Source organism: Rattus norvegicus, chromosome 5, assembly GCF_021556685.1.
Source record: "Rattus norvegicus strain SHRSP/BbbUtx chromosome 5, alternate assembly SHRSP_T2T, whole genome shotgun sequence".
In the NCBI taxonomy this organism is placed as follows: domain Eukaryota; kingdom Metazoa; phylum Chordata; class Mammalia; order Rodentia; family Muridae; genus Rattus; species Rattus norvegicus.
In genome coordinates, this window is record NC_141538.1 from 38,713,095 (window position 1) to 38,785,183 (window position 72,089).

Consider the following 72,089-nt stretch of genomic DNA (forward strand, 5'->3'; position numbering starts at 1 on the left):
TGTAGTCAGACAACTTTCAATAGTTGCTTCTTTTGTGTGTGTGCTGAGATGCATACAAGAAACAGTACACATGTCAGAAGACAATTTTGCTTCTCTTCTTCTACATTGTTGAGAGGCAGGGACTCTATTTCTGTTTGTTTGTTTGTTCATTTGTTTGTTTGTTTTTTCTGCCATGCTGTATATCCAAAACTAGCTAGCCCATGAGCTTCCTGTGCAAGTCCCTACCTCGCATTTAAGCATAGTAGTGCTGGGATATCAGACAGATGCTACTGCATCTAGGTTTTTTTTTTTTTCCTTAAATGTGGGTTCCAGAGACTGCACTCCAGCCACAAGGCTTCTGCCACACAACTACTTTTACCCACTGAGGCACCTTGACAATCCTGATTTGATATTCATATTGTTCGTGAAGTTTGAGGTTATCCATAGTTAAGTGGAATTTGTCTGGTGCCTTAGTAGACAGGAGTTCTTTTTCCTGGGTGTCTCATAACTTGTGTAGGTGTTCAGAGCTGGTCATTCTAGGTCAGCTTTCTTCCAGTGCTCGTTCACATGCAGGTGTTACGGGAGCATGGAGCTCCTCTGGCTCCATGTTTTGTCTTGTTCTGGAACAATCCACATTATGACTTCTTGTCCTGTCATCACCTACATCCTACACTTCCTCTCACGCTTGTCTTTATACCTTCATATTGTTTTAATTCCATTGATTTCTTTTATATTTCCCCAGTGATATTTACTAAATTTCCATTTGGGTATTTTCTGTCTTGGACAGTGGTACTTCACAGTTCTGTGTCACATGAGGACATTTTCATACAAATACACAGTGCATGGTGAATATATCCCCCTCCCTACTTTTCTGTTCCCTCCCCATCTCTTAAGTTCTCTTTGTTCCTCTAGAAAGTTGCACTTATATTTCATGCCACAAATACAGATATGATTTCATGCATCTTTATGAAGATTAACAACCATAAATAAGAGAAATTATACAATATGTGCTTTTCTGACTGGCTCAATTCACTTAGTATGAGTATCTTCCATTGATTCATTTTCCGGAAAATGACATAATTTTGTTCTTTCTGGCTGGTATATATACACTGTGTATATATACCACATTTTCTGTACCCATTCTTTTGTTGCCACATCTCTAGGTTGGTTATGGCATGTATGTACTGTGAATAGTGCTGCAATAAACCATGTTCCAGAATCTCTGTTGTACATTGGATACATAGACTTGGAGTCTCTTGGGAAAAAAAAAAAAAAAAAAAAGCACGCAGGAGTCCTGCAGCTGGATTGTATGGTAAATCTATTTTTAGTATAGTTTTAAAATAACTTCTTATTTATTCTGCGTGAGAAAGAATCATGCCCATGCTGTAGTGTACATATAGTCAGAAGATTAGTTGAGTGAGTTGATTCTCTCCTTTCATCATGTGGGTACTGGGAACTGAACTCAGGCTGTCACGCTTGCTGATGGCTACCTTTACTAAATGGTTTTCTAAAACACTTCCATACTCATCTGTGCAGCAGATGGACTAGTTTACAGTCCAATCAACAGTGTCTAGGGAGCCTTTTTCCTACATCTCACTAGCACCTGTTATTTCTTCTTTCTTTTTTTTTTCTTTTTTCTTTTTTTCAGAGCTGGGGACCGAACCCAGGGCCTTGCGCTTGCTAGGCAAGCGCTCTACCACTGAGCTAAATCCCCAACCCTAGCACCTGTTATTTCTTAAAGACTCATTCACACTGGGGTGAGATGGCATGTCAATGGAGTTTTAATTCCTATCTTTCAGAGAGCTAGTGGGGTTGAATTTTTTTCCTGTACTTATTAGCTATTTGTGTTTCATTTTTTGAGAACTATATATTATTGAAGTTGCTGATTAGATTGTTTCATTTTTGTTATATATTATTATATTATTTGCGGATTTTGGTACATTTTAGATATTAGTTTTTTGACATATATATATATAGTTAAGATTTTATCTTATTCTGTAGGCTAGCTCTTCATTTGATTAACAATTTCTCTTGTCTCTCAGAAGCTTCTTAATTTCATGAAGTCTTGTAATGGTTTATCTTAATTGCCAACTTGATGGGATTTAAAATCACCAGTTGTTGGGTGCCATGTGAGAGGAACAGCAAACTGCTTTAGAACTCATGGAGGACAATCTACCTGTTAGCACAACCATGATGGGTGTGCCTTGGGAGAGGCAGAGCCCTGAGGACTATGGGCACTGAGGACTTCATGCTGTTACAGAGTACCACTCTGCTTACTGACCTTGAGGTCACCATGTCTCTCATAATCTATCAGTTGTATGGAAACTCTAAAGGCATTTCTAGCCGATCACTGGGGATTGTTACTAGCAGTTATAATAGTGGTTGATGTTTTCCAAGTATTGATACTGGAGCAAATTAATGATTCAACCACGACCCTTAGAAAGAATTTGGAGATATATATTGTTAGGAAAATTATGTTAAGATGTTCTTGTTAGTGGAATAATTTTGCTGGAGAACAATTTAAAGTTCAGAAAGGCACGTTCCTGATAGTCAAGCAAGAGACTCCTTGAAGTCAGGGAACAAGAACAATGGCAGCCAGGTCATTATTAGGTTATTATTAGATGATGTGCCTCTCTTGCTTAACATGGGTTGATGATCAAAGGGGATGAGTAATTTCTTGTACCAATTTTTGCCCCCAGCATCCCGATATGATTTAATAAAGAAATGTTGGTGAGTAGGTGTGCACTCTGAGTGTAGTGTAGAAACCGTTGGGGTCTTTACATAGAAAACTTTAGATCTGTGATTCTTTTAGGACTTTTTTTAATAAGAATAATTTTTGAGATAATAGAATGATTATTCTTTCTTTGTAACTGCAAAATACAGCCTTCCGGTAAGGGAACTGGCTGTGAAAAAAAAATACCTTGCTTGCTTACACTGTGTTAATCTGTAACAAATTACTTAGACAGGGATCTATGTGGGTCACTGGGAATAATTGGTTTTTCACCTGCAATATGCAAAATGTGTAATCATGTAAGGATATGGGGCGTACACTGTTTTCTTCCTTATATTTATTGTAATCACTCACTTAAAGAAAAATAGAATGTAACCACATTGTGACTTTTATACTGCTAGAAAGACTTTGCTGGGCTATAGGAGAAAGAATAAAGTTGGTGGAGCCTTGCTTCATCCACCAAGTGCCTGTGAGTGGGTTCCTGTTTTACAGTAGTTGTTGAGCCCACATCTCCTCCTTGGAATCCTGAACTCACTGCCAGGCCTATCCTCCAGCAACCAGGGAGCCAGAAATGGCGGCATATGCTTTTCATCCTGGCACTTAGGAGGCAGATAGATCTCTCTAAGTTCCAGGCAAGTCACCAAATGAGAGCATAAGAGGGCCACAAAGTGAGAGGATTCCCTTTAATTCCTGGGCAAGTGCTTCGGGAGTGATAGCTTAAAGTTAGGGGAGGGGGTGCTATTAAGCTATGACGACAGGGGAGGCCAGAGGAGATTTCAGAGAAATCCACTGAACCCAGGAAAATATATGCCTTTTATACTTACATACACATACACACACACGTACACGCATCCATATAGCATTTGATTGTGTAACTTCTGCTAGCCTCGAATTCATAGAGATCCACCTACCTGCCTCTCTAGTGCCAGAATAGAGGTGTACACCAAGATACCTGTTTGTTTGTTTTTTTTTTAAATAAATTTCGATGGATGGTAAGAAGTTTTATACCACTTGATTTAGTTTGGGATAAGTGACAAAGTGCATGGAAGAGTCATGTACAGGTCATCAACAACACAGATTACTGATTACTGTTAGTCCACAGCATAGAATAATTGCTTGGATTTCTGTCCCAAGGAGAGAGGTGCATGGTCCGATTTCTTTAGGCTATGGGATCAGGCTTCTTAGGTTTCTGTTCTAACAGGCACTAGCGTTTGTTGGTCTCTGGTGCTAGTTTCATGGCCACTGCCGTCGCCTATGGAGTGGGAGAGTAGGAGAGTTCATATGGTACAAAAGGAAGCAAGAGAACCAAAAGGGTTTAGTCTCGTTTCATGTACAACAACCCCCTTCTAAGGAAACTGCACCCCTGTCAGACCTGACCTATACCAGTGAGATAGCATCCATCTATTTATGAGGGTGGAGTCCCCATGACCTAGTTTAGTGAGACCGTGTAGAAGGCACGTATTTCCACTTTGAGAAGTGGTAGATTACAGAGTATGTGACTTTCCACCTCCAGATATTACCTAATAGCTTTCTCAAATAGTTAAAAATAATTGACAATCTATCAGAATCATTAAAATTTAACACAGATGAATCCATCCATTTTTCATTAATATTTGATTTTTTAAACATTTTATGGTGTTCATAAAACTTTAAATCTTATGAAAACATCTGACCATCAGAGGTACGAATACACATATACATTTATATTTTCCTACCAAAGTTTATTATTTCCTCTTTCCCATTTACATCTTTTCTCCATCTGGAGTTTATTTTTGTGAGTAATAAATAATTTCCATCCTTTCCTCAATCTGTGCTCCAGCGCTGAGATGCCTGTTTGCAATAGATCCTTATCAACTCAGGCTCATTCTTGCTTGGCATTTTCTCAATATCTTTCACCACACCCATCTCCAGTAGTCTTTCTAAACTACGCAATGTATTGCACTTCTTGACAAATGACAGAACCTTGTCACTGTTTTTTCCACAAGTCACATTCTGCATTATTTTTTCTAAATTGTCTATCTCTTATACAAATAACACCATTCAAAGAACGTTTCCATCTTCAACAGCTTTTCTATTTTAACCTGGCGTTTAGTTGATCCTTGGTAGGAAGAAACTTACCTTGTGCTGCTGACTATGAATTCAAGTAACTGAACATCCAAAATACATTAGTCAACCTGAGGTTGTAACTGCTTAGCTATTAATTTTGTCATCATTTTACAAGATACTACTGGTTTTCACGAATTGGTGCTAATAGCGAAGCTAATCAAGGATCTTGTATCCTTTGAGTGTGGCCTGGTCTTGCCTTTTTGTACTAGGTCTCAGGAATCAGTTCCTTCCGTTGACAGGGATCTAAAGGAAAGGGACACAAATATTTTAAGATGTCCTCTGTGCCTTTTACTCCCTCCAGATATCCGCGTGCCCCCATACCATATCAGTGGTATGTCTTTCGGAAGTCACCTCCTGTCCTAACATTGAATGGGGTCAGGATATCAGAGCTAGAAAAACCTATGCTTTTAGGCAGGATAGTTCTCTAGTAACTTCTAGAACCTTGTGGGCCTTGCTGCTTGGTTACCACACAGGCCCAAGTGGGACCAGAGCTCGCCATCAGGTCCCAAGCTGGTCGTCTCTACTCGGTGTAGGTGACCTCATCAGGCAATATAAGAGTTCACAGGGAGCATTCGGAGGGCGGAGGGTATAAACCTGCCGCGTCTCCACTGTCTCCACAGCGGCCCTCCGGCGCGTGCCACTCGCGAAGCCGCGGGTTGCCGGGTCGCGCGCAGGGCGATGGGGCGGTGCCAAGCACGTTCCCTGAGGCCGCCCCCGCCCCCGTCCTGGTCCCGGCCCTGCGACCGCCGCACGCGCACGCGCGGACTACATTTCCCAGAGGCCTGAGCGGTGTGGCCTTGCGCGCCCTAGAGCTCGGAGTACAGCCCAGGCGGCCGGACCGTGGGACCGCGCCCCCGCCGGGCAGCCGCGCGCGCGCCGCGCCGCGCCGCGCCGCAGAACCTTTTTAAGTGGCGGCCGGAGGCCGGATAGCGATCGTGAACGCGATGGCAAGCCTGGGCCGCCTGCTGTGCGCATGGGTTTTGCTGCTGTGCGGGCTTGCAAGCCCCGGGCTGTCCGGATCCTATGAGCGCGGCTCCAAGCGTCCCATCATCGGTAAGGAGACTTGGGTCAGGTGTTGAGGACCGTAGTCCGAGAGGCGCTCTGTTTTGCAAGCGTGCAGACCCACGATGCTCGTGGAGCGCTTCTCTTCAAAGGGACCTTGTGCTGATTTCCTTCTAAGATCTCTGCATTTGCGAGATCGGGATCTGATGAAGGCTCAGCTCCTTGCTACAACCTGGCAGGCACCCAAAGCAGCCAGAGGCAGTCTTGTAATTTTTAGGAACCACAGTTGTGGCAATCCCACGATGTGAGGTTTCCATTCGGAAAAGAATTTTAAGGACAGTGAGTGTGAAACCGAGTTGGGGTTTATCAAAAGTAGGAAGAGAAGAGCTCAAGTTATGAAGCAGAGGAGAAAGCATGCTGTGGGCTTCTCAGAGAAGACTCCACCTCGGCTGACCTAATGATCAATTTCATAGTTCAAGAAGTTATTAGAGGATCTCACTCTCTATTCCTGTTCTCTTATTCCATAATAATAATTACTATTATAGGGAGGCTGCAGAGGTGCCTTGGATAAGATAAAAGCCAGGAGCTACTAGCTTTGGGCGAGGGGTTTGTGTGTGTCTTTTACTGTAAATCATGTTTCCAACGAAACTCCTAGAAAACAGAAGAGAAGGAAGAAAGACCTGGAAAAAATGGTTAATTTACTCTTGAGTGTGTTAGCTGGTGAGAGGATTCAGTCAGACTTCAGCGATGGGTTCTTTTCCTGACTTGTGTTCCGAACATTTTCCCTGCCTTTCCAATCCCAGAAATTCTGCACACGGATTAAATTTACATTTCATTGCCGGAGGACTTACTTGCAGATACAACACACACACACACACACACACACACACACACACACACACACACACGAGGTAAGAAACTAAAGTGTGTCGTGGACTTTGCCATTTTTAGCACCAAGTGACAACACTGACTCTAAGGACTTGAATATCCATTTTATCTCAACCAAAGCGTGAAATTGTTTCTGTTTGGCATATTCATGTCAGACATTTGAAAGCTACCAAAGAGAAATCAGCCTATAGTTAAAATTTGACAAAAGAAATTTATGGATAGACCTATGTTAGAATTTGACATTTATCTTACTTTTTCTTCCTTGATGTTGAACAGTAAACAGAACCTAGAAACTTGTTTTACGTATTCAGGAGTGGTCTGGCTTTCAAATGGATGGCTTACGAATATTTGGAACCCTTCTTCCAAAAAGGTGTTTCCATTGACGGTTAGAGTCTTCAAGTTGAGTCATGTAACATATGTAGTGAATTGCATTTGTGGATCTAGGAAATAGAAAAAAAAATGAAAAGATAACAGAAAATTTTGTTTTTTTAGAATTTAGGCAACTCTAAGTTGCATATGATGAAAGAAAAAAGTATGCTTTTAGTTATGTTTTTCTTTTATACTTATTGTGTGTGTGTGTGTGTGTGTGTGTACATTTGCACATTTATGTGCATGCTTCTTACTTACACCTACAGAGGTCAAAAGGCAACTTCAGGAGTCAGTTATCTTTCTCTACAGGGGTCCTGGGGATATAACTCAGGTCCTCAGACTCAGCGACAAGTGCCTTTACCTACTGCTAAGCCATGGTGAAGCCACATCCCCAGTCGATTAAGATAATATAGTCGATTGAGCACATAATATGGATATGCTGTTACTGTAGGAAGCACAAAGCGTTCAAAGACAAGGAAGACACGGAAGTCGTGAAGTACCCGAAAGTGTAAAAACCACCGTTTGAGAGCACATGTTGAGACCAGGGCATACAGGCTGAGCTCTTTGCCTAGGAGCGAGAAAAAAAAAATGAACGGGCTGTGGTGTGGTTGTGGAATGAATTTAGTGTTCCAGGCACTTATGTTTACATGATTCTACATGCCTTCCTTGGGGCACCTCCTCTCCTATCTTGCACCACTCTTTCCTATGATAGCGTTCTTCTATTCTTGACCGAACTTCATTTTCCAATTGTGAAGCCCATCTTATCCGATAGAGGAAAGAGAAACATTCTTACTAGATACATTTTGACATTTGATATTCAGTAGAGATTCATGACAGCTATTGTAAGAAGCCCAGAATACAGATGTGATTAATATGGATGACAGGAGTTGTGTCCCACTGACACAGTTAAAGTGACTTCCTAACTCACAGGGGAACAGGTAGTCAGTGAGCAGACATGAGAGTTTCCTTGTTGGTTTACTTTGGGATGGACCTAAGGCTTTGCATATGCTGACGTGCTTCGATGAGTGTCTCATGTCAGTCGTGTGCTCGATCTGGGTTTCATTGGTAAGAGGAGATCAGAGATGAGTGGGCAGCACATGAAGTCACGGAGCCAATGTAGAACCACTGAGGTATGTAAGGAACATGCTGGCCCCTTCGTGTCTCTAACTCTTTGTTTCATTAACTGTTGCCTTCTTGTTTTCTCTTACGTGTCGCCAGTCTGGTAGACTTCTTGCAGAGTGACAGGCTGGCTCATGACCTTTGCATGGTACTGTTCCCTTTGCTCTGGATGACTCTGCTTTGGGATACGGGCGTGTGGTTCACTGCCTCAGCTCACTGATGCCTTTGATTAAGTGTCATGTCATACCTTCCCAGGGAAAACTTGTTCCACCTCTCTGAAGGCCTGTTCTACCTTCCCAGGGAGAGTCCCCACCCCGTTTAAGACACATTGTAAATGGAACACTTATTTCACTGACTTCTTAACACAAGCACCAGCCATCATAATTGTCCCTAAAAATAAATCTCCATTCTTTGTCTCTACCTCTTTCCTCTCCCACCCCCTAGCATTAAAGCTTAGAAGGTAGAGCCCTATTGCAGACAATATTGAATGGATGAGGGAATGATGTTTCTGTGGAAACATTGGAGTAGAAGGCTTCCTTTAGGAAGGAAAGAGACCTTTAATATTCTGGGATGGGTTTGGAGAACGCCGGTTGCTTCGATTATGAGGTTATTAGAAAGATAGGTATCAAAGTTGTTTATACTGTGGCTCTGCTGACAAGGATACAACTGTGGCTTTGTGGGGAAAGGGGTTTGCCTCCTATACATTTAGTGAATTGTGTATGAATAGTCTTAAGGTTGAATGAAAAATGTTGGAGCTATTATAAATTTACATTGGGAGCTTTTTAGATATTCATTGTATATAGTAGTTGGGTCTGATACTGATTGCATTGTAGTGCTAAATATTGGCCTCCAGAGACAGAGAGTCTGCGTGTAGACCTAAGTGGCACTAAGTGACCTTGTGCTCCCAGTTATTCCTTATAAAGATGCCTATAGCCCATAGCTGGGCAGAATTGGGATAGATGAGGCTTGGGGTTCCTAAGCTTGGGATTGGAGGTGAAACTCAGGGGAAAGAGGAGAGAAAGGCGGAGAGAGGAGAAGGCTCCATGTGGTGAGAATCATAAAATCATGGCCACTGGAGCCATGGAGTTAAGAGCAGCCCAAATGAAACATAGTAAGTAATAATTCAGGGTTATCAACAGCAAAGTGGATTCCATTAGCATAGAGGGAACATATTTTCCCAGCATTTGTGCTGATAAAGGCTTATTATAAATTAAAGGTCGAATGTGTCTTTTATCCTGGAACTGAATAATCAAAGGCAGGGTAGAAGCCCCTGATTAAGCGCAACAATGGTGTGGTAAGAAACTCAGATCATCTTTCCCCACTACTTTCCCAACAACCGTGGGCAGGCTTGCAGGAGCTGTAGGTATGTACATCGAGAAACTAGTGACATTTGTACTGTGCCATGATTCAGTTTTGAGTAAGAAAAAATTTGCTTGAAACTAAAGCTTTTTTTTTTTAAATGTAGGAATAATAATGCAAGAATGTTATGGGAACATGACGAAGTTGGGAAGATTCTACATTGCTGCGTCCTATGTGAAGTTTATAGAGTCTGCGGGTGCAAGAGTCGTGCCCATAAGGTATGCTTGAGTGGTTCTCACCGGCGACATACAGATCGGTCTTTTGTCTCTAAAATGAATGCCTTCTTCTTTCCTATGATTCTGTCGTTGAAAGGAATGTTTTTGCATCTGATTTCGGCCACAAACCTAGAGCCTGCTGTCTCCCACTAAATTGTTTATGAAACTCTCTGTGTGTCTGTGATGTCATCGATAGTATTCTATATGTCTGTTAGCATTAAGAAAAATATTATGGCTTCCTTTACCCCACAAAACACACTTCTCACAGACACCATAAAAATCCTAACAAGTCTCCAATTTAGCTAGGTTTCCACCTAGTATTAGCATGAGGGAACCCTCAAGGAGTAAGGGAGATTTTTTAGAAGATTGCTGTAAATACGCTCTCACATCTAGGAAAAGCTCGTCAGTAACGCCTGTGGTGTTACAGTGTAAATGATAGGTATTGCAGTTTTAAATGTGTTAAATTTGGGGTTAGATACATGGCTCAGTGGTTATGTGCACTTGGTGTTCTTCCACAGGATCAAAGTTTGACTCCCTGAACCTCTGCAGGGCAGCTCACGACCACTCGTAACTAGCTCTTTGGGACACAACACATGTCTTCTTCCTCAGAACTTGGTGCTTTTGGCTTGCGTACTAATAGGGAGAGGTGGGGTTAAAGCATACAGTCACAAATGGTACTACTTAGTAAACTGGCTCAGAGCTTTTTGGTGTGCATCTGATCCTGGTCCATGGGGAAGAGCTTAGATTGGCAGGGATGCAGAGAACACGTACTTCCATTTCACCTTACTATTCTGAGGCCAAGTCACTTGCCATGCTGATCACTCTATAGCTGTCTCTCCAACTGCTCTGTGTCTCTGAGCCCAAAAGAAGATTATATGAATTTCTGAACAATCTACGTGGATTTCAGAGCTTACTGGGACTTAGAGGAGAGTCAGAGAAGCTCACTGCCAGAACTAGGCAAGGGCTAAGAATTACAGCTCACTTAGCAACAACAGGAGCCACATTCTGAATCAACCTATGTCTGCTTATCTTTTTCCTGGGGCAGAAATGGAGTATATTCTACTAATGACTGTACAGTTTCATGGAGGTGTCTATGGAGGGAGAGAGAGCAAGAGCGAGAGGAGGGGCGGAGGGAGAGGGAGAGGAAGAGGGAAGAGGGAGAGGGAAGAAGGAGTGGGAAGAAGGGAGGGAGAGGGAGGGAGAGAGAGAGGGATAGAGAGAGAGAGAGAGAGGGAGAGAGAGAGAGGGAGAGAGAGAGAGCGCCTTGCTGTTGTTTTACAGAACTAAAAAGCTGCTCAGTGTTGGAGAACTGCTCCCGTATTTCACACCCACTTTCGCAGACATCGCAGTGTGATTTAAAGGTTGTGGACAGTTGTCATGGATTAGTTCCTTTGGATTTTCTCTGGGGAAAAAACATAAAACCTTCAGGAACATGGCAGTACCTAAGAGTCTTGTACAGGTGCTTGATGCTTTAGAGCACTCGATCCAGTCCTCATGGTCTGTGAGTAGTTTGTCCTTAGGCCTGCCTTGTTCTAGATTCTAGGAGCAGTAGTCAGACTTTCGCCACTGGTTGGAAGGGATGAGATGTTGGGATTTGGTGTCCATTCATGTGTTTCCATTTTTCCAAGCTGCCTGTGGGTTAGACGGGTTTGATAGTAAAGCTGTCAAAAAGATGAAAGTTTCTCTGTTGTGCCAGTGCCCACAGAGGCCCCAAGAGTGTGTACGATCTCCCGGAGCTGATGTGGGGACAACCACACCTGACGTCTCTGGATGGGCAGCAAGAACTGTGAACCTCTGAACTATCTCTCCAGTCCCACAGAGCTTTACATTTTTTGTCTTTATATAAAACAGGGGAATATTTATAGGTTTCTTGGCTAACAGATAATGCTAGTGTCCACCGTTTGGTATATTAGCATCCAATTTAAAATATTAAATTTCATTCGATTCCCGAAAAACACATTTACCTTTCTGATTAGCCACACATGGTATAATTTTGTGATTTTCATAGCTTAACAAGAATACCTCTAAGATAGAGATGCAATATTGTCTGATATTTAGGCAGAAGTTTTGTAGCACTTGCCCTGTGTATGCAAAGTTTTGGGTTCAATATTCAGTACCGCAAACAACTTAGTTTTCATTTAATGTTTAAAAACTAATGTGGCGGCTTCTATTAAATGTTAGCTCTTTAGGCTTCAGAACAGGTTTCTTGTAAAATTTGTTTTCTTGTTTTCAGGCTCGACCTTAATGATGCACAGTATGAAACACTTTTTAGATCTATTAATGGGTAAGTAGGTTTGATCTGGCATCAAGTCTTAATACAATGTGTTCGTGTGCACATATCAAAGTCTTGCAAAATTTGCATATAAGTATTCTGTGTTTCTATAGAGTGTTCTTAAAAGTTGTGTGATAATAATTTTCCAAGTGCATTTGTTGAAATGTTTTTTTTTTTTTTTTTTTTTTGGTTCTTTTTTTCGGAGCTGGGGACCGAACCCAGGGCCTCGCGCTTCCTAGGCAAGCGCTCTACCACTGAGCTAAATCCCCAACCCCTGTTGAAATGTTTTGAAGGGAGATGTAAAACTCCCATAAAGAGTGGGAGACAGGGCAAGATCTGGGGGTTCAAGCCTGTAGTTCCAGGTCCTTATGAGGTGGAGGGAAGACAGCAGAAGTTCACCAGCCAAGAAAGAAAAGGAAAAGTAGAGCTGAGAGTGTAGCTCAGTGGTCAAGCATGGTGTGTGTAAGGCTCTTTCTAAATTAAGTCCTAGTACGCAACGGGAAGCAATAGAGGAAGTATGTAATTGCTATGTGATAGCCTTGCTATTTTTAACCTAATCTCTGTTTAATAAATTTGAAATTAAATATTTAATATTTGTTTAAATATTTTGAAATTTCTAAGCCCTAGGTCTGAAGTTACAGATTGTTTATCTTTCAGAGATAATTTGAATCAAACTTAGAAAACAACTTCTTCTCTGCTTTCCCATAAAATATGTGAGTAGTTAGAGCACAAAACAAGATTGGAAATCACATGAAAGTGCCCTTTATTGCTCTTAACTTAAAATTAACTCTAGAAATCAGGAACCAAGTTGGCAGAAGTGAGAAAACTTGCTAATACTCTGTACAGAGGGGAGAAGAAACAAGCCTTCTCACCTTGGATGTTAGTGTGAATCAGTGATTATTGAAATTAGAAGGACGCATACTCTTTGACTGGGAACTTGAAATTTTACCGTATAAATATTTGTATAGATTCATGACTAGACTTGGACATAAACATAGGCATTTTTCAAAAAGTCCCAAACTGTTGAGGTTGCCCTGAAGGTGGAGGTGGAGATGAGAATTAGTTCAGTGGAATAAGTATGGGTGTTTAATAGACCTTTATGCAGGGATTGCAAACCGAAGGTGTTTGCAGATGCTGTTTTGAAACATGGCTCTTGTGTTAACAGTGTTAACAAAGCTGCTGCTTGCCGGTGTTTCTATTATCAGCACAACAGATGTTGGTCGTCACTACTTTTCATTGGAAGTGGGGTAGAAAGCAGTGATGTTCAAAAAATGACTTGCTGTTGGTTCTGTTTGGATCAGTAACTATTTCTTGTGAAATTTGGTCAACCACACCTAGCAGGTTCAAAATATTTGGTAAAGGTGAAGGTAAATAATCAAAGAACACTTCAAATCTGTGTTTTGAAATACTTCATCCCTCTGAGCCTCTCCCAATGGTACTACTGCTGTTGGGGAATCTGAAGTAGTATCACTGACCTGTGTGTGAATAGGTGGGGGCAGCTTGTCTAGATGCCCAGTGTGTCGTCATAGAGACAAACCAGCAATGACTCTTACAGTGACCAGATTATGAATCTTCTTCCACCTATGTACGTCCCCACACTGACCTCCTCTCAGACACTAGCACTCTCTCCACAGCCCAGACTCTGAAGGCTGGACTTTGAACTGGCAAAAATCCGGGGTGGGGGTGGAATTTATTGTTTCTGAAGGAAACAGGAAAAAAGAAAGTACAATAATACCTTCACTGAGGTCCAGTGAAGCTGACCCACTGTTTTATGGGAGAATACTACTGGATGATGTATGACCTAAGGGAGCCTTGTCTTCTGGGAGTATTAGTCCACTTTACTGTGGAAAAGAACTGTAGGACTCCATAAACCAGACTCGGTCAGAGGCTTTTAAAATACTGAGTTAACTGGGGAGAGACCTGTTAATTGGTCTCCTTCAGTCATGCATGGTTTTCTGCTGTGGCGTGTGGTAACTGTTTTAGCAGACAGATGTTTAAACCTTTTCCATTCATAGAAGAATCATGGTGTATTCCTTAAATGAAAAACAGTCTCTGGCTGGTAGGATAGCTTAAGATGTGCATGAGCGCATCTTGTCACATGAGCATGGTGAATTGAGTTCCCTCTCTCTCTCTCTCTCTCTCTTTCTCTCTCTCTCTCTCTCTCCACACACACACACACACACACACACACACACACACACACACACACACACACAGAGACATGCAAATTAAAATTGAAGAATAAACTGTTCTCGGGATAATATGGCAAACTCATTTAAATATTTTTGGAAGTTTATTATGTTTAAAAGTCCAACATTTGTTGGCCAGAGAAGCCAGGTTACTTTTGAATATCCTTACTTATTTCAAGATGTGTTAAAGAGCTTAAATATTTAACATTACTCCAAAAATCTAATATAAAAAAATCTAATATAAAAACATGGTAAAAAAAATTACCCCAAAAATTACCCCTCAGTTTCATTTTTTTTGGGTAGAATGAAAGAGAACATAATAATTGTGACTCTTTCAAGACTTTTCTAGAATGACAATCCTGTTGATTTTTAGAATTCTGAATACTGTGTTTATTACTGAAGAAATATCAGGACTGTGGAGATATCTTGTAGATATTTAATTCTAATAGAAATAATTATGATTGTTATGTGCTTTTTAGTTTCATATGCTATATTGGAGTTAAAATAAGTGTATATTTACAATGAGTTCACCTTACTGATCACCTTAATTCAAAGCCAGCTACACCAGGAGTTTTGTCTCTTCATACTCTTTAGTCCTTCTTCCCCTCCCCTCTTTTGCCTTTGATTTGTTTGTGTTATATTTCCTTCAGTGAGCTTGTGACAAACTTTTATTGAAGAAGTTTTAAGAGAATGTGTGCAGAGTTCTTAACACAGTAGTTTCTGAATGCCTAGAATTAAGAATATTATATATGTATACATGAATATGTATATATGTATGTATGTATGTATGTATATATATATATATATATATATATCCAACTTAAGTGAAGAATGTTTATTTACTTGTGAGTGGGGGAAAGTGCATCTCATCTGATTTTGTTTCAGAGTCCTCTTGCCTGGAGGGGGTGCTAACCTAACACATTCAGGTTATTCCCGTGTGGCCAAAATATTTTTCACCAAGGCTCTAGAGGTAAATATCTCCTGTTGCTCACTGCAGATAGGCTCGTCTTTCTCCATAAAGCCATTTCCCTTTTTGTCAAGTGTTCAGCATTGCTTTACTCCGGCCTTATTACTAGCCAGACACCTGCTCTCCCAGAGTCAAGTGTCCACCCACCTGTTGTCTTGTGTTTCATGTACTTTGGGGATTCGTGATGTGGAGCACACCCTGAGAGCTTAGCAAAGCCAGTGCCTACCTCTGGCCTGTTATGCCCGGAGCATCGTTCCTATGAGGCTAAGTCTCTTTTCAGCTCTCCATCCAGCCTCCTCCTCCGCTCACTGACACCAGACACAGTGATTGCTAGTGAGCTTTTAGTCTGAGCCAAATACAGGATTTTAGTCTGAGCCAAAGTGGACGACATGAGGCACAGAACAAAAGGAAGTCTCAAAAATACTTTACCGAGTGGACGAGACCATCACGTGACACACTACAGTAGAGTGGACAGACCTCTTATGTGAATTTCAGGTGCTAGTGTTTTAGGGTTGAGGGAAGCCAGGAGTCTGCTACACTCAGCGATGCATATGAAAACTTGTATCTCTTACTGATAAATATGTCAGGTCAGACAGATGACCTTTATTACCACAGAGGTTGGTAATAAACAACTATTAAAACAGACTGACGATAGCTCGAGATAATTCAGTCTCTCTCTAATATAGCATGATGTCACTTAATGGGCACAAAGTTCTACTTAGTCAGACTCTTCCGGTCAGATGTGGCTTCTTCAGAACACTTCAGCTCACCTCCCTTAGACATGCACAGTGCCTAGCTCCTATGCAGCGCTTCACCTCAGTCCATCTTGCCATCAGTGACATCTTGCCAGCAATTTTCGTTTACTGTTTGCTGGCACTCAGATCTTGCTGTCTCCCTTAAGTTTTTTCCTCGATAACTACTTTTTAAAGATACTTGCTTAATAACTTTTAATAGTTAAACTAAATAACTCATGGGTCTGTGAGTCAAGACACAGTGTGCCCACAACTCTCCTTGTGCCATTCGGTCTGGGAGATTTTCTGAATACAGATTAAGCCTACTAATGAATCCCAGAAAATTCTGAAGAAAACTGTGTAGCAGTAATGACAAACATTTTGTGTGTGTGTGTGTGTGTGTGTGTGTGTTTGTGTGTGTGTTTAAAGTTTGAATCAACATAATTTTCTCTTTCATTCTCCCAAAGAGTTTTGATAATGGAGACTATTTTCCTGTGTGGGGAACATGCCTGGGATTGGAGGAGCTTTCCGTCCTGGTTAGTAATGACAACTTACTGACACTCACAAACACCAGCTCAGTGAAATTGCCTTTGAACTTCACGAGAGGTAAGAATAAGCACCAACTCTTCCAAAAATATTTTTCAACAGCATTAGTAAATGCTGCATATCAAGACAGGAATAGCCATTAATCTTTGAGTGACTCGAAGACCAAAACTATGAGCGAGCACTTTGTTAATCATTTGTGAGAATGATAGTATTTGCGTTTGATCTATTCAGTTCTGGTTTTGAGTTCTAGCTTTCTTCTCACTTTAGCCTTGGAGAAGTCTTCTGTCTCTCTTAGCTTTTCATTATAAAAGTTTCTACCTTTGGAAATACTTTCTGAGACTTAATCAAGATGGTTTCCAGTCTGTATGCGTAGTACTTTAAATACAGAACTTATAGTGATTTTTTTTTTTATTTTGTATATGAGTACACTGTAGCTGTCTTCAGACACACCAGAAGAGGGCATCGGATTCCATTACAGATGGTTGTGAGCCACCATGTGGTTGCTGGGATTTGAACTCAGGACCTCTGGAAGAGCAGTCGGTGCTCTTAACCACGGAGCCACCTCTCCAGCCCAATACAGAGCTTATAAATAGCAAGTGTTATTGCTACCATGCCAGTGTTTTCTCTTTGCCTACACATGTTGTTTCTGTCTTGAGTATTTAATATTACAGCTTTATTTTTGGCACTGAACACTTGGAACTAGTAAGACCTCACAAATTAAAGGGCGTGATGCCCAATGAGGCCACTGTATTTGTGTACAGCTGAAGGCAGGTCACCAGGTCCCTCCAACTTTACTGCTAGCCGCTGCAGATACGTGTGACATGGCTGTCATGTTTTATAATTCACTAGAACAGTTCAGTGAGCTCAAAAGCAAGCAAGGAAGCAAGCAAACAAACAAACCCCTTGTATTTGTTTACTATCTTGGAGCTTCTATGAGCTTGGGTTCCTAGAGTTTCAGAATTATTGGTATTTCCTTGCAACTCGTGATTCAGTCATTGCTCATTTGGCTGAATTCAGTCTCCTGTGCCTCTTCCACTTCCCGAGGTTGGGCTGCTTCAAAGTCCTCTAATCACATGATTAGTCTTCCTGGCAATCAGCCAATTCTGAGGTAATGTAAGGGTTAACAATGAGTCATCTCATTATCATAATACACTTCTTTCACTCAGGAAATTTCAGTGGCTTAAGACGGTCTTAATGCGAAATCTAAAACAAATTCCATATAATTCTGGATCATCCTCATTAACTACTACCAACTACTGATACTCTCATTAAAGATTCTGGGAGGGAAGAATAGTGATCATTCATAGAATTCATAGGAAACTCCATACCTTCAGAAGTCTTGCTTTCTCAGTCACTGGGAGAACCATATGAGAAGTATTTATTTTAGGTCAGGTTTTTGGGGTTGCAGTATTTCAAAAGTCCAGTCTCTGCAACAAAGCAGTTATTAAAGGTACTTAACTGAAGCCATTAGCAAGACTGAGAGGCGGACAGCATCAGAACCTTGAACACTGAAGAATTGAGCAGAGAAATTTTCATTCCCCTGTTGGTATTCCAGTCTGTGTACCTGACTACAGTCCCCTGGGCCTCTTCCATTCCCAGAGGTTGGGCTGTTTCGAACCCTCTAATCCCATGGTTAATCCTCCCAGTAATCAGAATCCATTCTGAGGTGATCCACAAAGCAGCACTGCCCCCTTCACATGTTTGCAACATAGATATTTTCTTTAACTTCGTTAATGCTCTTTTTCTCCTTAGTTGGCATAGTTAGTGTCTCTTCAGTTGATTAAACGTATTCTTGGTCAGTCATACATGGATATAATGTATGTTAATTCCCACTCACACCTCTCTTACCTCCATCTTGCCCTCTTCCCATTAACATTCCTCCTCTCTACCTTCTTCATTTATGTCTATTTTTACTTGTTCTTTGTGGGTCATGGATTTTAACTAGGCCTCTCTGTGCGACCATGGGTTTTGAAAAACATTTGACCTTTCTTCCATTTTCCAGCTTTTACATTCTTTTCTTCATCCTCTACGTTCCTTGAGCCTTAGGGACAGTGGTACAAATGTCCTCTTTAGGGTTGAGCATCCAAATGTCTGTGTTATCACTTGGATAATCCAAGGGTCTACATTCATCGTCATTTATTGCAAAGAGCAAATTCTCTTAACTAGGAGGGACTAGCATTTGGGAATAAACACATATGTAGAATGAGGTTTGGTCATTCTATTAGAAATCTAAAAAGAGGTAATTAGATCTGGAGCACATTTGTCTCCATGTTCGACCTGCCTTTGCCTGACTACAGGCATGCACATGGAAACCTGCGGAAACGTGCTTTGCTCCCCATTTACTCATATCAATTATCTTAATAAATGGCTGCTGTTTGGCCAAAGGTAAGTGACTTAATGGGCTTGATTTTTTTATTTATTTTTTCATACGCTGAAGTCATTTTTCTGTTCTTAAATTATTTTAGATTCAAAGCAGAGCAGAATGTTCCGGAATCTTCCTGAGGAGTTATTGAATTCATTAGCATCAGAAAATCTGACTGCAAATTTTCACAAGTGGAGCCTGTCTGTGAAGGTAGGATCACCTGACTACTCAATCAGTATCTTTTCATGAAATGAATCCAATTAGGATGACCACAGAGTCGAACCCTCAGTTTCATTTTTTATATTTTAGAACTTTACAGAAAACGAGAAGTTAAAGAAGTTTTTCAATATATTAACAGTCAATACAGATGGCAAGACTGAGTTCATTTCATCCATGGAAGGTACGTGCGGCTGTAGAGCAACTAAACTTAATTTTCTCATCTTAGTCTTATAGACCTCTCTTCTCGTCAGTGACGTCATGTTAGTGACGTTATGTCTCTTCTTAGTAGTGACATCTTGTCACTTTGGAGCTCAAAGACAGAAATAGGGTTTGTTTTGAAGGCAGAAGACACATTCTGTTCACATTCCAAATCAGTGCAGGCTTACCTGGGTAGCTTTGGGAACCCGAGTGATAGTGAAGAAGAAAGCTGAGGATCAAGGAAGGGCGAGAAAACCACTCTGTTTTTAGAGTTACCACCGATTAAGCACCTTGACTTTTTCCAGACGTTCTGAAAGTGAGGTTGATGGAGGAAAGTGTCTTTCTAAATATGTTAGCTAGGTGACAAGAGAATAAGCACATCAAAGCCTGAAATTCTGAGGGTATGGAAAGCAGCAGTATTGTGGGTCCAGTTGGAGAGAGAAAGCCCGCATATGGGAAGGACACCATGGAACAGGACTACAGGCTGTACTTGCCAGGCAAGGTTGAGCCCAAAGACACTTGGAATGCTGACCGTGCAACTTCGAGAAGAATTGCTTGCCTAAGCTTGCTAAGGACATTGGGTGAGGATGGTGGGGTGAGTGAGTCTTGAGCCCTCATAGTGACAGAGTGGTCTAGTGTCACCTACATTGTCCTAGCCGAGAATGTAGACAGAGGGCAGGTTGAATGCTTACCGATGTTTGGTATAGGCATGCAAAGGTTTCACGTACATAGTGGCACACATGTGCAGGGCAGTAGCAAATCAGGATACTTGTCTATGAAAGGGTAAGCATCATTCTTTACCTCCTTCATCTTCATGATATTTCTTTGGATGGCGTTTGATGGGATATGAGTGGTTCAGGTCTCAGATAACATGCAAGGAAGCAAGGTGTCACAGCTGTGCATTTGGAGAAGCAGCAGTTAGCCCTGCACAAACTTCAGCTATTAAGAATTACAATACTTAGGAAAATACCTTAAGTTATAAAGTAATAAGGAATATTTGAAAAATAAAGGTCTATGGCTAGGTAGAGTGGCACGCACCTCTAATTCTAGCAATCTGGAGGTAGAGCCAGGCAGCTTGAACTCTCCTGAGTTCTAGGACAGCCAGGCTATACAAAGAAACCCTGTCTCTGGGGGTGTGGGAGCATAAAAGAGACTTAAAAAGAACTAAATTTACATACTAAGCTCAGATGAAGTTTCAAAAGAGAGGTTAATCCTAAAACACACAGAGAGAATGAACTAGCACAGAAGGGAGATCTAAAGGAAGCATTCCAAATCCGTCTTAGGTGGCTGTCAAATGTGGTAGCCAGAGATGGGACTCTGAAAGCCGGATGTAAGGCAGCCTAGTGCCAGACTGCACTGGGGACCAAGGAGGAAGAGGGAGCAGAGAATTTTCTTTTCAATGTTAAGAGATACATGAGTGGATAAAAGACTTAAATGGAAAGGTAAAGAAAGACCTTAGATACAGCACCTGCTTCACTCTTCCTACCCCCTACCCCCAAGGATATCTCAACGCCCACGTACAACTTGAAGAAGTTATAAAGGAGTCGTCGCCCCAATTCCCTGGACTTTGAGGGGCTGAAAGTGGTTATTCTAAAGTTGTTTTTATGAGGAATTTAGAAATGGTTGGAATTTAACAGGGAGGAATTAGCTAGATTGAGTTATACAGTCGTAATCTCATTTGTTAACTAAGCTAAAATCATATCTTTGCTTTGATATAGAATTTATTTGTTAAAAGTTTAAAAGTAAAAAGTTTAGAGCCAGTCCTTCCATTGATGTCATTACAAACTTCTGAGTTGATTACACATGTGAGTTAAGGGCCAAATAGCAAACACATTGAGAGTACTTTCAAGATATTATTAAGATATAAAGACAACAGTACAGATTGTCTTATATAGGTAGATAGTTTTCAAAAATGTCAGAAATCCACAAAATTTGAGATTTAAAGTTATTTATTTTTTGTTGAGACATATCTGCTCCTAACAGTTCCCCTTTGGCGGATTTAACAAAGAATTTGAACATCTTTACCTCCAGGTGAGACAATACTTTGTGGCTAGGCAGCCACTGTACAAAACTGCCTGTTTCATCTGCAGACTAATACTTTCCAGAAAAGAACAAATTATGCAGAATAGTTGACTGATAAACTCTGCCAAGACAGGGTGATCAGCCCTTCAAAATCTGCATTTCAAGAGTCTGTCAGTTGATTTGGGGCCAGAAGGCTGAAGACTTGCAGTCACATCTTGCTAACAGTGCTAGTGGAGATTTGTCTCTACAACCTCTCAGTTCTAGAAGCTGTGTTAGGCTTCCTATGTGTATAGATAATTGGTCATTCTCAGATTTCTGATGGGGTTGAAGACTGATTATAGTCTCATAGCCTATCAGGCTGTTTAACTCTGAATATACATATTTTATTAGCTAGTTATCAGATAGTATAAAAGCTAGCCAAGATATAATATAGATTTTAAGCCTTTCTTAAGCTAGAATGGATAACTAAATGTTCTGTTTAACTGATATAGTGTTGGACTGGGTGCTAGATATATTTTATGCTCTTAATTACAAAATAATAATAATAGTTGTGCTCAGCTTATATTTGAGAGAAAAGTTTTTTTTAATTAGAAAAAAAGGGTGAAATGTGGGATGATGTCACAAGTGAGGCAGGTACAAGATAGAAGGAGGCCTGTCATTGGATGAGAAGGAAGGATGGGCAGGAGAAAAGTTGGAAGGAAGAGGAAGAGACTGGAGGAGGAGAGGGTGAGAAGCCATGGCAGGTGATGTTAAGATTCTGCTCTGTGTATTTACAGGTTGTTATCAATGTTCCTAAGGGATGGATGGTACCGGGCTTTGTATGTTTAAGTGGGCAATTATTCTTACCAATTGAATCTAAAAAAAGGAAAAGAGTTTTGATTTTACCGGGTTGCTGGGAATATGAACAGAGTCTGCAGCAAGAGAGCCACTACATGGGGCTAGCCATGGAGACAGAGAGTAGCAGGTGACACGGTGCCTGATGCCCTGAATCATATTTTTAATATTCACTACTACAACAGAGATCCACGTGCCTCTGTTTCCTGGATGCTGGGATTAAAGGCTTTTGCGCCCACCCCCCCACCCCCCCCCAAAAAAAAAGGCCTTAGAGAAATAAAGGAGAAAGTCTGTGATCTTGGGTAAGGGAAGTTTTCAAGACATAAAAAAATATAATTCATACCTGCAAAGACGGAGGAATTCAGCTGAATTAGTAAGTTACATTAAGGAGGGGGGAGAGAAGAAATATATTCATAATGCATATTGCTTCCAAACAGTCCATGTTTACCTCAGAAGAAGTAATAAAGATTTAAATTATAGCCATTTATAAATGGCTAGGCGCTCTGACTAGATGGAGAATGAATACACATGGCGGAATGAGCGAAGTTGTCAGTGTGATCACTAACTGGGGTAAAGCAATGGAAGCACAAGAAGGAATCCACTTTACATCAGGACTGACAAAGCTAAGACCGAGGGCGACAAGTTGCAGTGGGCACATTGTAGTTGCTTTGTAGCACCTTGCCTTTTCTTAGTACAGCTGAATGGTGTCCAGTCCTGTTAACTAGCAGTCCAGTATTTAAAAATGCCATAGCAAAGCTGCATGTGGTGGCACACATCCTAATTTTCATACTTAAGAGGCTAAGATTGGTTAGATCAGGGATACATAGTAAGACTGTCTCAAAATCCAAAACCAAAATAAAACAAAAGCAGTACTAATAAAACCACTTCCATGAAAGCTTTTCATGAACCTAGACATGTACATGTAATTGCTCCCATTAGCAAAAAGCAAGGCTGTTAAAAGCAGGCCATATGCCTCACAATACAAGGGATGACTCACGTAACTGAGTACTATGTAGTTATTCAAATCACTGCATGTACCTGTGTTCCTCATTCTAAATGAACTTGAAAAACAATTTTGAGTTAAAAAGACAACAACAAAAAAGCATAACGAAATATATCCCCCATTTTGTTTGTGTTTTGAGACAGTTTCCCTCTGTGGTGCAAGCCTAGAAACTCATTATCCACGGATGGCCTCCAGCCTGTAGCAGTCTTCCGGTTTCAGCTTGCCTGGCCTTGATCACAGGCGTGTGTCAGTGTGCTTCCTCCCATGTAGTTACAGGAAGTTTTCATTTCTATGATCTTTCAATCTCTCGATGGTAACTTGAGGGAAACATTAAGGAGATCAATGATTTATTACAGTAGTTACTGCACAGAAGAGGGGATTTGCCCATATCAGCCACACTTAATGTTTCAGTGTTTGTGATGGATAGTAAGGCACCATTTTGTTTTTACATTTATTCAAATAAATGATTCCCCCAATATCCCCAAAAGATGTCATTTTACAGACTTTGTGTTCTGTCTCTCAGAACATCCATAACTAAATGGCTATAAACTTAGATGGGACCATCTAGGAGCAAAGGCTCACGGAGGAGAAAGATGAGCTAGAAACAGGAAGGGGCCCAGAGACAGAAGATACTTTCTGCTCCTTTGTCAGGTAGACTCTTGATGAAACTGGAGAGAACAACCTGAGAGGACAGAGACCTAGAGAGCAGTAAACCAGAATAAGGTGAGAATAGTGATTGGTGTTTGGAGACTGTGACCTAGTTCCTTTTATCTTGCTGTAACTGACTCTCAGAGACTGAATCACCCAAAAATAAAGATTAATCTCTCTAAGTGTTCTGGAGGTTGATGGGTTCATTGAACATAGTGTTAGCCTCTGGGGAGTAGCTTCTGGCTATATATAGCATCACTGAGTGTCAAATGACAAAGCAGAAAGGAATGCTTGGTCAGTTTTCCTTTTTACAGAGGCACTTACACTGTCATGGACTCACCCTTCCAACCTTCTAATCTGAATTCCCACAGGTTACACCTCCGTGTACCACTAACATGATTTAGGAATTAACTTTCCAACATCCGAATCCGGGGAACACTCCTAAACCACAGCACATTGGTCAATTTAGTGAGGTAGGAAGAGATGTTTATGCAGGAAATTGAGAAATGCTGGTCAACCTAGGACGAAGTGGGGTTACCTCTACCCAGTTGCTAGTCACCACCTCTGAAGCACCCTGCAGTAGAAACCTGTGGTCCATGTTGGCTTCCCTGCCTCCTTATCTACTTCTAAAACCCTTACGCCAACTCGTTCAGCCCTGGTCTAACTTGTATATGCTTTCGTCTCTCTACCCAGCCCCCTCCTAACTGCCCATATAGTTGTCCTCCAGCTACACATGGAATCTCACCGAGAAACCAATCTGATTGTGCTGCCCAAACAAAATTCAGGAGCTCTTCACTGTTGGAGGTCAAGGCTAGCTTTACCTGATCACTATAACCCGTGCTCTCTGCTGCATCCCCGCAGACTGTTCTTTGAGATGTGTGCGGCCCCTTGCTGCCCTCCACAGAGCAGTGGTTGTCACCTGTCTCTCCTCCCATGTCCCTTATGTGAGCTCTCGACTACGTTGAAAGACCCAAGCTACATGTCTCATCTGAGAATCTTAACCTCCGATTCATGTTCCTTGGGGATGTTGCTTTTTTGCTTGAATTTGATCAAGCTTTAACTTTCTCAGCTGGAGTCTTGAGAGCTGGAGTTTTGTCTTACTTTCCTTTTTATAAGGAATTTTTGAATGAATTAAGCAACAGTATTGGGTTGAAAGTTGCACATTTGGTTCTTTGTCGGTTTTTCTGACTGCTATCTTGTAAAAATTTTAGAGCCTGATAAATAAATATATATATATACATATATATACACACATATGTATATGCACATACACATATATACATACAAAATACATACATGTTAAGAGCACATATAAGTGTGTTACAGACCCTTGATGCTCTGCTACCTGTGTATGTTTTTCACTCTTGATGATCTTGTTCTAAACCAGTGATTCCGGTTATAATTTCTCAGTTTTAAAGAAATGCCCTGGTCTTTTAAGAACAGTTTTCTAAAGAGTAAGCCTGACTTGTTTCTGAACATTAGCATCTTATGTCTCCATGTGTCTGACATTCAGATAAATCCTTATATAGGACTTTTATCCTCAGCCATGCTTCTGCCTGTGGGCCATCTGAGGCTGAAGAAAGACAGCGCCGCAGCATGAGAGGGAGAGGGAGGCTGAGGGAGGTGAGGAGCTCTGTGTCTAGAGCTGCTTGGTGGTTGACTCTGCTTCCTGTGGACTCCAATACGGCTAGGATGAAGTGCATGCTTCTGGCAAACCTGCTGTTCAAGTAGAAAAGCTAGTGAGTGGGATGTGAGAAGACGGTACTCTCTCCCTGTATTCTCCAAGCACTTTCTGGGAGCAGTCACGGTCTCCATTCTAAAACATTGATGGGTGGGGTGGGGGTGCTTTCTATTAAGATGAGGAGAGACATATATGAATGAAAATAGACTTGTTAATTTTCAGAGACATATATATCCACTTTTCTAAAACATTGTGCAACTTTTATAGCATGTGAGAAAGATAGAAGAGTAATATATTAAACTTTCTAAGTTCTAGACAGTCCGCAAGCGAATGACCATTCTTTTATATAATTCTCCCTAAACCGAATTATTTTTTCAATCTAATCCTAGAGATTAAATCATTTATCTAGCTAACAGTATGTATACTATCTGAGTTCTAAAAGGAGCTAAATTATAATGACCAAGAGTATAAATTTTTTAAAGTGTCAACTTTTTTTAGCAATTATTATTCTAAAATCACAAATCATTCATTCCATAGGCTGAGACCCAGATGATGTTTTCATTCTTCATAAGTCATTATGGGAGGAAACCGGGTATGAAGAGAGGCAAAATACAGTTATAGAAATGTGTGCCATGAACTTAGTGTGTACTTGAGCCTGAAGATGTAAATCAGTGGAAGAATGTTTACTTGGCTTGGGTGTGTTCCTACTTTGATCTACAGACAACAGAAACTACTCACTTGACTGTTGTTCTGGAAATGTATTTCCAGGCCAAACTTTACTCTGATTTCCTGGAAGTGGAGCTCACATTCAAATGTTAAGAGTATACACGTGGGTGAGAGACACTATTGGGTATTTTAAACCTGGCTATGAGCAGTTCTTCGTGTGAGAGAATATTTACAACCTTTCCATTTTTCCAGTTTTGATGAGTTGTACCATGTTTTATGCGACACATGCACGGCATGAAACAATGGACAGTGTCATCATAAACCATTCTTTTTGCTTACCGGTGTATGTTCTCCACCCAGGATATAAGTATCCAATATATGCTGTCCAGTGGCATCCTGAGAAAGCACCATTTGAGTGGAAGAAACTGCGAGGCATTTCCCATGCACCGAATGCTGTGAAGACTTCATTTTACTTAGCAAAATTTTTTATTTCTGAAGGTAATATATGGGTGTACAATTAATTCATCACCCCATTATGACTTGTGAGGGAAAGTGCATACCCTTGCCTTGGATCCTGTCTACTTTTTTATTTTATAAATGTTCTATAAAGGTCTTTAGATTTAACTGAAAAGTACCAAATTGTGGTAAATCCTTGAAATTGAGATAGTAGATATTCAAGAAAAATCAGAACAATTATTTAACAGTCATCCATGATCCAGTGGGCCAATCTTGAATAGTAATTTAAAGAATGCAATTTCTGGTCAAGTGTGGTGGTACATGCCTTTAATCCCAGCACTCAGAAGGTAGAGGCAGGCAGATCTATATGAGTTCGAAGCCAGCCTGGTCTATGAAGAGACAGCTAGGGCTATTTCAAAGAGAAACCCTGTCTTGGGAAAAAAAAATGTGGATGTGGAATTCTTTCTTCTTTCTCCTTGAGTACTTTCAATTTTGGTTTTCAGGAATAATGATGTAATTACAACAGCCTCTGAGCATTATATTTTTCTAAGACAATGATATAAATTGAATGATATTCTCTCACAGTGTGTTTATGATTATTTGTCTGTAGCATTGGGACACTGGGGAAAAGCTACGAACCTTTGGCACTTTAGTGCCAACAACACAGATTTCCATACTATTTATTCTTGGGGTTGAAGAGAGCGTTTGAGTGTAGGTATTTATATCTTAGTTGAGGGAACTCGGTGAGAGCAGTAGAGGCAGAATACAGGGACAGAGCATCATTTAGTGAGGCATGGCTAGTTGAAGCCGCGGTGAGCCTCGTGTTTATCTTAGCTCCAGCTCGCCCTATTTTTTTTTTTTTTTTTTTTTTTTTTTTGTTTACCTTCTTGCCCTGATTGGGAAGCCACCATCCTCCTGTCTGTTTCGTTTGTGTTTGAGATTATAAATAGTTGAATGGAGGGATTCCTGAAGAAAATGGAAATGAGTTTTAAACAGCAGAGCCATCCCATAGGCAGTGTTGGTTCCGAGCAGCATTTTCCCTGTGTGTGGCGTGAGCAGCTGCAGTGGGCAGAGCGGCCTTTGCCGCAGCAGCAGCTTTTATTTTGTGGCGGTAGTCGGGTCTGTGTGTGCCAACACAAAACAGCAGAGGCCTCACTTTGACTTGCGTCTCGATAGTTCTCACCCACGTACAGATTTCTCATTGGCCTCCTGGATTGAATAATCCTGCCTTCTTTCGTCCTCTGGCATCCACTTAACTCATCCACCATCTCAGTGCAGGTGTACTGGGAAGATAGTCCACCATGTAATTCTGCATGTCCGCACGTCCGCTAGGCTGTGCTTCTCCTGTGATGGATCCATGTCCTCTCTCTAGTTTCATCCCAGGCCCGTAACAAGTTTTGTGCACATTTAGCCTTATACTGAATCATAATAATTATATCATCATCATAATGAATTAGTGCTGAATTAGCTGCTGGAACAATAGCAACTGTGCTCATTTTGGCACTGTTACAAGAAGGCATCTCCCTTCTTGCCCATGCTTCCCCACTGAGTAATTCTTATCTCAGGAAGAACGATTATAAAGTAGTCTCTTGAGAGCTTGCCCACCAGTCTTTACAAATGAACATTGTTTTCTCTTACAGCTCTGAAAAATGATCACCACTTTGAGAACGAACTTGAAGAGACTGAATCCTTGATTTACCAGTTCTGTCCAGTTTATACTGGAAATATTTCTTCATTTCAGCAAGCTTATATGTTTAACTGAAAGACTTCAATATGGTAACAGAGCAACTTTGAGTAATTCCGTGATTGAATTGCTAACACTGCTCAGGGCAGTGTGAGAAAGCCACACAGATGCCTTTGCTGTGTGCCTGGTTCTGATTCATGGCTTAATAATGATTATTTTTATCAGATTTGATAACCCGACAATGAAAAAGATAAAAAAAAATCATAGTGTTTTTAGTGAAAATGCCTTCTTAGGTCTGAAGATTCTAAAAATACAAGTTTTTGAAAATATATGTCTTTTGTGATTACTGGCTCAAGGAGGAAAAGCTCTCCCGGATGTACCCAAGTTATTTTTGCAAAGTTTTCTTTAGTTATACCTCCAGGTGCCTCCCATGTCTTCTTCATTTGGGTGTCAGGAGTGTGTGTGTGTGTGTGTGTGTGTGTGTGTGTGTGTGTAGAAAGGTATGTAGATTTTTTCTTTCGACTTTATTTTGGTTCACGGTTAATATACTGAAATTAAAAGTCTGTTTATTTCACTTTTATCTGTCACATGTAACTAAACTCTCACGAAATTCTAGTGACTGCTTGTAAAATGAGCATTTCCCCATGTAAATTATTCAAAAAGCATTTATACACTTATTTTTGGTATATTCCAGTAAATTTATTTGTTTGCCCTACGTCCCATGGCCACTTCCCATCCCATATACTTCCTCAAAAGACTGGAACAGAGATGTTCCCTGGGGACCTGTAAGCAGCTAGGTTTCTCTTTCAGTTTTGTTTTTTAAATTTAGTTATATGTATTTTTGTGGCTCTCTGTGGTGTGTGGGCCTGTGTATTGAGCACAGGTGCCTGTGTAGCCATAGGTATTGATTTCTCTGGAGCTCAAGTTACAGACTGTTGGAAGCCACTGACATGGGTGCTTGAAATTGAACTTGGGGCCGGCCCTCTGTCCAAAACAGCAGAACATGCTCTTAACAGCCACTGCATTGCTTCAGCCCCAGAAGTAGAGAATTTCATCTGTGCCTAATGAATGGTGCTTATAGTTGGTTCTCCACTGTTGTTGAAGATAATATAAAGGAGATGGAATGATTTTATGAGCAAAAAAAAAGTAAGAATATGTACTATGAGAAACCCTACTCTCTGGGCAGTAAGGACAAACAGAGCACAGAAATCAAAAGGGATTACAGCCTTGGTCAGCCAAGACAGCTTTTGTAGCTGTGTGGCAAATTGCTTTCTTCACTGAATATTGTTAAATATCCCATTCCAAGCCAACTTCATGTCTCTTGCTACTAGAAGAGAGACATTTATGACGCAGCGCTGGGGTGGATTGGAACTTCACAGATCTGCTTGTCTTCACAAAGCCCTGGTAGCCTCTGACAGATGGCTTCTGTTTGCTCCAAAACTGGGTTATTGATGGTGGCTAAAAAAAATGTGTGAACATTTGAATGATCGTTTTACTGTTTATGTTAAATTTGCTGGCTTTCAACTCTGTGGGTGTTTAAATCTTTACATTAGAATCTATTCATTCCAAGAATAGGATCTCTTTTTTTTTTTTTCAAAATTACCAGCACCTGTCTTTCTTGTTACAACCCAAAAGGACAGGCAAAGCCTTGACAGTGTGTGTGAAGGACAGGCTGTCTATGAGTCCAGGTGTTCTTCCATTGGGAGCAAGAGACAGGCCTTTGGTTAGAAGAGCTTGATGGTACTGCAGAACCATGGCGCTGGAGGATGGGGCTCTGCTCCTGGTGACTTGCATGAAACAGGCCATAGAACATCACGAGGGGCAGGACTGTGTGCTGCACTGCTGTGAGGAGGGGAACACAGACTGAAACAACAGTGAGGGATTCTGTGTGGACTATGGAAAGCAACAGGACAAAGTACAAAGGAAGGCTGGGGGAGCCTGGGCCTGTCTGGAGGCAATAAGTAATGTTCCCTTGGCACCCAGCTGATCACATCTCTGAAGGCTGTTTTGAGAATGTTGTCTGTATCTCTTCGTCTTGCATTTTCCCTCCTCTCACATCCATAGAGTTCTGTAAGTGCACTGATGAGGTTGTTCTTAAGGGACTATTTCTATATTCATTTCTAGTCATCTGGATAGTTCTTTGGGCCCACTGCAGTGAGTTTTGAGGCCTGGCCCACGATGTTTTGCAGGGGATGCTGAGTATCTCTCCATGCCTTACCCAAGAGTAGGGAAACGTCCTAATTTTTGTCACTAGGCCAAAGATCCATGGTTAGGATGGTTATGTGACTTCTAAAGGCACAGAGATTACCCGCGTGACACTGTTTCCGAAGGCATGAAAGCCTTGGAAGTATAGCAGCCAGGAGCCTGGCACAGAATAGGGCAGTAAATCCCTGCTAAGTCAGCTTTATTTTTCAATTGTACACAGTCCAGAATCATTTTAAAAGAGAACCCCAATTGAGAATTTGTCACATCAGATAGTCCTGTGGGCATGTCTGTGGGGAATTGTCTCGATTATTAATTGATGTAGGTTAAAACTACCTACTAGCTTACTGCAGGTTAAAACCCATTTGTGGTTAATAAAACACCAGCGTCACAGGTGGAATCTGTGCATAGGAAAGTGTTTGCTCAGGGTTAGCACACGAGAGCTTGATCCAATGAATCCAAGGCTTTATCTCAAGCTGGCAGCTGAAGCTGGAAATGGTTAAGGGGTACCCACTTGCCACTGTTTCCGAAGGCATGAAAGCATCAGGGTTGAAAAAGTTTTGGGAGTGGCGGACACCTGGATTCTGGTCACTATATTTCTCACTAGCAGCAAGAATGCAAATTAGGGCTGTGTTTTACACATCTGTGGGGTTTTCTTGCAGTTACCCTTCAGAATTTCATTAGAAAATATGCCACTGGAGAATTTTCTTGTAGGAGAATAATTAAGGCCATTTCCTACAAAATGGAAATTCTAAAACAGAAAAAGAAATTGAAGAAGAAATCAAAAGATAGAAAGACTTCCCATGGGTATGGATCGATAGGATTAGCACTATGACAATGGCCGTTCTTCCAAAAGCAATCTTAAGATTCAATGTACTCCCCATCAAAACTCCAATTCCTTACAAAAATTGGAAAAAAAAGTTTAAAATTTGTATGGAAGCACAAAAAAAACAAACAAACAAAAAACAAAAAAACAACCAAAAAACAGTGCTGGAGGTATAGCCATTCGTGATTATAAAAACATCATGGTTCGAAGATGCACAGACACACACACACACACACACACACACACACACACACACACACACAGCATGGTCCCAAATACAAGTCCATAGAGCTATGACTACATGATTTTTGACAAAGGTCCAAATACATAGTAGAGAAGAGAGTCTCTTCAATAAGTGATCCTGCAAAATGGGATATATATATATATATATATATATATATATATATATATATATGAAAAAAATGAAATTGATCTGTATCTCCCACTTAACACACAAAAATTTTTTTGAATAGATCAAATACCTTGGTATTAAACTTGAAACTTTAGAATAAAGAACAGGGAAAAAGCAGAATATAAGCTTGTGTATGGACTTTCTGAATAGGATCATGCAGGAAGTGGAAGCAATAGTCAACAGGTGGGACCCTATGAAATAAAAGTTAAAAAAGCCTTATGTACTGCAAACTATGCTATTAATTGATAGAAGAGTTGACCGACAAAAAAGAAAAAGAAAGAAAGAAAAGAAAAGAAAATGGAAAACAACATATAAAGGGAAACAGTCTTTGTCAGCTATAGAGCTGACAGGATGAGTGTCTAGAGTATACAAAAATTACAACATCTAGACACCCAGAAAGCACAACCCACAAAAAAAATTGTGGCTTGAAACTAAATATTTCTCAAAAGAAGAAATATAAGTGGCTGGGAAATGTATTTATTTTCACTAGTAGATTGAATCCCATATTTTTTAAACGTTCCTTTATGTAAAGTAGAATGACTAAATAGCAGAGTTGGATATCAGTCTGAATTAGATGCACTGTGGATGTAACACGCACGAGCTTTCTCATTCAATGTCCTGACATGGATTTGAAGTCTCCCTCACAGTAATCCTATAAAGAATTGCTCCTGTGTGCAACATTTAAAAAGATATCTGAAGTTGGAATACAAAATCTACAGAGGGCTGACCTTTCATAGAAGTTAAACTGCCCCAGCACATCAGAGGCCAGCTTCAGCACCATAGGCTGTGAGAGCAGCCCTCCTTCGTGGTCTGATGTGAAGCAAAGACTTGTCGTGGTGCTGACAGCTCAGACAGTTGCTGGGGCACACTGAGCCAGGACCCAGTGACGGGCCGGTGTGAGCTACTTACTCTCCAGTCTACTGGCCCTGTCCAGGTTGTTGGTGCTACTTGTGCCTCCCACCACTGTCACTGCTCAACGACTGTATCCCAGGAATCCTGAAAGACAGGGTTTCTACTACTGTTGGTCTGAGGGGAGATGGTCATCTTCCACATTTTCATTTCTTTTTGTCCTGGGGCAGAGGCACTGGCTCATGGCAGCCTGTGGGAGCTGAGCTCAAGGACAGATAGCAGAGATCTGTGTTCTGATGTCTGCCACACTCACCCCCTTTGGACCTTGGCTCTAGTCACTCTTCTGCCCTCATCTATACCAGGGCTACGTCCAGCCTCTGTGTCCCCCTCCTATTTTTTAGGGGGTAAGTAACATTTTTTTTAAAGTGTTCAGATATCTTTAGCCATTAGGGAAATGTACTTAAAACAACTTTGAGATTTCAGCTTACCCCAGCCAAGCACAAATGCTGACAAATGCTGCTGAGAATGTTGGGAAAGGGAGATCTTTGTTCACTGTTGGTGAGAGGGCAAACTGGTGAGCTACCAAAGAAAACACTGTGGAAGATCCTCAAAAGCTATAAATAGAACTGCTATTTAACCCAGCAGTGTTATCCGTAGGCACGACCCCAGAAGGACTGTCCCTGCTACTATACACATGAAAATCCAGGTTCGTTGCTGCTCTGTTCACAGTAACTAGAAAATAGAAACAACTTAGAAGTCCATCAACTGATGAACAGACAATGAAAATGTTGCACATACGCACAATGGAATTTCATTCAGCTATGAAGAAAACAACCAGGTCAGTGGTTAGAACTGGAAAAGTCACTCTGAATGGGGCTACCCAGATTCAGGAAGACAAATGCTTTGTGTTCTCAGATGTGCATCCTAGTGTTTAATCTTTAGATCTGTGTGTTTAACTTGGAGTGCCCATAGAAGCCAAGAAACTAAAAAGGCACTGATTATGGCAAGCAAGGTGGGAGGATCCTAAAGGGGGAGGGTAGTAGAATATACGCAGATGAAGGAGTAAAAGGGAACTTTGGGGGAGAGATCTAATGGGTAGGGGAGTGGAAGTGGATAGGGTTGAGAATATGGGACGAGGAATAATGTGTTTTTTAAAGTCTTATAGACACCTACTGTTTTATAAACGTATTCAATGTGTGTGTGTGTGTGTGTGTGTGTGTGTGTGTGTGTGTGTGTGTGAGAGAGAGAGAGAGAGAGAGACAGAGAGAGAGAGAGAGAGAGAGAGAGAGAGAGAGAGAGAGAGAGACCCAGACCCTATATGGGAAACAATACTCCTCCCATAAGCCATATGCTTACAGACAAGCCCAGTGCAGGTGTGGGCTACCTCCCCTCATTCCCAGTCATTGCGGAGGCTCCTGAACAACACAGTCTATTGCTGTTGCTCTCGGTTTCCCACCAGAACATGGTGGTAAGATCACATTGCTAAAGATGGTGGACATTTTGCTCATAGCCTAGGGGCGGGCTCCTGAGAGCCATTGCAAATAAAAACTGAAAATAGCCTCATTGACTAAGCAGTGCCCTTGAGTATACATAAAATTTACTGAAGCGCAAGGCCCTGGGTTCGGTCCCCAGCTCCGGAAAAAAAGAACCAAAAAAAAAAAAAAAAAAAAATTTACTACCTCTCCCCTGTAACCCCCTCCTCGTTTAGCAAGCATTTCCAGAGACCTTAAAGGACAGAAAAGCTGCCATATTGTTTAGTCTTTGACAAAATGCTTGACGTAAGACCTTGATACATTCTCCAGGTGTTCCTCTCTTCCACCACAGCTGTACCATCTTTAGAATACCACTTCAATGTTTTAAAATTCTTTCGTGTAATTAAAAAAACGAAAAACAAAAAACAAAAAAACCCACGCTATCTCCTTCCTCTGCGCTGCCATCCAGATGGCCTCACTTCCAATTTGTTGGTTCCTCCGGCCATGCTTCCACTCAGCCCCGTGACTAGCTCCGTCCAGCCGCCACCTGGCTCCCCCCGCCCCCGAGAATGCTGGAAGCTGCTGTTCTTGTGCTACTAGCTAACCACCCCAACCCATTTTCCCCTCCTGCTCACCTTAGCCAAAGATGGAAAACAGCAGGCAGCCTTAATATTTTAAAACTAGCCAGATAACTCAATGGCTGGGCGAAGAATATCCTGGCCCATTCTCCTTGGCCTCCGCCCACCGCAGAGACTACAAAACTTGGTGCCCCAGACCTATATATCTGCTGCTTCCTCCATTCCACCACCTGATCTGCCTTTTCCTTCTCTTCCTTTTCTTTTAACTAGGACCCAGAAGCCCCACCTTTTCCCCATTCATCCAGGGATTAGTTTCTGCAGTCTTTATTGACACAATCCAGAACCAATTAGGGAAGCAACACCTCCCTCTACATGAAATAACCAATAAAATTACTGTGTATGGGAGACAGAAATAAAAGTCATATTGAAAGCTTTGTTTTACTGTACTGATTGCTTAGTTTCTTTACAAACAATAGTTTGCCTGGGCCTATGCGTGTACATTAAAGATGCTTTCCTAAAGAAGCCTAGGCACCTTATCTCTATGCTCAGAATTTTACAGTACTGAGATAGGACATGGAGAAATCAAGCTGATACTGATCTGGAAGCTTCCTTCCTGCCTGGTTAGTTTTCAAAGTACCAGAAGGTGCTATACAGGCTGCTGGGGAAGAACATCACCAATTGTCTTACCTGTTTCTGAATCCTGCAGGATACAGTAATGACTAGCTTGACAAGTTATGTCTGTCCATTGGTACAATAGTGGCATGAATGTTCACAGAGACAGTGCCTCTTTAAGATGTACTTTTACCCATAGATAAGTGTAGCTCTCATTCTTCCTTTGAGAAGCTTCTTCTTCCTGTGGATGGCACTTATTATATACAGACTCCAAACTGGCCAAATATCTCTGCAGAACTCAGCATAAATGGGATTTTCATGTCACACACCCTCAGAGCTCAGGGAACATGGAATGGGCTAGAAAGATTTTTAAGAGTCAGATGTGGGGAGCACTAGGTTGAAACAGGTCTTCTGGGCATGGCCAGATTGTTGCACTGGTGAGCTAATGGCTGCCGTGGTTGCCTCCTGAAGAGCTGTGCAAGACCACGCCAGTCAACATTCCACCAGGTTTGGAGGGGGCGGGGAAGAGCACATGAGACTTGTTCTAGTGCTTTCTCAAAGTGATACAGCCTAAAGTAATATAAAAAGCGAGTCTCAACTGAGGGATTGTCTGGATCAGATTGGTCTGTGGACATGCCTGCAGGGGACTTCCTCATTTCTTGAGCCGGATGTAGCAGGCTCACCTCGGGCAGTGCCATTCCCTGGATTGGCACTCAACTGTACAAGAAAGCTAACTAAGCATGAGTCAGTGAATAAGCAGGTCGTCCATGGTTTCTGCCAAGTTCCTGCTTGAGTCACTACCCGTATTTCCCTCAACAATACACTGGCGGGTCTGGTAAGATGCTCAGTGATTAAGAACATCAGTTGTTCTTCCAGTGGACCCAGATTAGAGTCCCAGCATTCACACAGCAGCTCATGCCCATCTGTAATCCCAACCCTAAGGGATCAGATGTTCCCTTTTGGCCTCTGTGGGCACCAGGCTCATAGGGGCTGCACAAACTACATGCAGGCTGTCCTGTCTAGTTTTTATGTCAGTTTGACACAAGATAGAATCACCCGAAAGTGGGGAACTTCAGTTGAGAAAATGTCTCTGTAAGATAAGGCTGTAGGCAAGCCTGTAGAGGAATTTCCTTAATTAGTGATTGATGAAGATGCTCCAGTCTGTTCTGGATAGAGCCATCTCTGAACTGGTGGTCCTGAACTTTATAAGAAAGCAGTCTAAGCAAGCCATGGGATGCAAACTAGTAAACACAGTCCCTCCATGGCCCTGCATCAGCTCCTGCCTCTGGGTTCCTAACGCTTTGAGTTCCCGCCCTAAATTCCCACAGTAGTGGACTGTTACCTGGAAGTGTAACTGAAATAAATCCCCTCCTCCCCAAGCTGCTTGTGGTCAAGATCTTTCATCCTAGCATGAGTAACCCTAAGACATAAGCAAAACACCCATACACATAAAATACATAAATAAAATACTAAAACATTAGACTAACCTATAAGCCAAATAAATCCTTTCCTCCCCTAAGTTGCTTCGGTCACAATGTTTGTCTCAGAAAGGAAGCTAGAACAAGGCTTCATCCATAGCAAAGGAGCTATTACCAGGTAATGGCCGCTTAGGGAGAGTCTGTTTCCTTTAGCTCTTGGTAGCTTGATGTGGCCTGATACTGGTCTGTATAAAACCAGATTCAGTGGATTAAAAAGAAAAAAAGAAGATCAGATATTGGGAGGGAGGATATGATAGCTAGTTTTATGTCAGCATAAGCTAGAGCTACTAAAGAAGAGGGAACCTCAACTGAGAAAAATGCCTCCTTAAGTGCTTGCTGACAGGAGCCTGATATGGATGTTTCCTGAGGCTCTGCCAGAGGCTTACTGATACAAATGAGGATGCTTGCAGCTAACCATCAGACTGAGCATGGGAATCCCAGTGGAGGAGTTAGAGAAAGGACTGAAGGAGCTGAAGGGGTTTGCAACCCCATAGGAAGAACAATAATATCAATCAACCAGACACCCCAGAGCTTCCAGGGACTAAACCACCAATCAAAGAGTACACATGGAGAAGTCCTTGGCTCTAGCTGTATATGTAGCAGAAGATGGCAATAGGAGGAGAAGCCCTGTGTAGGCTGTGAAGTTCTGTGAAGGCTCTTTTCTCCAGTGTAGGGGAATGCCAGGGCTGAGAGGTGGTAGTGGGTGGGTGGGAGAGGGAGCAGCCTCAGAGAAGCAGGGGAGGGGACATGGGAACCAGGAAAAGGGATAACATTTGAAATGTAAATACATAAACTATTCAATAAAAATATCAGGCTGTAGGTGAGCCTGAGGGGCATTTCTTTCTATTTATTTTTATTGGATATTTTTTATTTACATTTCAAATGTCATTCCTTTTTCTAGTTTCTCATCCATAACCCCCAATCCCATCCCCATTCCTTCCTTCTTCTATGAGGGTACTCCCCAACCCACCCACCCACCTCTTCCCACTTCACTGCCCTGACATTGCCCTATACTGGAGGGTCCAGCCTTGGCAGGACCAAGGGCTTCTCCTCCCATTGATGCCCAACCTGACCATCTTCTGTTACATATGCAGCTGGAGCCATGGGTCTGTCCATGTCTTTTGGTAGTGGTTTTTGTTGTGGGGTTGAAAGCCTCTTCAGCTCCTTCAATCCTTTCTCTAACTCCTCCGATGGGGATTTCATTCTAGGTTCAATGGTTGGCTGTAAGCATCCACCTCTGAATTTGTCATGCTCTGACTGTGCCTCTCAGGAGACAGCTAGATCAGGCTCCTATCAGCATGCACTCGTGGCTTCATCAATATTGTCTAGGTTTGGTGGATATATATATATATATATATATATATATATATATATATATATATGCTGGATCCCCAGGTGGGGCAAGCTGGGTAGTAGTTTTCACAGTGGCAGTAGTTCAACATATCCTGTAGAAATACATGAGAAACACTAGATGTCAGGAGAGAACCAGCCCTTCTAGTGTTTAACGCGTGGTAGATTTGAGGAAACTGCTAGAAGTCAAGCAACAGCTACTGGGCAATTTTGATTTTTTAAAACTCTGTATGAATATATAAACAGAAGCATACATCTAACAGTGGAAGCTTTTCCATTTTTCCATCTCATCTGTGAGGAAGCTCTGCCTGAAGAAAAGTCAGAAACAAAACAAATTGAAACATTTATAAAGGGACCTGTCTTTTACGCAGATAAATGTGCATATAAAATTGAATTTCATCTGGGAGGAGTGGTACATGTCTGTAATTGTGGTATTCAGGGGGCAGAAGCAGAAAGATTGCCACAATTTCAGTGTTAGCTTTGTCTATATAGTGAGTTCCAGGCCGACCATGGCTCTATAAGAAGACCCCATTTCAAAACAATCAACCAAAGAAGCAAACAAAAACCAAAAATGTTCTTCCCCTTTCCCCTCTAACTGGAAAAATGTAGGCTCAGAATTGTTTTTCTGGGTAGCACAAGCTGGCTTTTCCTATTCAGTCTTCTCCCGGGGATGTGGAGGCCTACAGAAAAGGCTTAAAATCCACCAGAGAGTGTTTCATCTCCTATAAAAACATAGCGGTGACAGTTTAAGCACACATGGGCACTGGTTTGTATTGTTTTTCATAGAGAATAAACCTCGTGAACACAATATGCTGAAAAACAGGTCTTAGTTTCCCCAAGTTTATGTCACAGCGTTTACTGCTTTGTGTTCTGCTAGGCTTGTTCCCTGTGAATAAAATAGGAAGGGATTTGGGCTCCCATTTTTCTGACATTTGTAATAATTCTCATCAACTTCAGCCTGTTTCATAATTAACCTGAACTTTAGAAATCGCACTGTTATTCTAAACACCTTCTGCTGGAGCTAATTCAAGCTGACTTCTTCCGAAAGCTGTTAAAGAAGAAACCCAGGAAGATGAGAAAAGCTCAAAATGGAAGAGAAAATGAGATTGTCTCAGTGAGCAGTGGGAGCATTAATTCCCACTAGGACACCTAAACACGTTATTTAACCACATTAGCTCCGGGTTACAATGGACTGCTCACAGACCACAGGTGACAGTCCTTTCTTATTCAGGTCACATCCTGTTGCTTCCCTGAGGGTAAGAGAAGTCAGGATAGCATAGATCCTGTCCTATTTTGACTCTTTCTAACCAAAGCCTTGCCCCTTAAAACTTTATACTCTGAGGACTTTTGCTTCTGTACAACTGACCTACAAGTTTTAAAACCCTTGTTCGAATTGATTTTACTTCTAGCCAAGGAAACCAAACCACAACAAAACTGCTTCTAAGGTCCCAATGAAACTCCAGTTCCGTTCCTCCAAAGCTCACCTTGCGGGACCATCGAGTTTGTTGGCTAACTTACAGAGCATAGGTGAAAGGTCATGGGCAGGAACACAGCTGACCTCAAAGCAGCCATCTTGGAAAATCTGCACCTAGCAGAGGTGATAGCCTCATTGCTGAGTCCTCTTCCCCTAGTCTTCTCCTTCTCAAGACTCAAAGGCCTCATGCAGTTAGGGTAGAGTTACTGCGTGCACAAGTGAAGGGAAAATTTCGGGTTTCTTTTAACAACTCAGTTGTGTCCCGTGATTTCTTCGGGAAGCTGTCTTGTGAGAGGGCGTGTGATGTTTAGAAAGAATATGAATGGAACCCCACAAACAGTGAGAGGACACTCTTGCATTGCTATGTCTTTGCTTGTCTTCCCTGGTCTTCCTTGGTCTTCATTTCCTATAGAGAAACATATGCCAAATAACTTCTAGTGGTATTCCGGCTGATTCTGGCCACTTCCGCTGCTTCTGCTGGATTATGTCACAGCTATTGGTTCATGTTTGGTGTTTGCTATAGAGCAGGACTGCTGGTATCCTGACAGTGAAGAACAGAATCACCCCACGGAAACATTTCTATTAGCAATAATCGCGCCTCGGATAAACCTCATTGGCTACGATACTGCCACTGCGCAAAGCTCCACGGAAACATTTCTAAACAGGTCCACAACACCCCTTTCCTATTATCTTTCTTTTTCCCTTCCCTCTGGTTGGTGGGTTAAAAGGGAGATTGAAGCATCAAGGAACCCTAAATAAAGTAGGTTTTGAAAGAGCTAAGCCTGCACAAAGTCAGCAAGAATGGCTGAATACTCTGCTGAGGATCTTTTAAAAGACCCTGTGAACCCCTCCTTCTAGCAGGGACTGTCAGTTCACAAGTCTAGCTGTGATGATGTTTTGCAAGCAGACCTAGCTGGTCTTACAAAGATGGAAATCGTTTGGCTCAGAGCATAGTGCTATACAAACCCAGGTAGATACTTTCATAGTATTTGATAATCTGAGAGGGAAAAGAAAAGCCACTTTCTATAAAGCTAAACAGGAGGATAAAAGTTTTCATCTTGGATCAGAATAGCAATTTGACTTTTCCCACAGAAGAACCTGTTATTTCTCCTTCAATTTTGTAAAGTAAGTCGAAGTGAGGAGGATCATTTGCATCCTTTTTCTTCTGTACTCAAAGGAATCTAAACTGCTCTTTACTAGTCTCTCTATGCAAGGCAAAGGAGCATATGCAAATCTCTCAGTCTAATTAAAGATGACAAGCAACCCCAATTTTGAATGAAAATAGTTGCCTGAAACACATTTTGAATTATTTTAGGATAGACTTTAGAACGATTCCAATACAATAATGCTAATTTTCAAAAAATGAATACAAAGCATCCTTCAATCCCTTCCGATTGACACGTTTACACACCCTTGTCCAACAACGAGGGGTGAGGGGAATCCAAGTTGAAGCACATCCTTGAAGTCAAAAGTTCAAGTGCAAAAAGGACCAGTAAAGGGGTTGGGGGTTTAGCTCAGCGGAAGAGTGCTTGCCTAGGAAGCGCAAGGCCCTGGGTTCGGTCCCCAGCTCCGAAAAAAAGAACCAAAAAAAAAAAAAAAAAAAAAGACCAGTAAAATTAAGTGCATATCACAGCCGGAAACTGGGGATTGGAGTGAGGACAGCTTAAAATGCGGTGGGTTCTCACAATCCAGGAGAGTCTGGGTCAAGACCTCCCTGTTCAGCAAATAATGGAAGCTTACTTCTGTGGGTAAGACTACTTCAGTTTCTTTTCCTGGTGCTTTGATAAAACAAATTTAATAGAAGCAACTCAAGGGAGAAAAGGTCTATTTTGCCTTACCTATCAATTGTGCAGTCCATCATGGAAGGGAATCAAGGTGGCCAGAGTCTGAATTAGCTGATAGTTTCACATCTACCATCCAGAACAGACCAATGGAGGCATGGTAGTGTTCTGCTCTCCATTTTATATGGTTCATATTCTCTGCAGAGGGACTGCCAGCAATCAAGATGGTTATTTCTACTTCTATTACAGAAATCAAGATGACACGCCACGGCATCTCCTGGGTGACTCTTGCTTCTGCAAGGTTGCCAGGTAATACCAACCAGTATAGGCTCACTTCGCTCATCTCAGAGGTATAGTAGCAAAGTATCATAATGGTTTATTTTCAGTAACTACGAAGTAATTTGGAAAAGTTGCCAGAATTTGTCCTCTTTGGACATATAAGTTGATCACTTTCAAATCAGTACAGGTTGACATTTGAGTGTGTGTGTGTGTGTGTGTGTGTGTGTGTGTGTGTGTGTTAGAATATAAAATAATACAGAATTTAAAAAATGAAAAGTCCTGACACAAGACTTAAACAAGAAACCTCTAAAGAGGTTTTTTACGGTGCCCTTAAGTTCGTTTTCTGTTGACCATCTACCACTGGGCATGCAACCTGCCCTTTAGAGTAATTTGTTTCTCCAGTAAAAACTCCCTTGGATAAAATTAAAACTTCATTTGTGAGTGGCTATCAACTGGATATAGCTTTGGGATAGGGATATGGGCTTGTGTCCACTTCTCCTTTTACCTCTAGGACCCCATTGGGTGTAGTCCCTGTGCATGCTGCTTCAGTCTCTGTGTGTTCACATGTACATTCTGTTGATGTAGAGGGTCCATTTTGCTTTGTGTCCTCCATCCCCTCTGACTCCTACTTTCTTTCTACCTCCTCTTCTGCAGGGCTCCCAGATCCGAGGGGGAGGATTTGATGGAGACATTCTGTTTCGAAATAAATGCTCCAGTGTCTTTTACTCTCTGAATAATGTGGCTATGGGTTTCTATATTTTTTCCCATCTGCTTCAGTTATAAACTTCTCTGATTATGGCTGAGCAAGGCACTCACTATTCTATGCATATAGTAAAATGCTATCAGGAGTCATTTTATTGCTACATTAATTTGTTTTTTACAGCAGCTGTATTTGGTTTTACTCTAGGCCTGGGCTATCTAGCCTCAGGTTCTTGGTCACCCAGGCAATGTCAGATGTGGGTTCCTTCTCATGGAGTGAATATTAAGTCAAATCTGAGTTTGATTGGTTACTCCTGCCAGCTTTACACTACCACTGCACTGTCGTATCTTGCAGGCAGGACAGCATTATAGGTCACTGTTTTTGAGGCTGGGTTGGTGTTTACATTTTTACTTTGGAAGTTTACGGAGTAGCTTCCTGTACCAAAGATGGTAGGGCATTAGGGCAATTTAGACATCAGTTCAATTTCTCTCTGTTCAATGGCTTGTATGCATGTTCTTTTCACTAAAGGAGCTTTGCCACCAGTTTGTGGAGAACAATCTGTAGTCTTAGCAACAGCCTCTTGTCTGGGGATACTATGAATAGAGTAGGAACGATCGTGGTTGAGTTAGTGTCTCTGTGGTAGGATGGCACATCTTTTGGGTATATGCCAAAGAGTGGCATAGCTGGATCTTGGGTAGATTTATTTCCGTCTTACCATGGAGTCCCTACATAGATTTCCACAGTGGCTGTACCTGTTTTCACTCCTACCAACAATGGATGAGTGTTCCCCTTGCTCCACATCCTCACCAACACATGTTTTTATTGATCTGTCACTTATTTTATTGATCTTAGCCATTGTGGCAGGTGTAAGATTAAATTTCAAAGTCTTTTTGATTTGCATTTGCCTGATGACTCAATGTTGAATATTTCTTTAAATGCTTCTCAGCCATTTGTGTTTGTCCTTTTGAGAATTCTCTGTTTGGGTCTATACCCTATTTTTTTTTTTTTTTATTAACTTGAGTATTTCTTATATACATTTCGAGTGTTATTCCCTTTCCTGGTTTCCGGGCAAACATCCCCCTCCCCCCTCCCCTTCCTTATGGGTGTTCCCCTCCCAACCCTCCCCCCATTGCCGCCCTCCCCCCAACAGTCTAGTTCACTGGGGGTTCAGTCTTAGCAGGACCCAGGGCTTCCCCTTCCACTGGTGCTCTTACTAGGATATTCATTGCTACCTATGAGGTCAGAGTCCAAGGTCAGTCCATGTATAGAATTTAGGTAGTGGCTTAGTCCCTGGAAGCTCTGGTTGCTTGGCATTGTTGTTCATAAGGGGTCTCGAGCTACTTCAAGCTCTTCGAGTTCTTTCTCTGATTCCTTCAACGGGGGTCCTATTCTCAGTTCAGTGGTTTGCTGCTGGCATTCGCCGCTGTATTTGCTGTATTCTGGCTGTGTCTCTCAGGAGCGATCTATATCCGGCTCCTGTCGGCCTGCACTTCTTTGCTTCATCCATCTTGTCTAATTGGGTGGCTGTATATGTATGGGCCACATGTGGGGCAGGCTCTGAATGGGTGTTCCTTCAGTCTCTGTTTTAATCTTTGCCTCTCTCTTCCCTGCCAAGGGTATTCTTGTTCCCCTTTTAAAGAAGGAGTGAAGCATTAACATTTTGATCATCTATCTTGAGTTTCATTTGTTTTAGGCATCTAGGGTAATTCAAGCATTTGGGCTAATATCCACTTATCAATGAGTGCATACCATGTATGTCTTTCTGTGATTGGGTTAGCTCACTCAGGATGATATTTTCCAGTTCCAACCATTTGCCTACGAATTTCATAAAGCCGTTGTTTTTGATAGCTGAGTAATATTCCATTGTGTAGATGTACCACATTTTCTGTATCCATTCCTCTGGTGAAGGGCATCTGGGTTCTTTCCAGCTTCTGGCTATTATAAATAAGGCTGTGATGAACATAGTGGAGCACGTGTCTTTTTTATATGTTGGGACATCTTTTGGGTATATGCCAAAGAGAGGTATAGCTGGATCCTCAGGCAGTTCAATGTCCAATTTTCTGAGGAACCTCCAGACTGATTTCCAGAATGGTTGTACCAGTCTGCAACCCCACCAACAATGGAGGAGTGTTCCTCTTTCTCCGCATCCTCGCCAGCATCTGCTGTCACCTGAGTTTTTGATCTTAGCCATTCTCACTGGTGTGAGGTGAAATCTCAGGGTTGTTTTGATTTGCATTTCCCTTATGACTAAAGATGTTGAACATTTCTTTAGGTGTTTCTCAGCCATTCGGCATTCCTCAGCAGTGAATTCTTTGTTTAGCTCTGAACCCCATTTTTTTAATAGGGTTATTTGTCTCCCTGCGGTCTAACTTCTTGAGTTCTTTGTATATTTTGGATATAAGGCCTCTATCTGTTGTAGGATTGGTAAAGATCTTTTGCCAATCTGTTGGTTGCCGTTTTGTCCTAACCACAGTGTCCTTTGCCTTACAGAAGCTTTGCAGTTTTATGAGATCCCATTTGTCGATTCTTGATCTTAGAGCATAAGCCATTGGTGTTTTGTTCAGGAAATTTTTTCCAGTGCCCATGTGTTCCAGATGCTTCCCTAGTTTTTCTTCTATTAGTTTGAGTGTGTCAGGTTTGATGTGGAGGTCCTTGATCCACTTGGACTTAAGCTTTGTACAGGGTGATAAGCATGGATCAATCTGCATTCTTCTACATGTTGACCTCCAGTTGAACCAGCACCATTTGCTGAAAATGCTATCTTTTTTCCATTGGATGGTTTTGGCTCCTTTGTCAAAAATCAAGTGACTATAGGTGTGTGGGTTCATTTCTGGGTCTTCAATTCTATTCCATTGGTCTATCTGTCTGTCTCTGTACCAATACCATGCAGTTTTTATCACTATTGCTCTGTAATACTGCTTGAGTTCAGGGATAGTGATTCCCCCTGAAGTCCTTTTATTGTTGAGGATAGTTTTAGCTATCCTGGGTTTTTTGTTATTCCAGATGAATTTGCAAATTGTTCTGTCTAACTCTTTGAAGAATTGGATTGGTATTTTGATGGGGATTGCATTGAATCTGTAGATTGCTTTTGGTAAAATGGCCATTTTTACTATATTAATCCTGCCAATCCATGAGCATGGGAGATCTTTCCATCTTCTGAGGTCTTCTTCAATTTCTTTCTTCAGAGTCTTGAAGTTCTTATTGTGCAGATCTTTTACTTGCTTGGTTAACGTCACACCGAGGTACTTTATATTATTTGGGTCTATTATGAAGGGTGTCGTTTCCCTAATTTCTTTCTCGGCTTGTTTCTCTTTTGTGTAGAGGAAGGCTACTGATTTATTTGAGTTAATTTTATACCCAGCCACTTTGCTGAATTTGTTTATCAGCTTTAGTAGTTCTCTGGTGGAACTTTTGGGATCACTTAAATAAACTGTCATATCATCTGCAAATAGTGATATTTTGACTTCTTCTTTTCCGATCTGTATCCCCTTGACCTCCTTTTGTTGTCTGATTGCTCTAGCTAGAACTTCAAGAACTATATTGAATAAGTAGGGAGAGAGTGGGCAGCCTTGTCTAGTCCCTGATTTTAGTGCGATTGCTTCAAGTTTCTCTCCATTTAGTTTAATGTTAGCAACTGGTTTGCTGCATATGGCTTTTACTATGTTCAGGTATGGGCCTTGAATTCCTATTCTTTCCAGGACTTTTATCATGAAGGGGTGTTGAATTTTGTCAAATGCTTTCTCAGCATCTAATGAAATGATCATGTGGTTCTGTTCTTTCAGTTTGTTTATATAATGGATCACGTTGACGGTTTTCCGTATATTAAACCATCCCTGCATGCCTGGGATGAAGCCTACTTGAACATGGTGGATGATTGTTTTGATGTGCTCTTGGATTCGGTTTGCCAGAATTTTGTTGAGTATTTTTGCGTCGATATTCATAAGGGAAATTGGTCTGAAGTTCTCTTTCTTTGTTGGGTCTTTGTGTGGTTTAGGTATAAGAGTAATTGTGGCTTCATAGAAGGAATTCGGTAGTGCTCCATCTGTTTCAATTTTGTGGAATAGTTTGGATAATATTGGTATGAGGTCTTCTATGAAGGTCTGATAGAAGTCTGCACTAAACCCGTCTGGACCTGGACTCTTTTTGGTTGGGAGACCTTTAATGACTGCTTCTATTTCCTGAGGAGTTATGGGGTTGTTTAACTGGTTTATCTGTTCCTGATTTAACTTCGGTACCTGGTATCTGTCTAGGAAAATGTTCATTTCCTGTAGATTTTCAAGTTTTGTTGAATATAGGCTTTTATAGTAAGATCTGATGATTTTTTGAATTTCCTCTTAATCTCTAGTTATGTCTCCCTTTTCATTTCTGATTTTGTTAATTTGGACGCAGTCTCTGTGTCCTCTCGTTAGTCTGGCTAAGGGTTTATCTATCTTGTTGATTTTCTCAAAGAACCAACTTTTGGTTCTGTTGATTCTTTCTATGGTCCTTTTTGTTTCTACTTGGTTGATTTCAGCTCTGAGATTGATTATTTCCTGCCTTCTACTCCTCCTGGGTGTATTTGCTTCTTTTTGTTCTAGAGCTTTTAGGTGTGCTGTCAAGCTGCTGACATATGCTCTTTCCTGTTTCTTTCTGCAGGCACTCAGCGCTATGAGTTTTCCTCTTAGCACAGCTTTCATTGTGTCCCATAAGTTTGGGTATGTTGTACCTTCATTTTCATTAAATTCTAAAAAATTTTTAATTTCTTTCTTTATTTCTTCCTTGACCAGGTTATCATTGAGTAGAGCATTGTTCAATTTCCACGTATATGTGGGCATTCTTCCCTTATTTTTATTGAAGACCAGTTTTATGCCGTGGTGGTCTGATAGCACGCATGGGATTATTTCTATCTTTCTGTACCTGTTGAGGCCCGTTTTTTGACCAAGTATATGGTCAATTTTGGAGAAAGTAGCACGAGGAGCTGAGAAGAAGGTATATCCTTTTGCTTTAGGATAGAATGTTCTATAAATATCCGTTAAGTCCATTTGGCTCATGACTTCTCTTAGTCTGTCTACGTCTCTGTTTAATTTCTGTTTCCATGATCTGTCCATTGATGAGAGTGGGGTGTTGAAATCTCCTACTATTATTGTGTGAGGTGCAATGTGTGTTTGAGCTTTAGTAATGTTTCTTTTACGTATGTAGGTGCCCTTGTATTTGGGGCATAGATATTTAGGATTGAGAGTTCATCTTGGTGGATTTTTCTTTTGATGAATATGAAGTGTCCTTCCTTATCTTTTTTGATGACTTTTAATTGAAAATTGATTTTATTTGATATTAGAATGGCTACTCCAGCTTGCTTCTTCTGACCATTTGCTTGGAAAGTTGTTTTCTAGCCTTTCACTCTGAGGTAGTGTCTGTCTTTGTCTCTGAGGTGTGTTTCCTGTAGGCAGCAGAATGCAGGGTCCTCGTTGCGTATCCAGTTTGTTAATCTATGTCTTTTTATTGGGGAGTTGAGGCCATTGATTTTGAGAGATATTAAGGAATAGTGATTATTGCTTCCTGTTATATTCATATTTGGATGTGAGATTATGTTTGTGTGGTTTTCTTCTCTTTGTTTTGTTGCCAAGACGATTAGTTTCTTGCTTCTTCTAGGGTATAGCTTGCCTCCTTATGTTGGGCTTTACCATTTATTATCCTTTGTAGTGCTGGATTTGTAGAAAAATATTGTGTAAATTTGGTTTTGTCATGGAATATCTTGGTTTCTCCGTCAATGTTAATTGAGAGTTTTGCAGGATACAGTAACCTGGGCTGGCATTTGTGTTCTCTTAGGGTCTGTATGACATCAGTCCAGGATCTTCTGGCCTTCATAGTTTCTGGCGAAAAGTCCGGTGTGATTCTGATAGGTCTGCCTTTATATGTTACTTGACCTTTTTCCCTTACTGCTTTTAATATTCTTTCTTCATTTTGTGCGTTTGGTGTTTTCACTATTATGTGATGGGAGGTGTTTCTTTTCTGGTCCAATCTATTTGGAGTTCTGTAGGCTTCTTGTATGCCTATGGGTATCTCTTTTTTTAGGTTAGGGAAGTTTTCTTCTATGATTTTGTTGAAGATATTTACTGGTCCTTTGAGCTGGGAGTCTTCACTCTCTTCTATACCTATTATCCTTAGGTTTGATCTTCTCATTGAGTCCTGGATTTCCTGTACGTTTTGGACCAGTAGCTTTTTCTGCTTTACATTATCTTTGACAGTTGAGTCAATGATTTCTATGGAATCTTCTGCTCCTGAGATTCTCTCTTCCATCTCTTGTATTCTGTTGGTGAAGCTTGTATCTACAGCTCCTTGTCTCTTCTTTTGGTTTTCTATATCCAGGGTTGTTTCCATGTGTTCTTTCTTGATTGCTTCTATTTCCATTTTTAATTCCTTCAACTGTTTGATTGTGTTTTCCTGGAATTCTTTCAGGGATTTTTGTTATTCCTCTCTGTAGGCTTCTACTTTTTTATTAATGTTTTCCTGTGTTTCTCTAAGGGAGTTCTTCATGTCTTTCTTGAAGTCCTCTAGCATAATGATCAAATATGATTTTGAAACTAGATCTTGCTTTTCTGGTGTGTTTGGATATTCCATGTTTGTTTTGGTGGGAGAATTGGGCTCCGATGATGCCATGTAGTCTTGGTTTCTGTTGCTTGGGTTCCTGCGCTTGCCTCTCGCCATCGGATTACCTCTAGTGTTACTTTGTTCTGCTATTTCTGACAGTGGCTAGACTGTCCTATAAGCCTGTGTGTCAGGAGTGCTGTAGACCTGTTTTCCTGTTTTCTTTCAGCCAGTTATGGGGACAGAGTGTTCTGCTTTCGGGTGTGTAGTTTTACCTCTCTACAGGTCTTCAGCTGTTCCTGTGGGCCTGTGTCTTGAGTTTACCAGGCAGGTCACTTGCAGCAGAAAATTTGGTCTTACCTGTGGTCCCGAGGCTCAAGTTTGCTCTTGGGGTTCTGCCCACGAGCTCTCTGCAGCGGCAGCAACCAGGAAGATCTGCGCCGCCCTTTCTGGGAGCTTCCGTTCACCAAGGTTCCAGAAGGCGTTAGGTGTTTTCCTCTGGCGTCTGAGATGTGTGCAGAGTGCAGTCTCTTCTGGTTTCCCAGGAGTGTCTGCCTCTCTGAAGGTTTAGCTCTCCCTCCCACGGGATTTGGGTGCAGAGAACTGTTTATCTGGTCTGTTTCCTTCTGGTTCCGGTGGTGTCTCAGGCGCAGGGGTTCTGCCGCTCCTGGGCCCTCCCCCATGGGAACCCAGAGGCCTTATACAGTTTCCTCTTGGGCCAGGGATATGGGCAGGGGTGGGCAGTGTTGGTGGTTTCTTCAGCTCTGCAGCCTCAGGAGTGCCCACCTGACCAGGCGGTGAGGTCTCTCTCCCACGGGGTCTGGGAGCAGAGAGCTGCTGCGGGCCGGGATCCGCGGGTGTGGGACTCCCGGTAAACACAGGACGTGCCCGGTCCTAGAGGAATTCTGCCTCTGTGTGTCCCGAGTTCACCAGGCAGGTCTCTTGCAGAAGAAAAGTTGGTCTTACCTGTGGTCCCAAGGCTCAAGTACGCTCGCAGGGTGCTGCCCATGAGCTCTCTGTGGCGGCAGCAACCAGGAAGATCTGTATACCCTATTTTTAATCGGGTTGTTTGTTTTGTTGCTATTTAATTGAGTTCTTTATATATTTTGGATATTAGTCATCTATGTAAAATTGTTAAAGATATTTCCATATTTTATAGACCGCTGCTTTGTGCAAATGATGATGTCCTTTGCCATACATAAACTTTTCAGCTTCATGAGGTCCCATATTATTATTTGTAGGGAGCCGTATTGGATTTGGGCCTAGCCACTTTGTGACTGTATGGCCACAGTTAAGATGACTGCCATAAAGTCTTGAGATTGTTGGACAAAAGCCTCTCCTGTGAATTTACGGCACAGGAAGAAAATAATCACAGAATGCTTTGAGCCTGGCTGATGCATGTGGAACCGACACACCTGGGCCACACCTGTGCTGTGGTCAATTCGCTCCTGCCTTTTGCTTTCTCAACCTTTGTCCTTGAGATTTAGGCTGGTCTTCTCTGATTTCTCCTTAATTAATTCAGGCCACATGTAGTCGGTCTTTTGTTACCGTAGTCACCAGCCAGGGTTTCCTACTGTGCTTCCTATATATTTTCTACCTGGGGAACTTGGGTATATAAGTGGTGAATAAAGCTACAGGAGTTTCTTTCTCTCTCTTCCTCTCCTGGCTTGACACGAATAACCTGTGTGTGTGTTTCTTTAATCCCGCAGGCTTTCGCCTGATTCTCGGTACCATGTCGGTGCAGGTGCCGACAATAATAATTATTATTATTATTATTATTATTATTATTATTATTATTATTATTAAGTAATGACTATTCTAAAAGTATGTTATTCAGAAAGTCTACTCCTGTACCAACAACGAGTTCAAAGCTATTTCCCACTTTATCTTCTATTAGGTTCAGTGTATCTAGCTGAGGATATGTTGAAGTTTTTGATCCATTTAGAGTTGAGTTTTGTACAAAGGGATAGATATTTGGATTCTTCTACATGCAGCTGTTCAGTTTTACCATCACCATTTTTTGAAGATACTGTCTTTTTTCCAGTGTGTATTTCTGGCCTCTTTGTCAATAATTGGATGTACTCTGGTGTATGAATTTATGTATGGTGCTTCAACTCAATTTTCTTGATTGATATGTCTGTTTTGGCAGGCTAAATCCCTGTTGATTTTTATGACTATAGTATTGTAGTACAATTTAAGGTCAGGAATGATGATACCGCCAGGGTTTCTTTTATTATGCAAGATCATGTTAGCTATCCTGAGTTTTTGTGTGTTTCCATCAGAAGCTGAAAATTGTCCTTTCAAGATCTCAAAATAATTGTGTTGGCCATTTGATGGGAATTGCACTGACGCTGTAAATTGATTTTGGTAGGATGGTTATTTTTACTGTATTCATGACACTGATCCATGAGCATGGGAGATCTTTCTATCTTCTGATATTTTCTTCAGTGTCTTAAAGATTTTTATTATATGACTCTTTCACTTGGTTCATTAGCAACAACAGGAGATATTTTATATTATTTGAAACTATCGTCAAAGGTGTTGTCTCTCTGATCTCTTTACCAGACTCTTTGTCATTTGTATATAGGTGAACAACTTATTTTCTTCATTAAATTTTTATCCAGCTACTTTCCTGAAAGTGTTTATCAGCTGTAGGAGTATCCTGGTAGAATTTTAGGATCATTTATGTATGCTATCATATCATAAAGGTATGAAATAAAGATATTTTGAATACTTTATTTACAATTTATATCCTTTTAATTTATTCAAGTTGTCTTATGGCTCTACCTGGATTAGGTATGGAGAGCATAGACAACCTTTTCTTCTTCTGGATTTTAGTGGCATTTCTTTGAGTTTCTTTCCATTTAAGTTGACTGGTAATGGGCTTCTTATATAGTGCCATAACGTGAGGTATGTCCTTTGTCTTTCTAACTGCTCCAAAACTTTTATCATGAAGGCGTGTAGGATTTTTTCAATGGCCTTTTGTTTATAAAATCAAATGACCATGTAATTTTTGTCTTTCAGTTTGTTTATATGATGAATTACATTAGTTGATTTTTATATACTGAATCATCCTTGTATCTGCAGGATGAATCCTGCTTGATCATGTTGGATGATGTTTTGGGGTAGATTTTAGATTCTGCACACATTTTATTGAGTATTTTCACATCTATATAAGAGAAATTAGTCTGTGATTATTTTTTTGTTGGCTCTTTAGGTAATTTGAGTAGCAACATAACTATAGCCTCATAAAATGAACTAGGAAATGTTCATTCTGTTTCTGTTTTATGGAATAATTTCGAGTACATTGGCTTAATTTGAAAGACCCCAGCTTAGCAGCAGTAACGCCATTTTGCAAGGCTGTACTTAAGATGACTGGTTCAGGGAAAGGTTAGAACACTGAGTACACAGCGGCTGCCAAGCAGGATGTGTTTGGTTGAAGGCCTGGCAACAGGACGACTTCGGTTGAGCACCTGACAATGAAAAAAAAGCCCCGGGAGAGGTCCCACACCCTGGTGGGGGGCCGAGTCAGTCGTTATGTTCCAAGAAGGTAGCTAAGAAACTTGCCCCCGGGCTGAACCCTTGGGGGGCCGAGTCAGCCGTTATGTTTCAGGAAGGTAGCTAGGAAACTTGCCCCTGGGCTAAACCCTTGCCATATTAGAATCCACCAATTATATCCCTGTAACCATGCATCTGCTTCTGTATGCTTGCTTCTGCTCCCCAAAATCCTATAAAAAGCCCATCCTTGGTTCCGTGGGGCGCGCCAGTCCCCCGAGTGACTGAAGCGCCCGCAGGTGCCTGTGCCTGTGTATCCCGACAATAAACCAAATCCTCTTGCTGATTGCATCCTGTGGTGTCTCGGTCTGGTCTTTGGAGTTGGAGGGTCTCCATCCCGAGGGAAAGTTCTCCCTTAGAGCTTTTCATTTGGTGCGTTGGCCGGGAAAGGAGATCCTCCACCCAGGGACCACCGACCACCCACTGGGAGGTAAGCCGGCCGGCGTCTGTCTGATTCTGTCTCGTTCTGCCCTATTCTGTCTGTTCTGTGAGCGCTCAGCCGGGTCTGTTCTGTGAGCGCTCAGCCGGGTCTGTTCTGTGAGCGCTCAGCCGGGTCTGTTCTGTGAGCGCTCAGCCAGGTCTGTTCTGTGAGCGCTCAGCCAGGTTGTTTGGAATTTGGGCGGGACGAAGAAGGAGCTGACGAGCTCGGACTTCTCGCCCCACAGCCCTGGAAGACGTTCCAAGGGTGTTAGGGGCCCTACTTTTCGGGGCCCAATCTGGGACTCTGGTTAGAGGAGAAGGATCCGGACTAACGGCACCTCTGTCTGTATTTTTGGCTTTCAGAGGGCCCCGGACCTTTGCCACCTCCATCTGACTTTTTGCTTTCAGTTTGGTACCAAAGCCGTGCAGCACGCCTGTCTGTTGTTTGTTTGACTGTTGGTGTTGTTTGTTTTCTCTGTGTTCTAATCTTCCTTAGAACTAACATGGGACAGTCTCTACCTTTGTGAAATCAGAGCCTTCTAAGAAACCTGTCCTCCCGGCAGACCCAAACTCCCCTCTCATAGATCTTCTCTCTGACAGGCCCGGCTAAAACGGAGGAGGCAGAGCCGCCAGCCAGATCAGTTGCCGGGCCACAGTCTGATAAGGGTTTCTCCCCTGTCGCAGGGAGATTGCACAATAAGCGCGAGGTGATGCCAGATTTCAACCTCCCAGGCTTTCCCACTTAGACAGGGAACCGGTGGCCAGACCCAATACTGGCCGTTTTCAGCAGCTGACATTTACAATTGGAAACAACACAACCCTTCTTTCTCCAAAGATCCGGTGGCACTCACCGACCTAATAGACTCTGTTTTACTTACCCACCAGCCTACTTGGGATGACTGCCAACAGCTCTTACAGGCCCTCTTAACCTCAGAAGAAAAACAAAGAGTGTTCCTAGAGGCCAGAAAGCATGTTCTGGGAGATGATGGGCGTCCCACCCAGCTGCCTGAGGAAATTGATGCTGCATTCCCACTTAAGAGACCAAACTGGGATTTTAATACAGCTGAAGGTAAGGGACACCTACACCTTTATCGCCAGTTGCTTCTAGCGGGTCTCCGAGGGGCTATACGACGCCCTACTAATTTGGCTCAGGTAAAACAGGTATTACAGGAAGCAGGGGAAACTCCCTCCGCCTTTCTAGAGAGACTTAAGGAGGCCTACCGTATGTACACTCCCTATGACCCAGATGACCCAGGACAAATGACGAGTGTCTCTATGTCCTTCATCTGGCAGGCTGCTTCAGATATCAGGACTAAGTTACAGAGGTTAGAAAATTTGCAGGGCTATACATTACAGGATTTACTTAAAGAAGCTGAAAAGATTTTTAATAAGAGAGAGAATTGAGTCGAATCTTGGCCGCCGTAGTACAGGGCCAAGAAAGGAAGGGAGATAGGGGGGAGCTCGAAAGGGGCTGAAGCTGGATAAAGATCAATGTGCCTATTACAAAGAGAAAGGGCACTGGGCCAGAGAGTGCCCCAAGAAGCCTGGCGGACCCGGAAAGCCTCGACCACGAGCCTCCCTCTTGGCTCTAGACAAAGATTAGGGAGGTCAGGGCCAGGAGGCCCCCCCGCCCCTAAGCCCAGGGTAACACTTAAAGTTGGGGGGCAGCCGGTTACTTTCCTGGTAGACACAGGAGCCCAGCATTCAGTCCTCACCCAAGCTTCAGGACCCTACAATTAGAGGATCCCTAAAAGTAGACACTTGGGTCACGAATTTTCCACTGGCTTGGGCAGAGACTGGTGGGATGGGGTTGGCGCTCCAACAGCCCCCCTTAATTATACAGTTAAAGGCCACTACAACTCCAGTCTCCATAAAACAATACCCCCTGTCACATGAAGCTTATCAAGGTATAAGGCCTCACATTACGAGGCTTCTGGATCAAGGCATCCTAGTCCCCTGCCGGTCGCCTTGGAATACGCCTCTTCTGCCTGTTAAGAAACCCGGCACTGGAGATTATAGGCCAGTACAAGACTTGAGAGAGGTCAACAAGAGGGTAGAAGATATTCATCCGACTGTTCCAAACCCTTACAATTTGCTCCTGACTTTAGGGTTCAGCATCCCACCCTCACACTCCTGCAAACCTTTTGAACTGTTCATCGATGAGAAACAGGGGTATGCTAAAGGGGTCCTAACACAAAGGTTGGGACCCTCAAAACGCCCTGTGGCCTACCTGTCTAAGAAATTGGACCCTGTGGCCTCCGGCTGGCCACCATGCCTAAGGATGGTGGCTGCTATTGCTGTCCTGATCAAGGACGCTAGAAAATTGACTTTGGGACAGCCACTCACCATCCTAGCACCCCACGCAGTGGAGGCCTTGGTAAAACAGCCCCCAGACCGCTGGCTCTCTAATTCTCGCACCAAGCCTTGTTACTGGATGCAGAACGGGTTCAGTTTGGGCCCGTAGTCGCCCTCAATCCTGCCACCTTGCTTCCTCTACCAGAGGAGGCAAAACAGCATGACTGCCTACAAATCCTCGCAGAAGTACATGGAACCAGGCCGGACCTATCGGACCAGCCTCTTCAAAATGCTGACCACACATGGTACACGGATGATAACAGCTTCTTGGCAGAGGGAGAGCGAAAGGCTGGAGCTTCGGTCACTACGGAGGACAAAGTGATTTGGGCGAAAGCCCTGCCTGCTGGTACCTCCGCACAACGGGCTGAACTCATCGCCTTGACTCAGGCGCTCAAGATGACAAAAGGTAAGAGACTAAATATATATACAGACAGCCGTTATGCCTTTGCCACGGCACACGGGGAGATCTACCGGAGGCGGGGGCTGCTCACATCTGAGGGTAAAGATATTAAAAATAAGGCTAAAATTCTGGCCCTCTTAGAAGCCCTATTCTTGCCCAAAAGACTGAGTATTATACATTGTCCAGGACACCAGAAAGGGCACAACCCAGAGGCACGAAGAAACCGGCTGGCCGATGCCACGACGCGAGAAGCGGCCATGAGCAAACAAATCTTGCCCTTAAATAGCCCAGACCAACCCACCCACACCCCCACCAGTGGGACAAACCAGTTGGGTTTATGCCCATGAGGACATAGAGCTCCTAAAAAAATGGGGGCCATCTAACACCCTCAACTAAAACAGTGGGTCTACAAAGGACTTTTGAATTGATCTCCTTTTTACATAAATTAACCCATTTGGGGTTTAAGAAGATGAAAACCTTACTAGATCGGGAAGAGATAAATCTGTGTTTTTTTGAATCGGGACAAAGCGATACAAAAGGTGACTGAGAGTTGCAAAGCGTGCGCTCAGGTTAACCCGGGAAGGACCATGATTGGACAAGGAGTTCGTCCTAGGGGACACCGTCCCGACATCCATTGGGAAATTGATTTTACTGAAATTAAACCAGGTATATATGGATACAAGTATCTCCTAGTGTTTGTAGACACCTTCTCAGGATGGGTCGAAGCCTTCCCCACAAAACACGAGACTACAAAAATGGTCACCAAGAAGCTCCTCGAGGAAATCTTTCCCAGGTATGACATGCCTCAAGCGTTGGGGTCGGACAACGGGCCCGCTTTCGTCTCCCAAGTAAGTCAGTTGGTGGCCAAATTGCTGGGGATTGATTGGAAATTACATTGTGCCTATAGACCCCAGAGTTCAGGTCAGGTAGAACACATGAATAGAACAATTAAGGAGACTTTATCCAAACTTACGCTTGCAACTGGCTCAAAGGATTGGGTGGCCCTCCTTCCCCTAGTTCTATATCGGGCCCGGAATACCCCGGGCCCCCTTGGTCTAACTCCTTTTAAAATAATATATAGAACACCACCCCCATTTGTCCATTTTTTTGATTCAAACATTGCTGATTTTGCTGACAGCCCTTCTCTGAGGGCCCATTTACAGGCCCTACAGATTGTGCAGAGAGACGTCTGGAGACCTTTGGCCGCTGCTTACCAGGACAAGCTTGAACATCCGGTGGTGCCACACCCGTTCCAGATTGGAGACACCGTGTGGGTGCGCAGACACCAGACCAAGAATCTCGAGCCACGGTGGAAAGGACCCTACACCGTCCTCCTGACTACCCCGACCGCCCTAAAGGTAGACGGAGTCTCGGCTTAGATCCACACACCACACGTCAAGGCAGTCCGGTCTGAAGAATTGACTAATCACAACACTACACCCCAGACATGGAGAGTTCAGCGCACTCCAAACACCTTAAAGTTAAAACTCCTACGTGGCTCCTCCTAGCCCTTTTGTGGCCTAGAGTCAGTGGGGAAATAAGCCCCCACCAGACAGAAATTTCTTGACCAAGTCGAGTGAAAGATTTCACTCAAAGTTAACAAAAAAAAAAATGGGGGAATGAAAGACCCCAGCTTAGCAGCAGTAACGCCATTTTGCAAGGCTGTACTTAAGATGACTGGTTCAGGGAAAGGTTAGAACACTGAGTACACAGCGGCTGCCAAGCAGGATGTGTTTGGTTGAAGGCCTGGCAACAGGACGACTTCGGTTGAGCACCTGACAATGAAAAAAAAAGCCCCGGGAGAGGTCCCACACCCTGGTGGGGGGCCGAGTCAGTCGTTATGTTTCAGGAAGGTAGCTAGGAAACTTGCCCCCGGGCTAAACCCTTGCCATATTAGAATCCACCAATTATATCCCTGTAACCATGCATCTGCTTCTGTATGCTTGCTTCTGCTCCCCAAAATCCTATAAAAAGCCCATCCTTGGTTCCGTGGGGCGCGCCAGTCCCCCGAGTGACTGAAGCGCCCGCAGGTGCCTGTGCCTGTGTATCCCGACAATAAACCAAATCCTCTTGCTGATTGCATCCTGTGGTGTCTCGGTCTGGTCTTTGGAGTTGGAGGGTCTCCATCCCGAGGGAAAGTTCTCCCTGAGAGCTTTTCAAATTCTTCTGTGATAAATTCATTTGGCTCTGGGCTTTGTTGTTTTGTTGTTGTGGTTGTTGATAGACTTTTATTTACTGCTTTAATTTGTCATGTGATTATAGGCCTATTTAAATTGCTGATCTGATCTTGGCTTAACTTTGTTAAATATTATGTACCCAGAAAATTATCTATTTTTTTTAGATTATCTAGTTTGGTGGAGTATGGTTTTTAAAGTATGTCCTTAGGATTCTGTGTATTTCCTCAAGTGTCTGTTATATGTACCTTTTAATTGATGATTTCTTGGTATTTATTCCTTTAGGGTGTGACTTCTTGTTCTTTTAGAGCTTTCTGGTGTATTGTTAAGTTACAAGTTTGGGATCTCTCCAATTTTTTAATGTAGACACATAGTGCTAAGAATCAAATTGGGATATATTATACATTCATTTTCATTCAATTCTTGAAAGGCTTTGCTATTTTTCTTAATTTCTATTCTTGACCCACTTTTCATTCTGTAGTAAGTTGTTCTGTTTACATGAGAATGAAAGTTTTCTGTTGTTCCTTTGTTATTTATATCCAGCTTTAATGCATCTGTGCTGGTCAGATACGTTGCAAGGTGGTGATTCAATTCTTTTGTGCCTGTTGAGACGTGTTTTGTGTCCAAGTATGTAGTTGAAAGGAAAATTATACAGATTTAAGGTTTAAAAATATGAAGTTAAAAGAGTAAGTTTCAAAATTCACAGACTCAGGGCTAAACACTGTGAAAAGCAAGTCCAGGCAGCCCCGCCCTGCCGCTAGGACTAACAGACCATAAAGATAAAGAAAAGGAATGCAGGAACCAGCCCGAGTTATCAGGACTGACTCAAAGGGCAGAAGGGCACCTCCCCCAGCTTACTCAGAGTCACACCTTAACCAGATGTCCTTCAAACCCTGATACACCCCTAGCTTCTAAAATCCTGTACGCTCCAGTCAATACGTACTCTCCTGCTGTGCTGTAATCTCACTGCCATGTTTAAATGAGCCAATCACTTATAGCCGAGCCAGAAATTAGCCAATTGTGTGTAACCGCGCCAAAGCCCCTAGCCTTCCCTATATAAACCCCTGACTTTTGAGCTTCAGGGTCGACACCTCTGTCTCCTGCGCAAGATACGTGTTGACCTGGAGATTCCCGTAATAGATCTCTGTAATAAACCTCGCCTTTGCTTATTACTTCCAAAATGGTCTCTCTGTGTCTGGGGTCTGCGATTTCCCGAAACTTTAGAAAGGGTCTCTCTCTGCGTGGGATCTTTCATTTGGAGGCTCATCTGGGATCGGTGTTTCCTGGGGCGCGCCATCCTGAGACTCGAGCTAGGTTCTTTCATAGTCACTATTGAAGAAAATTGTATGTGTGCAGAGAAGGTATATTCTTTTGTTTTTTGAAATGTTGTGTAAATATCTGTTCATTTCATGTATAACATTAATTAGCTCCAGCATTTCTTTCTTTAGTTTCTGTCTGGATAACCTATTGGTAACAGTCAGATATTGAAATCTTCCCTTCTCATTGTGTGAAGGTTACCACGTGATTTAAACTGTTTCTTTTTAAACTTGGATGTCCTTGTGATTGCTGCATAGATGTTAATTGCAGTGTCTTCTTGGTGAACTTTTTTATTTGTTGAGTACTTAGTGTCCTTCCCTAATTGTTTATTTTTTGTTTGAAGTCTATTCTTACAAATACTAAAATGGCTATCGTAGCTTGCTTCTTGGTCCATTTACTCAGAACATCTTTTTCTCCTGAGGAGATATCTATCTTTGATGTTATAGTATGTTTTTTTAGATGAAACAGAATGATAGATACTCTTTTCATATCCAGTGTATGTATTTGTATTGGAGAATTGAGATAGTTAATGTTGAGAGGTACTAATGAGCAGTGTTTGTTGATTTCTAGTATTTTGTTGTTTTTGTTGGTGTTATTGTTGGTGTGTGTGTGTGTGTGTGTGTTTGTGTGTGTGTGTGCGTGTGTGTGCATACGCGCGCGCACTTGTTTGCTTGTATGTATGCACGTGTTTCCCTTCTTTGGATTTGCTACTCTGAGATTACTTACTACTTGTGTTTCTTTGATGTGATTAGCCTCTTTTTTTTTCTTTTTTAAAATTTTATTTAATCTTTTTTTGCTCTCCAGATTTTATCCTCCTCCTGGTCCACCCTCTGACTGTTTCACATCCCATACCTCCACCACATCCCCACCTCCTGATTTCCTCTTGGATGTTCCCACACACATACCCCACCAGACCTCCCCAATCCCTGGGGCCTCCAGTCTTGTGAGGGTTAGATGCATCTTCTCTGACTGAGCCCAGACGTGGCAGTCCTCTGCTGTATATGTGTTGGGGCCTTATATCAACTGGTATATGCTGCCTGGTTATGGCCCATTGTCTGACAGATCTCAGGGGTCCAAGTTAATTGAGATTGCTGGTCCTACAGGGTTGTCCTCCTTCTCAGTTTCTTCCAACTTTTCCCTAATTCAACAACAGGGGTCACCAGCTTCTGTCCATTGGTTGGGTGTAAATATTTGTATCTGACTTTTTCAGCTGCTTATTGGGGCTTTTGAGCACAGTCATGATAGGTCTCTTTTTGTGAGCAGTCCATACCTTCAGTAGTAGTGTCAGGCCTTAGGGCCTCCCCTTGAGCTGAATCCCACTTGCCCCTTTCGCTGGACCTCCTTTTCCTCATGCTCCTCTCCATTTCCATCCCTGCAGTTCTTTCAGATGAAAGAATAAAAAATGCAGCTAAAAAGTCAGAAGTTTAAAAATGCTATCTCACCCCTAAGAAGCCCTAAATACCTCAAATTCCAGACCCTGCCCTCTACCTGTAAGTAGGTAAAAGGTCACATTTCTTGAGCCTGCTCTCCCAGGAACTAGATGAAAGGACTTAAGATAAGGTCCTTAGATATGTGATTCCCGACCTAGTAAAGATAATAGAAAGCTTCTCCCAGGAACTAGCTGACCATAAAGTTAGATTAAAATCTTAAAAAACAACCTTGAAAAGCAGGAAGCTTCTCCTAGGAACTAAACGGAACACAAAGTTAAGCAATCTTGAGAGACAGGAAGCTCCTCGTGATTTTTCATTGGTAGTCTCGACACTTTCCAATGATGCCATCGTTGCCCCCTCGGGTTGTGGTTTCTCCCTTTAAATACCCTTTCTCCCAGCCTCTCGGGGTCAAACTCCACTGCCACTCCATGGGATACGAGTCTTGACCCCAGTGCACTGGTTCCTATCAATAAACCTTATGTGATTACAGCAAGGACAGTCTTGTGTGAGTTCCTGGGGGGTCGCGTCATACCGAGACTTGAGTGAGGATCTCCCTGCCCTGGGAGTCTTTCACAGACAGGAACAATTATGGGTCAGAGTTTTTGATTGTGGGATGGCAACCCCATCCCTCACTTGATGCCCTGTGTCTTAATTAGGGTCTTGTTGTTGTGAACAGACACCATGACCAATGTAAGTTTTATAAAGGACAACATTTAATTGGGGCTGGCTTACAGGCTTAGAGGTTTAGTCCATTATCATCAAGGTGGAAGCATGGCAACATAGCAGCATCCAGGCAGGCATGGGGCAAGAGGAGCTGAGTCCTACATCTTCACCAGAAGGAAGCCAGGAACACACTGAGCATCCCCAGGCAGCTAGGAGGAGGGTCTCCAACAGTGACACACTTCCTCCAATAAGGCCACACCTTCTAATAGTGCCACTCCCTGGGCCAAGCACATCCAAACCATCACATTCCACTCTCTGGCCTCCAAGGGCTTGTTTAAACACATGAGTCTATGAGGACCAGACTTAAATTTAGCATAATAAGAAATTACACTTCCAAAGTCTGAATAGTCTATAGTAATGTCAACAATGTTAAAAGTCCAAAGTTCAAAGTCTCTTCCAAGATCCTCTAATCACTTAACTGTATCCCCAAATTAAGACAAGCAACCAGCCGGGCAAACTCCACACTCTCCCATCTCCATGTCTGATGTCAAAGTGGTCTTCAGATCTTCAACTCCTTTGTCATCTTTGTTGACTACAACACATTTCTTTCTCCTGAGCTGGTTCTACGCCCTGTGAGCAGCTTTCCTCAGCAGACAGCCAGTGACTCTGGCATCTTTAATATCTTTTGGTCTCCAAGGCAGCTTCAATGTTACAGCTTGTTTTCAATGTCTGGGATCCACACATGATCCTCCAAATGGCTGGCTTCACTTCTCCAGCTCTGCCCTCTGTAGTAGTTTAATTTCAGGTTGATCTACACTACACTGTTGCTGTTGTTCTTGGTGATCATCCCATGGTACTGGGGTCTTCAATACACTGGGGTCTTCTGTTGCATCTAGGGTTCACCAATAGCTTCTCCTAGGCTCTCTTCATGGTGTCAAGCCTCAACTCCTTTGCCTGACCCCTTCAGTTCTGGGCCATCAATTGCAACTGAGGGCGCTCCTTCACCAATGGCCTTCCATGGCCTTTCACAGTGCCCAGCCTCAGCTGCTCTTTATGACCCCATTCATGCCTTCAAAACCAGTACCACCTGGGTGACTCTCACATATTACCAAGTCCAGCCACAGCACAAGGCACAACCTTGGCATCTCTGGAACACAGTTCTAAAGAAACACTTCCCAGAAGATTTCACCTCAGTGATGCTGATCTCTTTTTTAGCTCTGGCGAACCAGCATCAATTGTCCCAGTAGTCTCCTTCTCCTCTTGGATAAAAAGCCAGAGAAACAAGAGTGAAGCTGCTGAGTTCTGCTGCTTGCAGGAGCTGGAACATGGCCCCCTTGTTCTATTACATTATCACTAGCTTCCTCTTTTCTAACTCCTTCACTACTTAAGCTTGGCTCTCCTGGATCTTGCTCTGTAGATTGACCTTGAATTTAGAGATCTGTATGCCTGTCTATTGAGATTAAAGGTGTGTACCACCACACCTGGATTTAAGTTTTTCTTCACCTAGAACTTGTACTGCTCTGGGCTGACCTTGAACTTGGAGATCTGTGTGTCTTTGCCTCCTAGGATTAAAGGTTTGTACTACGTTGCCTGGAGCTAACTTAGCTGGGTGGGATCTTGCTCCAAGGTCATTACTCCCTTAATTCAGTTTAATATTCTTGAACACAGGATTCAGCTTCATTTCACTTCCGGGTGTCCCTTTAATACCCTTTAAACCATATATTTTGTATTTTTAATACTCAAACCATATATTTTGTACTTTTCCTTTCTCCATTTCCCTCTTTTCATTAAAATGCTCTTCATGAGAGTGAATTTTAGTAACCACACAACAGAATTTATAACAGGCTGTTTTGAGACTTCCTTTTTCAAAGCAGAGGGAGAGAGCGGTTTTCTAGGGGGGAAATTGAGAAAGAGGATAATGTCTGAAATGTAAATTTAAAAACGTTGAAGGAAATACAGGGCAAAGAGTGGAGCAAGGACTGAAGGAAAGGCCATCCAGAGACTGTCCTACCTGAGAATCCATCCCATATACAGACACCAAACCCAAAGAGAATGGCGGGGGGGGGGGGGGGGAGGGAAGAAGGAGGTGGAGGAGGAGGAGGAGGAGGAGGAGGAGGAGGAGGAGGAAGAGGAGAGGCCAGCCATGAGCCTATGGCAAGAGAAGGGGGGGAGGGGAATGGGGAGAGAGGGGATGAGAGGGCAGAGGGAGAGCAAGAAGGTAAGAGGGCAAGAAGGAGCACACACACACACATACACACACACACACACACAGAGTTAAGTACATTTGGGAGAAAGAACTTTTCTCTTTTTTTTTTTTTTTTATTAACTTGAGTATTTCTTATATACATTTCGAGTGTTATTCCCTTTCCCGGTTTCCGGGCAAACATCCCCCTCCCCCCTCCCCTTCCTTATGGGTGTTCCCCTCCCAACCCTCCCCCCATTGCCGCCCTCCCCCCATAGACTAGTTCACTGGGGGTTCAGTCTTAGCAGGACCCAGGGCTTCCCCTTCCACTGGTGCTCTTACTAGGATATTCATTGCTACCTATGGGGTCAGAGTCCAGGGTCAGTCCATGTATAGTCTTTAGGTAGTGGCTTAGTCTCTGGAAGCTCTGGTTGCTTGGCATTGTTGTACTTTTGGGGTCTCGAGCCCCTTCAAGCTCTTCCAGTTCTTTCTCTGATTCCTTCAATAGGGGACCTATTCTCAGTTCAGTGGTTTGCTGCTGGCATTCGCCTCTGTATTTGCTGTATTCTGGCTGTGTCTCTCAGGAGCGATCTACATCCGGCTCCTGTCGGTCTGCACTTCTTTGCTTCATCCATCTTGTCTAATTGGGTGGCTGTATATGTATGGGCCACATGTGGGGCAGGCTCTGAATGGGTGTTCCTTCAGTCTCTGTTTTAATCTTTGCCTCTCCCTTCCCTGCCAAGGGTATTCTTTTTCCTCATTTAAAGAAGGAGTGAAGCATTCACATTTTGATCATCCGTCTTGAGTTTCGTTTGTTCTAGGGATCTAGGGTGATTCAAGCATTTGGGCTAATAGCCACTTATCAATGAGTGCATACCATGTATGTCTTTCTGTGATTGGGTTAGCTCACTCAGGATGATATTTTCCAGTTCCAACCATTTGCCTACGAATTTCATAAACTCGTTGTTTTTGATAGCTGAGTAATATTCCATTGTGTAGATGTACCACATTTTCTGTATCCATTCCTCTGTTGAAGGGCATCTGGGTTCTTTCCAGTTTCTGGCTATTATAAATAAGGCTGCGATGAACATAGTGGAGCACGTGTCTCTTTTATATGTTGAGGCATCTTTTGGGTATATGCCCAAGAGAGGTATAGCTGGATCCTCAGGCAGTTCAATGTCCAATTTTCTGAGGAACCTCCAGACTGATTTCCAGAATGGTTTTACCAGTCTGCAACCCCACCAACAATGGAGGAGTGTTCCTCTTTCTCCACATCCTCGCCAGCATCAAAGATTTTTTTTTATTATATCTAAGTACACTGTAGCTGTCTTCAGACACACCAGAAGAGGGCATCAGATCTCATTACAGATGGTTGTGAGCCACCGTGTGGTTTCTGGGATTTGAACTCAGGACCTCTGGAAGAGCAGTCAATGCTCTTAACCACTGAGCCATCTCTCCAGCCCAAGAACTTTTTTCTTAGATGTACATTTGAAACCAGAGGAATCCCACTCTTGGGAATAGGTAGTAAATGGGAACTTCGGGTGTTGATTAGCAGATGTACTTATTTGGATGGAGGATAGAATCTATTTGGTCCATGAGAGGTAGACCTGAGTGGGTTTCCTGTGGCTTATAAGTTTACAAAAGAGATAGATGTGTTAACAACATGAACAGTAAGATGAATAAACCTTTTGTGGAGCAGAAGGAAGAAGAACTTTTTCCTTCTGTTTAGGAGACTGAATATACATAATGAGAAACACTTTTAAGTAGTTAAAAGACAATTAAAGAGAACTTAAACTTTGAATTTGCGATTATACAGTTGCATTGTATAGTGGAATGTTTCATTAGGGTTAGACAAATTTATAAGAACTTGAATAATGTTAGGACAGTGGCCTAGCAAGAAGAGAACATATGAAGCATTTAGTTGTTGGAAACTGAGTTTGGGTAAGGAAGTAACAGGTTGCATCTGTGAAAACTTACATCTGAACTTGTGTATCATTTTTTTGTGAAGTCTGTAAGAAATCTGGCAGTCTTAGCTAGTTAACGAACTTATTAATGAGTAAATATAGTGATGGATTCCCTTAGGATAAGAAGCCAGATCTGTTTTTTAGCTGTCAAGGTACAGTTACTTTTGCTGTCAATGTAGTCAGAAACTGGGGGAGAATAAATTATAATCTAGGAGTCATGCATTAATTAAAAATGACAAGAATATATCTATAGTCCAAATACTTCCCAGGTCCCTGTGGTTTCCATGGCAATCTGGGTGGAGTCAATCTTGCTTTCAAGCACAGAAGATGGAGAGCTTTATTCTTTTCCTGTGGAATAGATATGTGTGAAATGAGAAATGACTCACCTTGATTTAGACAATATGAGTCACTTGACTCTCGAGGTATCCAATTTTGCTCACGATGTTTCTCAGTAGTTTTCATATCATAATCCAGGCAATCACTTGTAGCTTTGTCCATGATCTTCTGAGATCGTGTGGGGCAAGAAGTTAGGCTCTGGGAATCTGTCTGTCATATAGACATACAGACTTCTGAGAAGATTGAGAGCTATACCTTTTGGTCATATCTGAGTTAGACAACTTGTGTTTGTTAAATTGCTTATTTGAGTATATATAGTAAATAGAGCATATTATAACAAACATATTAATTGTTAAGTAACTTTGACAGGTTGTATAAGTAGATGAAAACACATTTTGTATTAGTAGAGAAACACTTGGCTTAGAGTCGGTGTGGAGGACCATGTAAAGAAACGAGAGAGCTGGCAGCAGTGGCGTGACACCATGGTGACAGAAAGTAAGTGTGTCCAGGTAGGTTCAGCCTCTGACACAAACTGAGTGGGTAGGCAGGGAGGGTTTAGCTGCAGTACCTCGGGTCTTTGGACAGGCATGGTGAGGAGATCACAGCATGCAAAGCCCGGCTAGCTAACTGCTGGATCCTGGCTAGATCTCAGGAATTTTCACCCAATCCATTTTCAACCTGGGTTGTTTCACAGAGTGTAAGACAGGGGTGCACATGTTCATTTGAAGCTGCAGGACAGGGGTGTGGGACTTGCAAGATGGTATTCGAGAGGAATTGGCTGTTGCTGGCAGTGGCAGTGACAGTGGAAGTGGGCAGGTGTTTGGTGCGCACTGCTCTGATGATGGGATGGGGCTTCCTCCTAGCAACCGGAAGCCCTGACTCAGTAGTTCCTGCTGTGGGCCAGTGCTGCCCTGCCCTGTCCTGTCTGTCTGAGTCCATGGTGGGCCAGGGAAGGGAAGCACTTGAAGTAGTGTTTTCCTAGCAACGTGCAGGCGCTATTCCTGCGGTGGGCAGCAGGCCTCATGTTCACTTTATGAATCCCAGGCAGACGAGGTCCTGTGTGTGCATGCCGGGTGGGGGGTGTTGGAAGGGAGAGAGCAAGTAGAGAAGCAGAGGAACAGATGGTTGCTTGTGCAGGCAAACAGCATCTCAGTACCAGACAGTGCATGGGAAGTGCAAGAGGACAGGATAAAGCTGCTTTTCTTACAGCTGGGGCAGCAGGGCAGGGACATAGTGACAGCCTTGGTAGACAGAGCTCAGGAGCAGAGTCCTGGACAGAGAGAGAAGGAGGAAGGGAGAGAGGGAGGGAGGGAGAGAGAGGGAGGAAACAGTGACAGGGGCATGTGGGAAAGCAACATTCCAGCAGAGTCCCCAGAAGGGGGCGGTCCTGACCTGCTTTTCAGAAGGCAAATGAGGAGCCAGAGCAAATAGTGAGCGAATGAGGGAGAGGGGCGGGGAAGCCTACACTACTTATTCCTAGTGAGAGGTTGTTTTATAGTGCCAGTTTCGTGGCCATGTAGAGCTATTGTTGCTGTGTATTGTGAATTGGATCAAGATGTTCTAGTAAGTAGGGACAAGACGGTGAAGACCAACATGTTGGGTGAGAAAAAGTTCATTAATCACCAATATCAGCGCCCCAAGGATACTATAAATAACCAGAGAGACTGACAGCCAGTTCACCAGGTTGTCACATGGTGGTCTGGGGACCAAATTCTGGGTCAGTACCCTGAGCAACAGAGAGCAGGTCACCCAGGCTTGGGATTTCTCAGCAGTGAGAAAGGAACCATCTCAGAGGAGAGAGGAAAATATCACCCAAGGGAAAATGTCTTCGATTGATGTTCAGTGAAAAGACTGAATGTCTCCATCCTCAAGGGTAGCACAGGGGTCGCTCTGAGTTCAAGAACTCTCCCCTGGGACCATGGGAATGTTTATTCTGACCAGTGGGGGGAGGGGCCCACCAGTTCTCCGAAGTTGGACTAGTGAGCTTCTTTCCATTTAGTAACAGGGGGGTGGGGGGGGGGGAGGATTCAAACCTGCAGAGTTTCTAAATCTGAGTCATGGCACAAAATGTTAGGTTTTATAAAAAGGTAAGGGGAGAAGGAATATGTTGGGTGGATGTGTAATCAGGTATGGAGAAAGGGGTTGCCTCCATGGCCCCATGCTGAGGCATCCCTTCCCCCTGAGGGACCAGCCACATGATGGTATAGTATAGAATAGAGTTTATTCACAGCATGAGGAGGGGAGTTGAGGGGATAGTAAAGACAGAGAAAGGGAGAGAGAGAGAGAGAGAGAGAGAGAGAGAGAGAGAGAGAGAGAGAGAGAGAGGAAAAAGAAGAGGAAGAGGAGGAGGAAGAGGAGGAGGAAGAGGAGGAGGAGGGAGAGGAGAAGGAGGAGGAAGAGGAGAAGGAGAAGAAAGAGGAGGGGGAGGAGGAGGAGGAGGAGGAGGGGGAGGAGGAAGAGGAGAAGCTGACCATAAATGAATGCATAGAGAGAGGGGAGAGGGGAATAGGGAGAGAGGGGTATGAGAGAACAAGAAGGCAAGAGAGCAAGAGAGAGTGTGAAGGGGTGAACATCCCCTTTTATAGTGAGTCAGGCACACCTGGCTGTTGCCAAGTAACTCTGTGGGGTGGAGCCTAGACAAACTGCTAACAGCCATCTAGTTATCTTGGGCAACCAGGAACTATTACAATAGCCTGAGGAGTTGGGGGGTCCCTGAAAATCATATATATATATATATATATATATATATATATATATATATATCCTGAATATCTGTATACTATGATTAAAATAGAAGTACTTACATAAGAATAGGCACAAATTAAAGTCGGTAGAAACCGGTAAGTACTAATTCATTCTTGGGGAAGCATTATGTATAAATAAGGATGGGAAGAAAATGTGATATTGGTACTAGAAAATGGGTTGTGATTATGAAACAAATCAGTTCCTAAGTCCATTTAACAGCTTAAAAGCAGAACAAAATAGAGCAAGAGGGAGAAAAACTGTCAGGATGTGGTAAGAGCAGGTTTGCAATGTTTTTTATCAAACTGCAGATCCCCCCACTGTGCCCCCTGTCTCCTACAATAGAAAGGATTTCAGTAGAAGTACAATAAGCTTATATTTTAAGTTGAGGAAAAACTCAGAGTTGTTATGAACTATGAATTATTGTTGTTTTGAGTTAATATTGTTATGAATTATTTCTATATAGGCATATAGAGCCTGTCTGAGTCTTCCTCTGAAGTCCAGTTGACTTTAAATGCTTCGTCTTCCTGCCTCAGTTCCCTGAGTACTACTGGGATCCGTGCTGATGCCATATTCAGAAAAGAAGCAGATCTTTTTGATAGGACAATGCGTACCTCCTGCATTTTCTAATTTAGTAAAGCATGTCATATATATCTCTGACTACAATTGGTTATTTTATTATCAGTGCTACTTCTGAAAGGAATTTATTTGCTTTACTCAACATAAAGTTTTAAATTACTTCCCTTGAGTCCATAAAAATGGGATCTCTTTAGACATTTATGACAGGTTTTATTCGGAACACAGGGGTAGGAGTTGTCTTACCAGCATTCTATTGATTCCAGCTTGTGGCTTTTTATACTTGTTCCTTTTACTGAGCCATTTATGAATTAAAAAAAAAAAACAAACCATTTTCATTGATGTCAACAAACTGGTATTTTATCTTATATTCATGTTTATACATAAATATAGAATATCCTTTACTGTAATGAATAACTCATTATTTTCACACATACCCATCAATTTTCACACACACAGACAGACATATATGTGTGCTGATTCTCTCCCAGAAATAAGAAATTTAATGTGCCCATTAAGGGGCACTGAGTCATTTGCATACTGAAATGGTGTAATTAAAGTTATGGGGGCTTAGGGTTGCAGGCTGCTGTTTTCTGGGCAGCTATGGAGTGGTGGCCTTAGAAGCCTAGGAGAGTTGCAGCTCTGTTACTACAGTTAAGCTTCATCCTTGGCTTTGGTACAGAACTCTACAGAGCCTCCAGCTACCCGGGAAAGCACAAAAGGTGTCCCCCTCATCCCCCCATCCCCCTCCGCTGCTGAAGAGCCCCTCAGAGAAAGAACTGATACCGAATCAATGAGAACACCTCAAGGTCTCCCTAGCACTGGCCTCGCACCTTCTAGTTAGAGCCTCCGGACACCTCTCATCTTTCCAGGCCTCTGGGGTCATTTGAATATGTTTACAAACCAAAGCCTGGCGGCTAATATTGATTATATCAGTTTGTTTTGCTCTAGTATTTCTCGACATCATAACCTAAAAGTCATTTATTTTACTCTGTATAAAGAATTTAATGTTTAAATTTTAAAATAATTTCACTTCATAGAGAAGTTAGAAATACCACACAAAATATTCTTATCTACCCTTGATCTATATTACCTAAGGGTCAGTATTTTATACATTGGTATTACTGTTCTCTTCACCTTCTCTGTGAGCTTAGTGTGTTCCTATGACCCCCTCCCCCATATATATATATATATATATATATATATATATATATATATATATATATATGAGAGAGAGAGAGAGAGAGAGAGTGTATTTTGAATGAAATACACTTGAAGTTAAATTGCAGATAAATGGCCTTCTCCCTCTAAATATGTCAATACTCATTTACAGGGCATTCTGTTACATAATGCTGCATAATTTTCAGCATCAACAAAGCTATTTGAACAGGTTTCCCCAGTATTACACTTTATGACAGATGAGAAGCTTTTATTGAGTTCAGGATCTTACTCAGAATTCCAAGCTATATTGCAGTCTGCTTAATTCCTCGCAATCAGTTTGTTCCTGAGCGGTTGCCTTTTATGACATGGCATCCGTGAGACAGTGAGTTGTTTTGTGGAAGCTTTCACCATACCCCAGATCTTTCACAGATTCTAAAGCCAGACCTTTAGTTTACTTTTGAGTTCTGGTTAGCTTAATTTTTTTCCCCTATGGCTAACATGGAGCAATTAGCCTCCTACTTACAGTCAAAGAACTCAAACACGGGAGTGCAGACACGAGGAAAGGAAGTGTCTGCTAGGTATCTGCAGAGTCCCTGTACAAGAAGAGTGTCTGTGAATGGGATCCCCGTTGAAGGAATCAGAGAAAGGACTGGAAGAGCTTGAAGGGGCTCGAGACCCCATATGAACAACAATGCCAAGCAACCAGAGCTTCCAGGGTCTAAGCCACTACCTAAAGACTATACATGGACTGACCCTGGACTCTGACCTCATAGGTAGCAATGAATATCCTAGTAAGAGCACCAGTGGAAGGGGAAGCTCTGGGTCCTGCTAAGACTGAAAGTGATTGTTGGGGGGAGGGCAGCAATGGGGGGAGGATGGGGAGGGGAACACCCATAGAGAAGGGATGGGGGAGGGTTTAGGGGAGGATGTTGGTCCGGAAACCCGGGAAGGGGAATAACAATTGAAATGTAAATAAGAAATACTCAAGTTAATAAAGATAAAAAAAAAAAAGAAGAGTGTGGTGTGATGGTTTGTTTATTCTTAGCCTAGGGAGTGAAGGTGTGACTCTGTTGGAGTAGGTGTGGCCTTTTTGGAGTAGGTGTGACCTCCTTGGTGTAGGTGTGTCACTCTGGGTGTGGGCTTTAAGACCCTCATCCTAGCTGCCTGGAAGACAGTCTTCTGCTAGCAGCCTTCAGATGAAGACTTAGAGCTCTCAGCTCCTCCTCCTCTACCATGACTGCCTGGATGCAGCCAGGCTCCCACCTTGATGATAATGGACTGCACTTCTGAACCCATACACCAGCCCCAATTAAATGTTGTCCTTATATGAGTTGCCTTGGTCATGGTGTCTGTTCATAGCAGTAAAACCCTAACTAAGACACGTGGTGAAGCAGGTAACAACTGCTGCAGCCCATTGGCATGGTCTCCTATAACAGATGCTGCTATGGTTTCTGTTATCATTTTAGTTGGCAGATGAGGAATCCCAGTAGCTGTGGTCTGCTTAAAGCTATATGATGGGTTCTTTGTTGATCTTGATGTCTGAAGGATAATGGAATTTTTGTGGATCCTAATTTCTGCTTTTGTCTCTACTGCAGTATGGTTTACTTCTGAAAAAGGACTGAATGTTAAGTCCCATAGGCCCTCTGCCTACCACAAAGCATACCACTGGAACCTCAGTTTGGAATGAAAACATTTGGGTGCATAAAGTCCAAGAAGAATAAGAAATGGATCATTGCTCTCAGTCCCACAGGGTTGGTTTTCAGGACCATACACTCTGCATGAACCTTGGAGTTGTTCTTGGGTCCCAAGCAGAGAGAGATCCTTAGCCTCATGTGAACACAAGAACTCAAGGGTTCCCTCTAACTTGGTGCCTTGATATTACTGTTCAAATGTTGAGAAATAATCCTTTGAGAACAAAGACCAGGTCTTTTACAGCTTTCTCGCTTGTGAAATATTGTGAAACAAATGGAAGAAATGTTCGCCTACTATTA

The 72,089-nt window shown here is 42.4% G+C and overlaps 1 protein-coding gene and 1 pseudogene across 1 annotated transcript; one reads left to right on the forward strand and one right to left on the reverse strand.

Moving 5' to 3' along the window:
• Positions 1 to 5,605: 5,605 nt before the first annotated feature.
• Ggh (gamma-glutamyl hydrolase) lies at positions 5,606 to 28,577 on the forward strand. The gene is given in 9 exon segments (NM_012960.2): positions 5,606 to 5,869; positions 9,660 to 9,771; positions 12,002 to 12,052; positions 15,115 to 15,199; positions 16,395 to 16,533; positions 18,939 to 19,045; positions 19,145 to 19,235; positions 26,467 to 26,604; positions 28,203 to 28,577. Coding segments are annotated over 9 exon segments (954 nt in total). The 5' UTR covers positions 5,606 to 5,760; the 3' UTR covers positions 28,325 to 28,577.
• An 11,491-nt stretch (positions 28,578 to 40,068) lies between these two features.
• Positions 40,069 to 40,142, reverse strand: LOC120103374 (U4 spliceosomal RNA; annotated as a pseudogene).
• Positions 40,143 to 72,089: the final 31,947 nt, after the last annotated feature.